General features: G+C 44.5%; 1 protein-coding gene across 1 annotated transcript; it reads left to right on the forward strand.

Moving 5' to 3' along the window:
* Positions 1 to 21,116: 21,116 nt before the first annotated feature.
* Positions 21,117 to 52,218, forward strand: TNFSF11 (TNF superfamily member 11). Its single transcript, XM_084767426.1, has 5 exons — positions 21,117 to 21,464; positions 29,756 to 29,923; positions 45,148 to 45,193; positions 45,273 to 45,374; positions 50,721 to 52,218. Exons 1-5 carry the CDS (start codon positions 21,243 to 21,245, stop codon positions 51,140 to 51,142), a joined length of 960 nt encoding a protein of 319 aa, XP_084623552.1. The 5' UTR covers positions 21,117 to 21,242; the 3' UTR covers positions 51,143 to 52,218.
* Positions 52,219 to 72,089: the final 19,871 nt, after the last annotated feature.

Below are 72,089 nucleotides of genomic sequence, written 5' to 3' on the forward strand. Positions count from 1 at the left end.
TGGTTGCAGGAATGGATTTTTATGGAGAAAAAGGGGGAAGTTTGTGCTAGGGTGAGCTAGCAAGTCCTGATTGGGCAAGCTAGCCAGTGTAGACAAATAATGGATTTTGATCGCTGGACCCTGGTGTTTTGATAGTTGGACCCTGGTGATCAGTCTCAGGATTGAGCCAGTGGCCAAATAAGGGAATGGACCTTGGGAGCTAGCTTTAGCAATGCAATGCAAGAGTTTAGCAAGGGAGAGGAAGTGGAGGTGGGCAAGACCTGCTGATGTCATGTTTGCCATGCTTGAGCTGTTAGGGAGCCCTTCAATACCATGTGGTTATTCTTGACTGTGATAAATTGACACCAGAGTAATTTCCTAACATGTAGTGTGTATAGGCCTAGGGTCCTCAACTATTTTCACCCATGGAAGAGAGATGAACAAAGTCATCCAATAAGCATCTACACGCAGTGAGATCATCACAACAGGTCATAAACAAGTCAACTCAGTTGCAGCCAGATCGGATCCGCTCTCCTAAATGGAAGAGCAAGGCAAGCCCTGGGTGGGTCTAGACAGGCTGACACCATGAAGCTGGGCAGTTTGGCTGTGGTGGAGCCATTAATTATAGTGTGTCCTGATCATGTTTATTTGTTTAAAGTCTTCTTGGTGTTACAAAAACACCCCGCTTGGAGATTCAACACCCAACTGTGAATGTTCTCGCAGCTATATTCATCTCACCATTGCTGTGGCTACAGGTCTATGGCGAGGACACTCAGCCAGATAAACAGGAAGATGGGGGAGACATGTATGTCTCATTGGGAAGGGACGCTGAAAGATGTGGGCTCAGCTAGGTCCCATGGGAGTGACCTTCCTGACATAGTTGTGGGGTAAGTCGAGTGAGCACCAGAACGAGCCAGCGTCTTTTGTAAGATCAAACATTTTACAGGCTAACCTGATGGACTGGAAGAGAAAGAGATGGATGCCGAAGAGGTAGATACATGTTCAGCTCATTCCTAAGTGTCTTCTGTCCCTGCCCCAGACTGTGGTACAGCAGGGAGCAGCATGTTTGTTTAACATGTTGACTAGCCTCTGAGCTCATGTGCTGAACTGGTTCACAAAGCTCTTGAACTCATATTATCCCAATATTTTTTTGCCCAGTGAAAATGAACTAAGAAGCAAACCAGATTGCTTCCTTTCAACTTTGTCAAGAATTCTACTCTCTCCTGTTTACCTCTACAGTCCTTGGGCCAAATGAACCTCTGTGCGTTTTAAGTACAATGTTTTACATGCTAAATGCTAGTGAACAGAAAAAAACCCTGAGATTTTTAAAGAATTATTTTTATTTAATAATTTGTGTGTATGTGTGCATCTGTGTGTGGGTATATGTGTGTGTGTGTGTGTGTGCGTGTGCTTGTGCGCGCACTTGTAGGTTCCAGAAGAGGGCGCCAGATCCCTTGGATCTGGAGTTAAAGTAGATTGTGAGCTGTTTGAGACAAGTGCTGGGTATGAAACTCAGGGCCTCAGCAAGCAAGCTGTAGAAATTCTTAATAGCTGAGCTATCTTTCCAGCCCCATAAATGAGAGATTTAGGAAAATTAATTTAGGACTTTGTGCTCAATGTTAGGCACAAGTTAAAGGCTAATGAGAGACTGAGGAAATTCAGTTTTTAAGTTTTAACAGGCAGGGCTCCAGTGGTCCTTAATTACAATGTTCTTAACCTGCTGTCACTAATGACTGTCATGTTGAATGGAGCAGATTCAAACATCTTGCCATTGTTGAATGTTCCATTGGAAATATAATGACCAAGAAAGGATATGTTTAGAACAGTTTCCACATTATGACATTTTGCAGGGGCTGAGGAGATGGAATACTTGATAAAGTGCTTGCTACGCAACACGAGGACCTGGGTCCAGGTCTCCAGAACTCAAAACCCTCCATGCAGTCAATGCATTTCTGTAACCGCAGTGCTAGAGGGTGGGGAAGGCAGGCAGATTTCTGGAACTCATTGGCCAATAAACCTATCTAAGTTGTTAAACTCCAGGTTCCATGAGAGACCTTCTCTCTCTCTCTCTCTCTCTCTCTCACACACACACAGTGGAGACCTATTGAGGAAGACAACAAACATTAGCCTTATGCTTCTACATGTATGTATACATGTGCATATGCACCTCTACCCACATGCACATGTATACACACCCATGTGAACACAAACATGCAATATACACACACACAGAGACACACACACATTCTCTCTCTCTCTCTCTCTCTCTCTCTCTCTCTCTCTCATTTTTTAATAGTCTGTGTCTAACACCTAAGTGTCATTAAAATTGCTAGGTTATATAGCAAGACTGGGTGCAACATCTTAGATGTCACAAGCTAACTACTCCTCTGAGGGTTAATGTCCTCTATGATGTGACCTCCCTAGCCTGTCTGTGGTGAGTTTCACAATTTTATGGTGGGTGCTTTATCAAGCAATTTCCTGTGGTCCAAAATGGCTGGAATAATTCAGCATGTGGATCTTAGAGATGCTAATTTTACTTTGCAAATATGAAAGAAATCTATATTCATAGAAATGGGCTTACAGATGAGTCACACATTTTCCATCAAAATGGTGACTGGAAAGAATAAATGCCAAATGCAAACTCAAATGTCAAAAGATGAGCCCCTCCACTCCCCCAGTCCCCCACCCCTCTTGCCTGCCCACAGTTTCCTTGTGTATGCTAATGCTAATGAAAATGTTTGGCTCTACTAATGCAGCCAAACAGAAGGCCTCTCACTAAGGACAGTCTTACAGATCTCTCCATGACTCCCCGCTCCCCCGTCTCAAAAATACTTTAAAATTGAAGGACCAACAAGACCCTTTCAAGGATAAGGGCATTTGCCACCAACCTGATGACCTGATTTGATCTCTGAAACTCACACAGTGGTAGAAGGAGAAAACCAAAACTCAGATTGTCGTCTGACCTTTTGACCTCACATTCATGCCATTGCATGTATGTTCCCATCTCTCCCCTACTTTCCTCCCTCCCCACCTCTCTTTCCCCTTCCTCCTGTCTGCCTTCTCTCTATGTGTGTCTCACTTATTCCCTCTCTCACACACATACAATGTCAATTCTTTTTAAGTTTTACGATTGGAAAACAAATGAATTTTCTACATAAACACTTAAGCCTGCCTTTTATAATTCCTGTAACTGGTGATAGCAATATTCCCACAGAATGTCTGCTTGAGTAAGGTCTGTCATTGACTGCCCCACCCGGGCCAGCCCCTCTCCTTTCTCACCATTGTTGGCAGGCCTCTGTCATTCTGCTAAGATCTGAAATACTGGGGGGGGGGGGGGGAAGCAAAGCACACTGACTTTCACTAGCAATTTAAACTTTTTTTTTGAAGAGGAGGGGTTCAAACTATGCAGACCAGGCTGGCCTGAAACTTTTGAACTTAGATTTTTCGTGCCTCAGCCTCCTCAGTGAAGGGTTTGCAGCTCCACTTTGACAGGCACATAGATTCCACGAGACTCTTCCCTGGTCTTCTTCCTCACTTCCGGTGCTGAGGGTAGTAGCAGAGATCTGTCTGAAGCTGCACATAAGGACCGGAAGCTGAGGCATGGGTACATATCCCTGTGAGTCCACCACGCAGGAGGCAGAGGCAAGATGAGCTCTTGAGCTCAAGAATTCCAGGACCAAGAAGCAGAAAGAGAGTCATTTCAAAAATAACATCTGATAGCTTGAATAATGGCAGCGTGAGTAGTCGTAGTAACATGAAGTAGCACACCTATGTTAAATACTGTTAACTGGGATTTCATATATGTTGACTCACATGGAACTCAAAACAACTCGTAAGCACTCAACTGGGATGTGCCACCACTGAGGTATGCTGGCAGCGTGGCCCTGCAGCCAACCTACAGTGGGTTTGTCCTTAGCGTCTCAGAGGATGAAACTCAGACCCAGAAATAGAGGTCACCTCCTCTGTAAGGGGCACAGCTTGGATTTAATCACAGGATGTGAGGCCCCAGAGTGTCCGTTTTCAGCTGCAGACTTCTAACACTTTCACTCTGTCACAGAGCATGAGTATTCATGGTTAAACCATTCACTCTACTCTGAGTTTTGTACGGGGACCTTTTCTGAAACCTATACCTCCTTTGATGATTGAGAGTTTAACCACAGAAAGAGCTGAAAGTCTACAGCCAGACAGCACCAATGAGACACTTGCTCAGACATTTGGTACGTTTTCTGTTGAGCAGAGTCCCACCTGAATAACTCCAGTCCCTGGCTTTCACAGGATGGGAGAGCCTTGTTGCTATGGAGTAGTGATGTAGGTTGCCAGGGTGATGAGTCTCCACACCTGTTACGTCTGAAACACGCCTGTGGAGAAACACTTCATTGCAAATGTTCCTATCTGTGTTGCTGCTTTGACGATTAAAACTCAGGAGGACTCACTCCTTCCAACAAATGTCAGTTGGCCATGTGCCTGAAATTTGGCGACTTGATGAGGGCGTAATACACATAATAAATGACACAGACTTGGTATCTTCAAGCTCCTGGCTACTTGGAAGGCTGCACACATGTGACTACAGTTAGTGCAGTGAAGAAATTGATGGAGGAAAATGGAGGGGGGAGGGGCAAAGTGAAAGGACTCTTTAGAACAGTCTAGGTGTGTAGGGAAAGCCAGGAGTTATGAGCTGGGTGGGGACCTGAAGGCTGAATAGGAGCCACCCCAGTAATGAATCAGGAAAAAAATCACAGTCTCCTCCGCCATGCAAGTGGGACCTGACCAGCCTGTGACTCCTCCAGGCTCTTGGTCTCAGTGAAGGCAGTGACCTGGGTGACATCATGTTTCTTTCGTCTTCCTCCTCTTTCTATAACCAGACCCAATGGATCCTTTGCCTAAATGACCCTGGGGATCCCCATACTCTTCCATCACTTGTGCCACCTACCTCTAGTCCTTGCCCGAATTTGGCAGTGGCCACACAACTGACTTCTGCCTCAGGTTTGCTGTGACCATCACCTGTGCTCTTTCTCCTCAAGCCTGCTCTTTACACCTGAATGCCTTCTGAACCACGTGACAAAACACGAACATTTTGATGACTCTCCACTGCCACAGAAGAAAATGCAGCTTCTTTTTCCTAAAGAGACAAACACTTATTTTTCCAGTATCCTACTCTTTCATTTCATCCTCACACTGTGACACAGTGACACTAAATTTTCAGTTCCTTGAATACATCCTGTTTTGTTTCTGGGCCCCTGTGTTTTCCCACTTTGGTAAAATAACTATTACTCATCCCACAAGTCTTGTTTAAATATGGCTTCCTCCAACAAGTCTTTTATGGCCAAGGTTAAAAACTTCTCTTATGTGCTCCCAAGGCATTTTACTAATTATACTATATGGTAAGTGGCTGTTTGCTTGTATGACGTATGCTAAAGTAGAAGAGAGAGAGAGAGAGAGAGAGAGAGAGAGAGAGAGAGAGAGAGAGAGAGAGAGACAGAGACAGAGACAGAGACAGAGACAGAGACAGAGACAGAGACAGAGAGACAGAGAAAACTCTATTAGCCAAAAAGGGCTCTAGGTAAGCAAAGCAAACCTGTCTTAATCAGGGAACCTGCTTGAGAAGTGTTTTCAGAGAAGCAGTCAAGGAGGGTGAGATTTGCTGAGGTAACAGAGAGACTGAAATTTCGTCCCTTTTCTAAGGAGTCTAAACGTTAGAAGCTGTGGCAGCGGCTGTCTGTCTAGCGGCAGCGCTGAGACAAAGTGGCACGCTGTGAAAACATAGTTTGTTTTCACTGACAACAGGACCAAGTGTGTCCCAGGGACAAGTTGTGGGTGACCGGAGAGGAGACAGTCTGAGGACAAACGTCAAAGGGACCTGGTCCAAGAAGGAGCCTCAGGGGCCAGGCTGGCCAGAAGGAAGAGAGTGGGACACAGCATGGGCTGCGGAGACCAAGGACGGGTGGGAAAAGCGCGCCAAGTGCTCAGCCAGGGAGAGGCATCATCTTTCCTCAGCAGTTTCTAGAGGGAAGACATCAAGGAGTCAGTAAAGTACCCCGAGAAATAATTAGCACTGAACACTTTTACCAAGCACAGACAGCATCCATACTCAGACGTTTACCTATAGCAGCAAAATAGGAACTGTTCCAAATTTTATTTTGAACTGTTTTTTTTTTAATCATCCCTTACTTAATTCCCTCTCTTGCTTCCTCTCATGGTTCTTCCTCACCACATACCATTTCTAAACTGATAGCAGTGGATAAGGAAGGAAGAATCTTTAACAAAAAAAACCCATTTAAATGAAGTCACTATTTTCATTTGTTTGTTTGTTTTTTAGGCAGGTGGCATACACTAGTAGTAGAGATTAGCTTTGAGCTCATGGCTTTACCTGGGCACCACCACGTATCAAGCTAATTATTATTAAAAATGTGATTTCTAGCAGGGCGTTGTGGCACACACCTTTAATCCCAGCACTCAGGAGGCAGAGCAAATTGTGAGTTGGAGGGCAGCCTGGTCTACAAAGTGAGTCTGGGACAGCCAAGATTATAAAGAGAAACCCTGTCTAGAAAAAAAAGTAATTTCTTCTTTTAGGTATTGAGCTGTATGTGTGTCCTCAGTAGTAAAGCCATCTTGTCACTTAAGCATAAGAAAAAAATAATTAGGAGAGAGACCAGCCTGACATTTATAGCAATGGAGAAAAGAAAAACCAGATAGTCACCTAGTGTTTTTTAAGATCTTTATTTTTGTATTTTGGCAAGTGTGTACAAGTGTGGAATCTTTGCTCACAACGTTCTAACTTTGAGTCTGAGTTGAAGTCTTTGATTGACTTGGCAATTTCTCGTGGTGGTTTCAGGCAATGCTGTGCAGCCTGCTTCCTTCGGGAGCTACAGTTATACACACATTAGGCCACTTGGTTGTGTCCCATTTGCTCCTCGTGTTCTCTTTTTGTTTTCTGTTTTGGTTCTGTTTTCAAATTACATCTCCTCCGTGTTCCTCACTTTGACGTTTTCCATTTAACCGGCTTTAAGTCGACAGGACCAGACTTGCAGTCGGCGCTCAGTAAACGCTTGGTGAATAGGCAAAGGTCAGAAGAACAAAAATGGAGAGCTTTGAAAAAATAAAAAAAGCACAGAGCATGAAGACATTATACATTGTTCTTTATGTTCCCCAACTAGAATTTTAAATGCAAGATGTACAGTGATGGAAGATGAGACGGAAGACACACATCTGATGATGAAGGACCAAAGAGCTCAGGTTTCAAATATCAGAGAAGTAACGCAGCCAGTTTGTTGCACATGATCAGCAGATGAACCTGGAAGATGGTTCCGTGGGGGAGAGCAGAGCAACAAGAACATTGTTTTCACACTACAGATATAGAAGGGTAAGAAGACTTAGAGGAAGAGGGAAGGAAACCAGGGATCTGGGAAAGCATCAGCACAAGCAATTTCTTTTAACATATTCTCACTTCTGTCTTAAATAACACAAAATATGTGGTGATGTGCCTCCCCGTTTCTGGTTCTCCCCATGGGGTACCCAGGCCACTTGCACAGCAGGCCGGACTGGAGGGAGTGGAGCTTGGCTGGGACAGGGGGTTGCAGACAGTGGCTCAGTGAGTGTGTGGGAAAGAACACATGTCAGGAACAGCTTTGGAGAACTGGTTTGTTTATTGGGGGAGAGAGGGTGTTTATGGCCTTGTTGAGGTGGCCAGGGTCTCTGGGGCAAGGCTTATGTGGCCATGTACAATTGGCTAGGACAGGGGTATTGGGAGATACCTCATCTGTATACTCAGGGGCTGGGGGGTGGATGGGCGGGGGCACCTTATAGGGTCTTATATGCCTGGCAAGGTAATAACTTCTTATTAGGGTGGATGATGGGGGGGAGGGCAGATGACTTTATGGCACCAGATTGGGAGTGGGGAGGGAGCCAACTCCTGCTGTCCTTTCCTTGACTTTCCCTCAAGAATCCTACACCACTATGGCCACACAGCTATGGGATGCTTACCTACAGCTTCCGTATCTCATAAGACGGCATCGAGACAGAAGAGCACAGACAAAACTGTTTGCAACCACGTGTGGTCCTGTGTATTAATAGACTATGCAGAACCAGGAAGATGCCTCAGCAGGTAACGGTTCTTTCCACCAAGCCTGACAACCCCCTTGGACGTCCAGAACTCATGTGGTGTAGATAGAGAATGGATTCCTGCAAGCTGTCCTCTGTGCAGCACACATGCTCTATGGTCTACGTGTGCTCCCCTCCACAGACAATATAAAGAATAGACTATATGAAGTCAGAAGAGGGAAGCAATTCCATACTTTACTGAGCCACATATATCTTGAGAGATGTGTGGAATCTACTGGCAGAACCTCATTGGCTTACCTTCAGTTATTCTCTTGTTGAGGGAAAACCTTCCATACCTTGTTCATAAGTGCCAAGATGCTTCCAGTGCACGATCAGGTGCAATCACACTAGCGAACGCGGGTGGAAAAAACAAAAGGGCAACTTCCCTTAGCTGCTTCCCAGCTGCCATGAGGTAAGCAGCCTCCTACAGCACATACTCCCTCCACACAGGCTTCTGAAAGCACGAGCCAACAGGACACAGTCCTTTTAAATTATTTTCCTCAGAGGGATAGCAGACTACCAAGAAGAGACTTGATACCCTAGGATCATATTCAGGGGGAGGAGGTCCCCCTCAGTCACAGCCATAGGGGAGGGGAATAGGGTGAAAGCGGGAGGGAGGGAGGAATGGATGGGATAACAATTGAGAAGTAATATGAATGAATTAATAAAAAAATTATAATGAAAAAAGTTATTTTCCTCAGAAACATGTCTCTGAGAAGCGTAGTCAGGGTTGCGACTAAACTGCATCCTGTAGTTCAGAACCAGTTTTTAAGAGTTTGGGATATCGTGGAGGAAATGGTCCGAGAAAGTTGAGAGTGCAGTTAGTGAAAGATAATGAGGAGTTATAGTAAGAATAGAAAATACTAGACTACTGGCAGGAATGTGGACAGCAGAGATTGTGGTCATGGGATTTCGGGAGGGAGTGAGGATGGCCATCGCTGAGTGGACTCGTGGAGATTCATGTTGTTCTGTGACAAAGACCTTGTCTCTGGTTGGTCGGTGCTCTGAGACTCTGTCGCAGACTAAGGTCCAAGGTCTCTGGGAGATAAACTTCCAAGGCAGCCTAAGGTGGAGCACTGGGTACTGCTGGTGTCATCTTTTAGACATCTTTACAGCGAAAACTGGGAACAAAAGCAGAGTACATCACACAACATCACACACAACATCACACGACACAAAAACTTTGTGCAGATTGGTAGGAAAGAAAATCATGTGAAAGTTGTGGACAAGGAGAGTGTAATTATAGAGGAGATAAACTCAAGTAAAAGGAAATGAAAACAATTCACTGGGGGCAGGGAGGAAGGACAGGAAAGGAACCTCAGGAATTACCAACACGTTACCCATCCAGAATGTACACATTTAAACTCATTCCAAAGTTTTCCCCACCTTGAGCAGAGAGCACTGTGTGGGAGTTGGGGTGGGGGCTGGGAGAGTCCTGCATTCTATAGGACCAACTAACAAGTTATTACCAGGGATTTGTTTCAGCTGGCTCAGCTACTACACATGTAGAACCAGGGGCCTTATGGTTACATCAGACATCAGCAGATCTTAGCATCAGCATCAGCAGCAGTATCAGCATCAGCACGGTGCTAGTTGAGCAGGTGTGTGGGATGTAAGAAGTTGTAGAGTCACAGAGATTTAAAGAACGTGAAGGAAAGTTTGGAGCGTTAGGCTATACGTAGCAGGGCCTAGTTCTTTGTAAGAAGACCAAGAGGTCAATGCGTGCAGCTAAGAGAATAAAGGCAAAGATGCAGTGTAGATGTGGAAGTCGGAGATGCTCGAAATGGAAAACGGGCCGAGTAAAGCCACAGGCAGTGAGCCCCCTAGGTCCTCAATCCCTTCTGGAATGGAAGTGTGTGCCAGGGCTCACTACTGTGTGCTAGGAGTATGTGTTTCTTTCTTTCTTTCTTTTTCTTTTTTCTTTCTTTCTTTCTTTTTTTTTTTTTTTGCTCCTATAGAGGCTCCTAGGCAGGAGCTTTCTGAGTCTCAGAGGGACTTGGACTTCGGATTTTGAAAAATGCTAGAACTAATGACGCTTTAGAGATTTGTAGATACATAGTAAATACATTCTGCACCACAGCATGAGCATGAGCCTAGAGAGATGTGTTGGGACTCTCTAGAGAAGCAGAATGACGGAATGACTATATATTAAGTGGAGGTATGTAAGGTTAGTACACGCTGCTGTTCGGGTGGTCCAACAATGTCTGTGTTTACGCTGGAGGAGCTAGGATTCCAGTCCCTGTTCAGTCCACATAGCTGGATGCCTCTGAGGTCCAACTGTAGCCTGAAGAAGGGTTGGAGGCTTCCTGGAGAGCCCCTGATCTTCATCTACTCAGAAGCCTGCAGAAGCTGGGCTCTGATACCAGTGAAGAAATCAAGCAGCATCACGGGAAATGGACCCACCAGTGCAATGTGAAGGCAATGAGGAAAAAAAATGATCCCCTCAGATCACCTGCATTCAGGATGGATTTTCCTACCTCAACTCACCTGACCACAAAAAAGCCCATAGAGGTGTGCCCAGCAGCCTGTTTCTCAGTTTCTTCTAGTCCAGTGAAGTTGACAGCTAAGATGCGTATCACAGGGATCATGGGAGGAATATATGATTGGAATCTAGCACATCTTCTCAAAGCTCCTACATAAAAGCCTTTGCTGCTGTTGGGGCTCTGGAGAGTCCATCGGACCAGGAAAGCTCTGATTTAATGCCTGTATCTGTCCACTCATGGGATTGTAACTCGCGAGCACTGTTGGGATGGTTGAGACTTAGGGGTTTCGGCCTCATAGGAGGAGGTGTGTCACTTGGGACGTGCTTTTGAAGCATGTATTCTGTCTCTGGACCCTTGTGTCTTTATTTGCTCCCTGGGTAACAGGAGGTGAGTAGCATCCTCCACCCTCCACCACGACGTGTTCTTGCCACCGTGTTGTTGAGTCTCCCTCAGTGTTGCAGTGAAGGGACTGTGGATTAGAGCTTCTGATACTATGATTCAGAGCAAAACTTCTTCATACAAAATGCCCACCGAAAGTATTAAGGGTCCCCTTTTCCTCCTACTGGGTTGCCTCCTCCAGCCTTGCTGTGATGATACATGCCTAGTCTTAATGTAGCTTTGTTATGCTATGTTTGGTTGCTGTCCCTGGGAGGTCTGCTATTTTCTGAGGGGAGGTGACTGGGGTACTACACTTGGGGAAGAGGGGAGATGGGGGGGGGAGGTTGGAGGGGAGAGGCTGGAGCAAGGGGAGTTTTTGGTCAGGAAGTAATATATGGGAGAAGAATTAAAAAAAAAAAGAATAGAAAAAATAGTATTAAAGGTCCCAAAGAAAAACCTAAGAAAACGGAGTGACATGTATAGGAGAGGAGAAATAGAAAATAATTAGCCAAATTCTTGAGCTACAGGAAAACATCACAAAAGACTGGTGTCTCCTAGCAGTGGCATTGGAGGGAATGAAAGAGGTGAAGTAAAGCTTAGGTCTGGATTTTCAGTCCAGCAGATGACTCGTGTAACAGAATAGAAACAGCTGAAGAATTACGCACAGATATACTACAGACGGTCAGACGAAGGACATATTCATGAACGTATGCGGGATGACTCGTTATAAAGGAAAGTTATAACAATAAGAACGGCAGAAGCTTCAGAGAACAGGACAGAAGATACATTAACAAGCCAGTTTTCATAGGCAAAACTGAACTGCTCATAGATTCAGAAATATAAATACAAATGAAATACTTTGATGGCATTTGATTATTTTCAGAAACAACAATAATCTTCCTTGTTTATTTCAGTATTTCTCAAAAGTTTGTTTCAAAGGCCCAATACTTCAGACAGTATTTTTCTTTCCACATAAAAGGAAATTGATAGTAATTTAAAAACTATTGTATAGGGTTGCTTGCTAGAGACCCAGCAGTGACATTACTATTGGGATCCTCTCTCTCTCTCTCTCTCTCTCTCTCTCTCTCTCTCTCTCTCTCTCTCTTTCTCTCTCTCTCTCTCTCTCCCTCTCTCTCTCTCTCTTCATTTGTAATTTTTTTCATTTTGTATTATAATGTATTCACATTACATACTGATTGTTATCAACTGGCTCTTATCTTCCCATTCCCACCCTCCCTCCCTCCCTCCCTCTTTCCCTCATTCCCCTCCCCTAGACCTCTGACAGGTGGAACCCTCCTCCTGCACACCAGACCTCAGCCTATCAGGTCTCATCAGGATAGTCTGCACTCCCCTCCCCCTTCCTCTGTGTGGCCCCTACCAAGGAGAAGTGATCAAATCGCAGGCGTCAAAATTGTGTCAGAGGCAGTCCGGGCTCTCCCCAACCCCTTCCCCACATGGAGAAGGAGCTGTCCTTTGGCTGTGTCTGAACTGGACGTCTAGATTTTCTGCTTGCAACGTCCTTGGTTGGTGCATCAGTTTATGCAGGTCCTGACTGAAGAGACACAGACCTACAGGCAGGACGGTTTCTTCTCACCAGGTTAGAGGTTAGAGCTGCCTCTTCTAGTTCCTCTTCCGTTTTCTCTGGCACTCTGATGATTAATTACAAAGCATCTACCTGGTGAAATTCAGAACCATCTAGAAGGCAAACCTCTGAGTGTGTCTGTGACGGCATTTCCAGAGAGGTCTGAGTGTGAGCGGCGTCATTCCACGGGCTCTGGTCCAAGACTGAACAAAAAGGAGAAAGTGCGCTAGACAGCAGTGTTCTTCTCTCTCTACTTCCGGGCTGAGGATGCAGTGTGGCCAATAACTTCCTGTTCCTGCTTCCACAGCTAAAATTGCTCCTGCCACTGCCACTCTCTGTCACGATGGACTGAACCCTCAACTCGTAAGCCAATAAGCTTTCTTAAGCTGTGCTTGTCAGGTGTTCTGTCACTGTGTGAAAAAGGTAACTAGTACATCTTGTGTCTGATAACTTGCTGTCCTTAATGGCGAACACAGTGCGCTTCCAGACCATCAACCTAAAATGTTATTTGACTTCCCATTGGCATACATCAGCACTAACCTGTCACATCTTATTCATTTATTTGTCAGTTGAAGAAAATGTGATAAGAACAGGTTGTTTGTAGAGAGCGGTGGGAATGTTGGATAGAGTATTTGGGAGGCTAGATATAAATGGGAGATTTCATGGGGGTCTTCAGTGAGCAGAACCAGCCTGGAACCTGAGAATGGAAGAGGCAGAAATGCTCAGAGAAGAAACAAAGTGGTCAAACTGTAAAGGGAAAAGTAAAGCACATTATCAACTTTGCTTAAGGTTAAGACATTTTTATATGCTTATTATTTATTATAGTATACATATTTTAAAATTATTGTTAGCATGTAAGGTATGTATAATGTATGTATGCATGCATGTATTGCAATATTCCAGCTCATAAATCAGATGTAATTTGTGTCCGATTTAGCCAGTACAGCCACTGCTCAGTATCTGGACATGCTGGAGACCCTTATGTAAGATGGTATAGTAGTTGACTACACTCTGGGTATATCTTCCTACAGTCCTTAAATCATCTCTAATTACATATGACACAATGGTCACAAAGCAATTACATACGGCTTCATCACTTCATTATTAAATTTGATGTGGTAAGTTGAAGTTTTTCTTTTTGGAACTTTTTAGAATTTTTTTTTTCTTGAACACTTCTACTCATGATTGGTTGAAGGGATGGCTGTGAAACTCATGAATACAGAATGCCAACTACACGTCACACTAAGTCTTGTCAAGAAAAGGGTGGTTACAGACAGGTGTGGTGGTATACGCCTTTAATCCTAGTACTAGGGAGGCAGAGGCAGGTGGATCTCTGAGTTCAAGGCCAGCCACGTCTACAGAGTGAGTCTAGGACAGCTAGGGCTGTTACACAGAGAAACCCTGTCTCGAAAAACCAAAAAAAGAAAAGAAAAAAGAAAAGAAAAAGAAAAAAGATGGTAAACCTGAGGGATATAACTGAAGAGACTAAAGAGCTGTGGTCACGGTTAAGCAGATTAATAATAAATAATGATGAACTCAGAAACAAGCAAAAATGGATCTTTCTTATACTGCAGGAGACAGATTAATGCTTTCTACAAAATGACCATACCCTACATGCTGGATTAACTAGCAAACTCTACTTTATAGAACAAAGGGGAACAATAAGTATATAGAACAAAGGGAAATATAAGTAATATCACCTATCTATCTATCTATCATCTATTTACCTATCTACATATCTATCTATCATCTATTGTATATCTACAATTTATCTTTATCATCTATCTATCCTACTATCATCTATCTTATCTATTTATATACAGTCTTTATCTCTCTACCACATCTATCTATCTATCTATCTATCTATCTATCTATCTATCTATCTATCTTAAAGCTAAGGGTCTTGAGATCAGAGAGTAAAGCCAGATTGTCTGTGTGTGTGCGGTGTAAGCAAAGGATTCTTTATAAGAGGAAGACTGGTCGGGTGGAAGTCAGAAAGAATATGTAAGGACAGAAACGTAGGCTGGAGTTGGGTTGACGAGCTTTGGAGATGAAGAAGGAGCCTGTGTGCTGAGGAATGTGGGTGGAGGCTAGAAGCTGAGAAAAGCAAGCAAAGCCCACAAAATCCCTGCAGAGCTATTTCAGACTTTTGATCCCCAGAGCTGCAGGATAATACATTTCTGCATTATTATTAACTTATTAAATCTGTTATATCTGCAATAAGAGATGAATACACACTCCTTGGCCTCCAGGGATGAAGAGAGACGAGGATGTTGCCAATGTCTGCAAAGAACCAGAGCTGTGCAGGAGGAAGGGCTGTGAGCTGTGACCACAGAGCGCATCCATCATGACTTGAATCTCAGTGAGCCAGGATGAGAGAGAACCAAGACCTTCTTTTTCTTCTTCCTATGCCTTCTGGACCATTGTGTGTCTCCCACTGGTGGGTGCCAGCCAGTCTTAATGCAGCAGTCTCATAACACAGGCAGTGGGGATCGGCCTCCTAGGCACAGAGAAGAGGAGAGGGGAACAGAGAGCACATCTGCTGAAGAGAGAAGAGCTGGGCAAACAAAGGATAAAGGAAAAAACAGTATTATTGAATTATTATAATTGTCCCCTTTTAGACACAATTTTATGCAGAAAAGTATTGTATTATAGTAAATCGTAATCCCTTTCCTAGATCTTAGGGAATCACCATTTTCCTTCGTTTTTCTTACTCAGTCAGAAATTACTATCGCATCATAAACAAACAAAGAGATAGATACATACACAGGCCATTATGGAGTAAGTTTCATAGTGTGACCTCATTATTTGTAAACAAACACCCATGTCATCTGGAGCCATCCAGCAGGATCTTAGTTGTCAAGAGAATTCTAAGTCCCATCCTTTCTAATACTGATGTCAGAAATCTAAACATTGGCTGCTCTGACTCTAATTTCTTATTGGTCTTGTAAACCATGAAGATGTAAGATCATCTTTGAAAGCATCTAACAAAAGCCTTCTCTAGAGAGATGTGCTTTACTGGGATGCTCAGCAGTAATGACTCTCATATTTAGAGTTGGGAAAAGGAGTTACGAGGATATTAGTATCGCAGTGAAGATCAGATGAATCATTCCACTTTCCCCACTATCAGTACTCAGGGGAAAATAAAGTCACCAGAAATAGAGGCAGTTTCTGGACTTTCTAGTCAAATGCAATTAGCAGGAAAACCCATGCAGTGTAGTCAAAGCACTTCACCTTTAAAGGAAAGAAAGCAATTGAGCCAATGGGTGTCTAGAAAGGGGGAAATCAGTGACCAAACCATTCAGGGATATTTTGTTTAAAATTGTTCAGTAGAAGAAGACTGAGGATGATAGTTTATTTCCATACCATCAACTTTAGACTATAAAGTAGACTTCCCAACAGATTGGTGGAAGCTGCTTAACTTTGTGCGTCATCAAGGCAGGACTTCAGGGTACTAGGCTACAGGCTGCACAGATCTGCGAAGCAGATGACCCTCCCCAGAGTGGGTGCAGATCATCCAATCCATTGGGAGCCTGAATAGACCCAAAAAAAATGTGGAGGAAAGGCCAGTTCACCTTGTTGGTCATATTTACTGGGATACCAGTTTTCTTCAGTCTTTAGAAACACTAGTTCTTAGAATTTAAGTTTGGAATCTGTAAGTCTCTCTGTCTCTTAGGCCTTAGAACTATACAGTTGCCTTTGCAGGCTGCGGTAGGACATAAATCAACGAAGGAAAATAGAAGAGTAGATTTCACCTCAAAATGGCAAAAGCAGGTTTTATTGGTCTGGGAGGCTGGCACCCCCAAACTCTGTGGCTCAGTATCCAAGGGTTCTGGAGAACCATGTCAGGCCTGAGAATCAGGGGTTTTTTTTGTTTTTTTTGTTTTTTTTTTTGTTTTTTTTTTTTTTTTTTCATGGAGTGTAAGGAAGGGAGAGGACCTGGCTTCATGAGGCCCAGAAAGCCATTTTCTTTCTTTCTTTTTTCCTTCCTCCCTCCCTCCTTCTCTCTCTCCCTCCCTCCTTCCCTCTCTCCCTCCTTCCCTCTTTCCTTCCCTCTCTCCCTTCCTTCCTTTCTTTTGGATAAACTGAAGAATGAGAGATGAGTCAATGTCCCTGCTTTGCATCTCCTGGCTCCAGGGTGTGTGGAGGGAGGTGCCTGCCTTCTAGAATCCCACTGACAGCAGGTTTCTTGAAGCCGTGGGTGGGTGTATTTTATGGCTCTGGTTTTGAAGTGGGGGATTTCCTTTATTCCTGACCTTTTCTGTGTAAATGACCGGGAGCATCATCATCTGTCTGGTACTCCTTGCTGTGAGAGCGGGTGTCCTTTGGAAGCTTCGAGGTCTGGGGTGACTCTGAGAGACTCACTGTTCCTGAAGGAGAGTGCAGATTTCTCTGTTGGCTGTCTGGAGGGCTTGGAGACTCCCTCCCAGCTTTCCATGATCTCCACACCCTCTCAAAACATTTATTATTTTTTTTTTACTGCAAAGTTAACATATACATACCAAATATAGCCAAACAGTGCAATGAAAAGTTAGACCAAACACTTATGAGTGTGAAGAAATCTATGAATGCTTCGGGTGGAAGATGGATAGGAACACATTTGAAATACTAAGTTAAGTGTGATCTTCCCATGGCTTTGTCCTCTATAACATCACTATAACATCACTAAGCCTTTCTGTCCTCTTTTCATGCGTCTATGGTCTCACCCAATCCCCAGTGCCAGAGACCTGCTAGCCTCTTACCCACTGCTGCTCTTGTGAACACATCGAATTATGGCCATCACCAGATAACAATAACCTGCACACCACAGACTGTCTAGATCAGTAAGTTGGGTCTTTCAGTAATTCTATGAAGCTGATAATCCCGACATCTGGTGTTTAGAAACCTTAAGTGAATCGCCCATGTTGGAAAGACAGGAAGAGTGGGGGGTGGCGAAGGCTACCTTTTGAAGCCGGACGGACAAGGTATATCCAGTCAGGCTATTTAACACAGCATTTGAATGCTTTTTCTTAGGTCACATGAACCTTGTCAGAGCTCTTTGCTCTCTGCTCTTCCCGTGATGGTGGGGGTCATATACTGTGGAAAACGGAGAAAGCCTGCTGAGTATCAGTTTTCAACTCTCTCACTGCACCTTGACTATGGATACAACACACCCAGATGCCTTACAGTCGGTCTACTAATGCCTTACTACTATGGTCCCCTGCCCTGGTGGACTGCATCCTCAATTCATGAGCTGTACCCTAGGTTCCTATGCATCCTTCTAGCATGTCTGTCCACCTGCAGTCTGTCATCTCTCAACCCAAGCCCAAGCAAGTCCCCGAGCCACATATTTAGACTCCTCATCCGATGTAGGAATTGAAAAGCCAGTGTTTTCTTCTTTTAAATCCATCCTCACCTTTGGTGTTGCTGAAAATAGTACACACATTTGAGTACTTACTGACCTTGGTCATGGCAACTTTGTTTCAGAGGAAAGCTGAGTAGAGAGTGCAGTCTATAAAAGATGAAACCTGGCGGTCTCAGACCATGGTAGGAATGTGAAAACCAGCCTTTATCCTTGTGGTGGTCTAATGGTTCAGGAAGAGGCCTTGGGGAACTCTGCTGCATAGACTTGAAAGCATTGTAGAAAATGTTTATGAAAGCAGAATCTCAATACCAGTTAACTAGGAGAAGCAATCGCCAGGCCTAAGGGGAACGACTGACAATCACAGTTCTAAAGACTATGGAGGTGGGCTGGAGAGCGCTTCCCAACAGTGGCCCACTGCTTCAGGTTTCTCAACGCTACCCTCCTCTCTTGCTCATGACTCACTCATTTCCTTTTCCTGGATGACAGGTCTTTTTCTCTCCCTTTATAATTTCCAAAGTTGGCTACCTTCAAAAACTTCTTTTGACTAAGTATTTACCATGCTTACCGAAACTAGTTTTACTGTGCATAGCTTTCCCAAAGGAAGTTTTCATCTAAGACGGCGGTTCTCAACCTTCCTAATACTGCGACCCTTTAATACAGCTCTTTGTGCTGTGGTGAGCCCAACCATCAAATTATTTTGTTGCTACCTCACCTCATTATTGTAATTTTGCTACTGTTATAAATCATAATGTAAATGTCTGATATACAGGATATCCGATATGTGACACCTCCCCAGGGGTCACGACCCACAGGCTGAGAACTGCTGGTGTAAGACAGCAATGCTTCTCTAAGGGTAGCCTTCACACCATGGCAGGACCACGCCTAGCTTTGTAGTATACTATAGCTATGTCCGTAGTCTTATTTGTTTCTACATTTGTTCAATTTTTACTAAGTAGACATCAACACGGACACACAAAATAACCCAGCCACATCACAAAGCTAGGAAAGCCAGCATGAACTGTGCAAAGAAAAAAAAATGGAAGCAATTTTTCACTTGAGGGTGTCCTTGACTGAGGCTTCTAGATAGCTCACTAGTTATGAACACCTGTTGCTCTTGTAGAGGACCTGGGTTCAGTTTCTAGGTCTCATATGGCTGTTCACCAGCATCTCTAACTCCATTTCAAGGGGATCTTGTGACCTAGAGGGTGCCAGGCATGCACGTGGTACACACATATACATGCAGGGGAAACCCCGTGCATGCAAAATAAAATAAATCTAAAAACAGAAGAATGGCTTCAATAGGCCAGTATAAATTGCTGTTGTTATAGCTTAATACTTGGGTACTGGAGTTTTAAAAACTGTATCCTGTGGGCAGAATGGGAAGAACGCATTCAAGCCTTTCCACTGCAGAGTGAGGTGGCTGTCCTGAAGACATGCTGATGCCTGGGTTTCAAGATGACCATAAGACAGGTGGGTGGGTACACCTGGCTAGTCTGGAAAGTGACAAGATACGCATGTTCATTTAAGGAGAGCAACTGGTGACATTTGTTGCTAATGATACAACTCAAGCTCTTGAGAGAGAGAAAAATAGAGCTTTAAGAAACTTCTGCTACAATGGTCTATTCTCCCAAACACTAAAGATTAAGTAAAAAGTGACATAAACGTTTAGACTTTTGCTACCGTGCCATGCAATGTGTCACCGCTGGATGCTCCCAGAGAATCAATACTTTCCAAATGCCTGATGCCTTGTATTCAAAACTGTCCCTGGGTAAGAGATTCCTTGAAATAATAAAAGGAGCAATGGCGTTATTGTGACAGAGTAGGATAAGATCACTAACTCAGAGACAGGTCACCAGCAAAATGCACAAGAAAAGTGCTACTTAGAAAGGTCAGCACCTCACTTTTGAACATGTATCATATACTTTGAACACATATCGGAAATTTTAAGACAGCTAATATTTCTCCCCCAAGGGGCATAATAAGGAATCAAGATATTTTAAAAACTTTTAAAAAGTTTTAAAACACATTTATTCTAGTTGTCCTGTGCATACCTTTAATCCCAGCACCAAGGAGATAGTGGCCCTGGTAGTGGCAGAGGAGGCAGAGGCAGAGGCAGAAGCAGAGGCAGAGGCAGAGGCAGAGGCAGAGGCAGAGGCAGAGGCAGAGGCAGAGGCAGAGGCAGAGGCAGAGGCAAGTGGATCCATATGAGTTTGAGGTCAGTCTGGACCATATAGCAAGCTCCAGGCCAGCCAAGTTTACAAAGAAATAACTTGTCTCAAGCAAATAAACAAAAACAAAATCCAAAACAACAACAACAAAAAATATTTGTGTGTTTCTCTCTCTGTGTGTCTCTGTTTTTGTGTTTCCGCGTCTCTCTCTGTCTCTGTCTCTGTGTCTCTTTCTAGGTCAGAGGACATCGTTCAGAAGTAGGTTCTCCCCTTCCACAGTGAGGATTCTATGGGTCAAATTCAGTTCATCAAGATTTGCTGCAAGCGCCTTCACCGAGCTGTTTCATTGGTCCTCAACATACAGATTTCTTAAGCAGTGAAGCTTAACTCTGCCCTTAGCGCTGTTAACAGTTCTTTCCTGACTGTTGGGCCAACTCGGCCTGGGAAGGCTGCTTGCAACTTTGCAGTGCTTGACCCTTCCCTTTTGGCCTATTTTTTCCCTGCTCCCCTCTCCATGATTTCCCTCCCTTTCCTCTAAGAGTCTGTAGGCTCATTGCAGCATCATTCAAAATCTGCCTCGTTAGTTAAAAGTCTCTTTTAAGATGAAGAGGAAGGACTTGAGGGGAGTTCTAGAATTTCCCAGACCTTTCCAACACCCAGAGAGTCTATATTTGGAGGCATAACCGAGGCCAAACCTCAGGATCCTTAAAGATGGTCTCATCTACAACTTTGAGGGTGGTGTACAGGAAGGGGCACAGGAGTTCACTGAAGCTAGCCTTTTAAACCTTACAGAAGAACCTGAGGCCCAGAGATGCAAACTGAGGATGGACAAGCTGAGGGAGCCAGGAACCACTGAACCTACTCACAGCTTCCATCTCAGAGGGCCCTGATGGGGAGGGAGGAGGCCAGTTGGTGAGAAAAATAAGGAGGAGGGGTAGGGCGAAGGAAAGGAAGGAGGGTTGAAATGGGAGTGGAAGAGGCAGCCTACCCGGGGCTGATTGGCTCCCGAGGCCAGCCCTCTCCACGAGGTTTATAAGCGTTAGGGCTGCCCGGGGTACCCTGCCCTCTCGCGCGCGCCCCGGGGAGCTACTGCCAGGATCTCAGGGAATCGGTTGGGGGCACGCCTGGCCTGGAGCCTGCTTGGTGGCGGGAGGCTGAGGACGGGAGAGAGCGATCGCGGAGCTGGGCGCCCGAAGTTCGGGCGCCGCGCCATGCGCCGGGCCAGCAGAGACTACGGCAAGTACCTGCGCGGCTCGGAGGAGATGGGCAGTGGCCCCGGAGCCCCGCACGAGGGCCCGCTGCACCCCATGCCTTCTACACCGGCCCCTCCGCCGCCCCCGGCTGCCTCCCGCACCATGTTCCTGGCCCTCCTGGGGCTGGGGTTGGGCCAGGTGGTCTGCAGCATCGCTCTGTTCCTGTACTTTCGAGCGCAGGTGAGTGGCTGCTTTTCTCTCCCGGTCCTTTGCTGGGGAAACTGAGTCTGGCCCTCAGGCTGGGCCTCCCGGATCTTGCCTATTATGGAAAGGAAAGCGACCCTTCAAGGAAAGGAACTTGGGGGCCTCAAGCCACACTCACCCTCACCTTCTCCCCGCAGCACGCAGAAGCTGAGCGCCACACCACTGGTTCTAGCAGAGAAGGAGTTTGAATTTCCCCCCAGAAGTAGCATTGGCGGATCCCCCCTCATGTGCCAATGATCGCACGCTTTCTCCCCACCTTGCATTTCTCACTGAAGTTAAGAACCAGCTTTAACCCCTTTAGGGAAACTGAACGCTTTTACTTGGGTATCTACACTTTCCAACGCCGCTAACTAATGCTAACTAACCCGTGGCTGCATGGCTTTTCTGGCAGGCTGGGACCACAGTGAGAGGGTGCCAGTCGTTGTTACAACACTGCTGCTTGTCTGGAGTTCAGGTTCTGAGGGGTGAAGGGACAGCCCCACTGTGCCTGCCTTTGAAGTGGGCGGAGGAAGGAAGGTGTCTCTGTGTGTGTGTGTGTCTGTCTGTGTGTGTGTGTGTGTGTGTGTGTGTGTGTGTGTGTGTGTGTGTGTGTGTTAGTACAGCCTGACTACATTCTAGCCAGTAACCAACTTTTGAAAAGAGAAGGAAGCTCCACAAAAGGATTCAGAACCGCGGCGGCGTGGAGACTGTAGAGAGAAGGAAGGGGTAAATTTGTAATATTATGCTTTCTGGTGGTTTGCGCTCTTGTGTTTTCTTGGAAATTGCAGTGCAGTTGGGTGGATTCATTCAAATACTCTTGTCTGGTGCTATGAACTCTTTCTCAGAGGAAGTGGGGGGCTGACTGTGCATATTTTTATGGGAAAAGAAAGTTGGGTTTGGCCCTCGTTTGTTTCCAGAATCAAAGGTGATTACCAAACCAAACTGGATGCATTCAAATGTGTCATTGCTTGGACTGCAAGGGTTTTTGACATATGCCAAAGTTTTGAACTGTACTTTGGATTACAGGCTTTGTTAAGGATTCAGATCTACTAGTTTGTACTTTATACCACTACTGTGGTTACCCACTAATGCAAAAATAGAAAGACCATAAACCAGCATTTCTGAAAACCCGTCTCAGGGTTAATAATCACACTTTCACACTTGTTACCTGTCGAGATTTTCTTCCTCAGGCAAGGTTTGGGTGGTTTGCTTTTGATATTAATCACAAACTCGTATGAAAATGAGAACCAAACCAAACCAAACATTTTCCCCTTCATTGGGGTACATCGATCGGGGTACATCGGGGTGCAGAGGAATCAATGAATGACTTCTCGGTTGGTTTTTGCCATCGTTTTTTTTTTTTAAATGCATGTGTATGGAGAGCCTGCAGAGTGTGCACCAATGTTAAACGCTATGGGATTGACTTTTAAAAAAATCACTGTATTTGTCAGTCCCCATATCTTTCTGTGTGTGGTGCCAAGGGGTAGAGTACACTTCCTATAAAAGGCTCTTATAATCTTTGCAAAGAGATTTTAGGCCTGAAGATACAGTAGTTTCTGGCATCTTTTTTTTTTTTTTTAACTTGTTAGGGCCCTAACATCTTCTCCGAGCAATAATTGTGATGTGCACATTGAGCTTGGAAGGAAGTGTGAAGAATATGTTCTAGGGACTCTTAGCTTGCTAGGAACCTTGGCATGGCTGTGGAGGAAGGCGTCATCAGCTGGGCTCTTGTTCAGCTTTCCTGAAGGAACTCTATGGTGGTGAGGTGGCCTGAGATGTCTGTCACCCTAATGGCATGGTCACCTTCCATCACACAATAGCACAAGACTTATAATGAAACAACTTGTTCCACAGGAGATAGCAAGCTAAGCCAGATAATTTTCCTATGGGGAATTTAATGCCATCAGATTTCGTACTCCTTTTTTTTTCCCTCCTTTTGTCCCCTCCTTCCCCCCTTCCTCTGTCCCCCCTTCTTCCCCCCTTCCTCTGTCTTACCGTCCCTCCCTCTCTTCCTCCCTCTCCCCCCTCCTTCCCAGCTAGGGTCTCACTGTAGTCTAGGCTGACCTCAAACTTGTCATGTAGCCAAGGCTATTACACCTCCAGGAGCTAGGGTTGCAGACATGCACCACTGTGCATGGTCTGTGTGGTGTGGCTGGAGGGATTGAAGCCACAGGGCTTTGTGTGTGTTGGGCAAACACTCTACCAAGTGCACCATACCTTTAGTCCCTAGTCGCTAGGGACTTCCCAAGACTTACTTAAAATAATTTCAGCCATTGTTCTGAACCGGGATCTGTAACTACATTTTTGAACGGTTGTGTGCAGGTCCAGGGAGGTCATAGCTTATAGATGCGGCACAGTTTCTAGGTACTAGTGAGTAATGGTTGAAGGTGGGTTTTGGGGTCACAAAGGCTCAAATAAATACATTTTTCCTAACACTACAATTCTTTTCACTTTTAAAAAAATTTCAAAAACCTTCTTTTTTGTACTTTTAGATATTGGTGTCAAATAATGAATAGGGTTTTTAAAGTTGCATTAATTTTAAAAGTCCTGGATGAACTACTTGGGATTTCTGAATGCATTTGAATGAGAATGAAACTGCCTACTATCAGCGAACAAGTTTTTTAAGACAAAACAAGCCAGGCTGATTATAGTTTAAAGAGAGTGAACAGAGATAATATGAATTCTCTGAAGTGGGAGGATTGAGAGTTCAAGGCCAGCCTAGATCAAAACAAACAAAATCAAATTTAAAAGCAAAACCAAATCATCCTCGTGTTTGCATAATGAGCAATGACAGGCATCCTGGGTGTCTGAGATGATGCCTGTGCTCACACTTTAAGAAGAACTGCATTCAGTGTGGATTGCCTTCCTCCTACCAGGCCTGCCAAGGGCTTGGCATGTGGCTTGTGCTATGTATTTACTACACTGTATTCATGCTTTGGTTTGCAAAGGAAAAAAAAAAGCTTTTCTACAATGTTACTTGTAAAGTTTGTGGTGGTGGTGGTGGTGTGTGTGTGTGTGTGTGTGCCTATGCGGTGTGTAGTGTGTGTGTGGTGTATGTGTGTGTGCGGTGTATGTGTGTATATGTGGTATGTGTGTTTGGTGTGTGTGTATTGGGCTGTGTATGGTATATGTATAGTGTGTGTGAGAGAGAGAGGGGGAAGGAGGAAGAGAGAGAGGAAGGAAAAGGGGAAGAGAGGGAGAGACACATACCGAGAGACAGAGAGACAGAAAGATAAAGAGACAGAGACACAGAGACACAGAGAGAAAGATAGACAGAAAGAGAGAGAGAGAGAGAGAGAGAGAGAGAGAGAGAGAGAGAGACAGAGAGAGACAGAGAGAGACAGAGACAGAGATAGAGAGACAGAGAGAGACAGAGAGACAGAGACAGAGACAGACAGAGACAGAGACAGAGATAGAGAGACAGAGAGAGACAGAGAGAGACAGAGAGACAGAGACAGAGACAGACAGAGACAGAGACAGAGAGAGACAGAGAGACAGAGACAGACAGAGACAGAGACAGAGACAGAGAGAGACAGAGAGACAGAGACAGAGAGAGACAGAGACAGAGACAGAGACAGAGACAGAGACAGAGACAGAGAGAATGCCATCAAATTTAAACTTCCTTCTCACTCTCCCTGTGTGCACAGGGCAGCCTCTCTGGCTGTTTTTATCCAGGACAAGTAGCTACTGCAGATCTGAGGTTGAGGTAGGCAGGCAGCTTATTTGAAAAACCGATAAGGAAGCAGCCCAAATGTCAAGCATCCTGCCTCATTTAACCCTATGAATGATGGGTTTCAAGGAAGTTCACACACACACACACACACACACACACACACACACACACACACGACTTTGAAAATGCCCCTATCAGATGATCAGATGATGCTCTAGTTATGAAATGAACGTGCGCGCACGTGTTATTGGGGATGGAACTCAGGGCCTCCAGTATGTCAGACAAATACTTTCCTGGCTCTAACCATCAATTTAAAACTAGGTAACTCAAGATTTCACGTGTGCAGGTACACATGTACATGTGACTCACTGTAACTCAGTTTGCTGTGCTCTTTTGTGGAGGAATGTCAGTTGATATGCCTTCTGTGAAGACATGAAGTCAGGGACAGCTTGTCTGTTCAGTGTCAGCCCGTGTGTGTCACCCCTGGGGCCCCACCTCCCCCCTGCAATCTACCACCTGACATACTTAATAGACTGAAAGGGACTTTCAAATGATTTGCCTCCCTACACATCTTTCCTTTTCTAATTTACTGTTATGCAAAATAATTATCTACAGCTAAAATGGCACAGATTTTCAACCATGAAAATCCTCTCTCAGGACTGCTGTGTACCACAAAATATGCTGTTGAGTGGGAGCTACACACACTAGGTCTCTCTGAGCACTCCAAAAGCTTCACTCCCCCGCCCCCACCCCATGCCCCCTTCCTTCCTGACCTTCTTTCCTTCCACAGACTGCCCTCACCTGCCTCTCACGCCTCTTCTCTTCCTTTTACATGGGCACCAAAAGGAGAAGCCACATCTGGCTGGAGATACAAAGTGGATTCTAATAGGTCTTAAGTAAGGAAACAAATAGGTGGGCAATTCAAAGTTAATTTTGCTGTGTGATCGTGGTTTCTTTTGCCACAGGAAATGATGAGGTTTAAACGTGAAGTATTCGAAGAAAGAGTCAACAACTGAATCTAACTTAGGCGTGTCATAAAAGTGCCTGAGGGATCCAAGTGAGATCTGGTCACTGGCATTTGTTTTGTTTTGTTTTGTTTTGTTTTGTTTTAAGAGAAAAAGGACAAGGTTTTTGCATTGGACTTTTTTTATTTGTACCAAGCCATTAATTGTTATTAAGTGATGCGATATTGTGATAATTAGTGACTCTTGGGGGAGGGGTAGATTCATTTTAGTAACAGAATAGCTATATGTATTTGTATATTTGCGACTTTAGAGCATTGCTTCTCAGGGTTTAATACAGACAAGGCGACCGTGGATCTAGTTAGATGCAGCTCCCCATGATGAGTCCATGCTGGTGACTGCTGTGCTGGGACCCGCTGTTTCTGGTAGATGGCCTTAGTTTGTCTGTAGGATCCAAGTTTAATGAACTTTGTTTAGGGTCTTCAGGCATTTCCTAAGGCCCCATGGTCTCTCCAGCTCAGCTCTTGCCCGAAGCCATTGCAGAATTCTGCTTTCCTGAGGTCTAAACCCCGTGGTCCTTTGCATCAAGCGCCTAGTCATGACATGTCTAGTTTTGTAGGATGCTTTTGACTTAAAAGAGCCTTTTTAAAAAAAGGTCTGATTGAGCTAAGTACAGTGGTATATGCCCTCAATCTCAAGACAAGGGAGGCAGAGGCAGGGGGGTCTCTATGAGTTCCAGGCCAGTCTGGTTGGCATTGGGAGTTCTAGGCCTGTTAGGGCTGGTTACAGTGAGGCTTGTCTTAACAAAACAAAACAAACAACAAAGGAAGACTGACAACTTCCCTTCGGTGAAAACTCACACTCTGATTTGTACTAAGTATTCCAAAGAAAATACATGAAATAAATACGCACTGCAAGTAATTTTGTAAACATGGTAGGACATCACCCATATTTACAGATTACTCTTATATATTTTAATGCTTTAATATTTAATATATGTGCCATGTGCATGTATGTGTGTGTGTGTGTGTGTGTGCGTGTGAACATGCTGCGTGTGTGCAGGCACATTTGGAGACCAAACTAGTGGGTTGGATCACTTGGAGCTGGAGGTATAGACAGCGCTAAGTTGCCTGATTTTGGTGCTAGGAACCAAACTCTGGCCCTCTGGAAGAGCAACAAGTACGTGTGTGTGTGTGTGTGTGTGTGTGTGTGTGTGTGTGTGTGTGTGTGTAAATATAAAAAAATAAAATAAATAAATTTATTTATTTTTATTTTATTGCACTTGGTGTTTTGCCTGCATGTATGTCTATATGAGAGTGTCAGATTCCCTGGAACTGGGCTTATGGACTGCTATGTGGGTGCTGGGAATTGAACCCCGGTTCTCTAGGAAAGCAGCCAGGACTCTTAACTGCTGAGCCATCTCTCCAGCCCCAGATCATCCTTATATTTGCATGACAAGAATACTAAAGCAAGTATCTGTGTGTGCATGTTTGGTAAAAGGCTGTTTTTAAGAGTTTCCAGCCAGGAGACGGTACTTTTTTGTTTGTTCCCAAGGACTGGTGAGGAGAGAGAGAGAGAGAAAGAGAGAGAGAGAGAGAGAGAGAGAGAGAGAGAGAGAGAGAGAGAGAGAGAGAGAGTTCTAACTGAGCTTTTGCTATTTTAAAGTTTGCATTTGGTCTAGTTTTCATCTATAGATAAATAGATGCTCACAAAGTACTTTGACTTTTGGAAGAAGGAGGAAAAGTTAAGCTGTTAAAAAAAATCAGCAAGGTGTGGTAGCGCACACTTTTAGTCCCAGCACTCAGGAGGCAGAGGCAGGCAGATCGCTGTGAGTCTGAAGCCAATCTAATCTATAAAAGTGAGTCCAGGACAACCAGGACTACACAGACAAACCCTGCCTCAAAAAAACTTTTAAAAAAAGGTCAAACTCAGCTAGGTGGTAGTGCTTGGTGGCGGTGCATACCTTTAATCCCAGCACTTGGGAGGCAGAAGCAGGTGGATATTTGAGTCCAAGGCCAGCCTGGTCTACAGAGCCAGTTACAGGACAGCCAGGGCTATGCAGAGAAACCATGTCTTGAAAAATCAAACAAAAAGACAATCAAACTCCCTTTTTTATGGTGGTTGAAGTCACTGCAAAGCCTCGCGGGAACTTGGGAAGTAGACGGTAGAGAGAAAGGCTTGGCTGGTCACCCTTCTTAAACCTGGTGTTCAGCTAGCACCTCCATGGGGATGTTTTGGGTGAGACAATGCTTGTATTTTAGCATTTTCTAGCCCTCGCTCATATGGCCTGCACAAGTACCCTCTCCACAGTAGTGTGGCCACAGTCGCCACGCCGACGTATTTGTAGGATCCAGGTGAGGCGTATTGGCTAAATAAATATTCCTCTGAAAGAGGAGTTGCATGCCTGGCTTCTGGTTTTGTCTGGGCTGCAGGTAGGTTTCTCACTCCCATGTTTCTCTCATCAAAATACTCATCTAGTCAATGAAGTGAAAGGCCAGGTGGAAACAGTAGCTCAAGATTATGATAATTTTTCTGACTTACTCAGGCCTCACGGTTTGCATCTTCAAGGGGGCTTCATCTCTTCAGTTTCATCTAGCATGTGTCTTATTCATCTTGTTTAAGAGACAGGGCCTCACGCTGTAGCCCAAGCTGGCCTGGAAATTACACTCCAGTCCAGGCTGTCCTCAGATGTACTCTATTTTTAAAAATATATATTTTATTAATTTATTCATATTACATCTCAATTGTTATCCCATCCCTTGTATCCTTCCATTCCTCCCTCCCTACAGTTTTCCCCTTACCCCCCCCCCCCCCCGCCCTATGACTGTGACTGAGGGGGACCTCTTCGCCCTGTATATGCTCATAGGGTATCAAGTCTCTTCTTGGTAACCTGCTATCCTTCCTTTGAGTGCCACCAGGTCTCCCCAGAGGACATGGTCAAATATGGGGCACCAGAGTTTGTGTGAAAGCCTCAGACGTACTCTTACCCTTTGTTTTAGCTTCTCGAGGGCTTATATTATAACCATGAACCGCCAGCCTAGCTTGACGAGCCTTTCTTTACCTGCTTGAATCACATGCCATATCCTTGCTATCTCTTCTGTCCATGAAGAAGTTCACTCCCCATGAATTGCACACATGCATTCCTCTTAAGAACCTATGACATCGTGTGTTGTGGACGATTGTCAGCAACCCATCAAAATGAGTTTAGAATGAGTTGTGTTGGGGCAAAGGGAGATGGATCAGTTGACAAAGTATTTGCTACTCACATCCTGGCCCTACAAATTCCAGCGATGAATGGGGAAACAGAGACGGGAAGGTCTCTGAGGTCATGCTGGCCAGCCAGTTTAGCCAATGGCTGAGCTCCAGGTTCAGTGAAAGACTCCATCTCAAAAATTAAAGTGCAGGGTGGTAGAGGAAGACATCCGACATCAACCCCCACTTCCGGCCTCCACATGCGCATGTACAGGTGCTCATACACACACACACATACACACACACACACACACACACACGTTTTCACTGACTAGATGGGTAATTTTTATTAATTACATAATTATCCACCCCTGGGGTGTATAGAACTCCAAGCATGACCCTTTTATTACCAGTCACATTTCATTAACTATGACCACTTTAATATCCCTTTCCTCTCTTAGATGGATCCTAACAGGATATCAGAAGACAGCACTCACTGCATTTATAGAATTCTGAGACTCCGTGAAAACACAGGTTTACAGGACACGGCGACGGAGAGTGAAGACACGGAGGCCCTCCCGGACTCCTGCAGGAGGATGAAACAGGCCTTTCAAGGGGCCGTGCAAAAGGTAAGTCTGCACAGACGTTGCTAAGTCAAGGGTTCTTCCTGACTCTACAGTAACTGAATAGTACTAAGACTTGCAAAGTGCTGGTGGCTCTGCTCTTCTGTTTTTACCAAATTGCAAAAGAGCCGATGAGGCTGTTTTCAGAATTCTCTTGGAGTTGGTGGTGGGTTTCTTTCCCTTCTTTTTAAGAGGAGGGATTTGAAAGGCTAGCTGGCAAGAGGGCCAGAGACTACAGTTAGGGTGTGATCACTTTGTCAGTGTGAATCCTTGCTCTGAAAACAGGACTTTCTGGTGGCCCTTTCCCCATTTGCTTCTGTTGGAGTCCCAGTTGCACCCCTGTGGCCTGGCCTCCCCGCAGGCAGCATTGTAATTGGCCCTGTGCTGTCAGGTGTGGTGACAGCGAGGCATCCAGAGCAGGAGACTCCGTGCTGGGTGAGATGGAAGTCGTGTGTCTCTTTCTCATTTTCTGGGAGAGCTGGTCAATAAAGAGAGCTGAGAATGGAAAGACTGGTGACTCCTGTGTCAACAGCTGGAGCTGAGGAACATGTCTGTCTGTCAGGTTTTCCTGAGCCACCTGGGAGTTCTACTGCCTCAGAACTAATGCCCTTACTGACTTCACCAAAAAACTGAGCAGGAGTCTAGCGCTACGTGCTGCCTGTGTGCTCATGGCCGCCATCCATTGGCCTCCCAGCTTCCGGATGCTACTTCTTGGGTTACCTTAACAGCTCAGAGTAAACCCTGGCATTCTCAAAGCTGTTGGGCCTTGGATTTGTTAAGATTTCCTAATGAACTAGAGCAATCCATCCCGCCCTACCTTAGTTCTCCAGAGGGATAGCATAGCTTTAAAAGTGTGTCAGCTAAAAGTACAGGTAGAAAGACTAAGCTGTAACACCTTTAAAGTAAATGTAACATTTTAAAGGTGAGGCTTGGGGTGTTTTATTAAATTTAAAATACCATGGTTTTTTTTTAAAAGCTTACTTCATTGTTTCACATTACCAAGCCAATATATGGACTGAAAAAATTAAACATGACCATCACAGATTCTGCAGAGTATCACAGAATTGGTAAAATAGATGCTACTGAAGCAAGTATGAGAAGGCATGTTGCTTACAGCAGCTATTATCTGTCTGCGGGAATATATGGATATATATAGTTTAATATAGTAACAAATTACTTTAAAGAAGTGAACACAGTTTGGACTAGGGAAAAGAAAAATTTGAACAGTTTTCAAAGCTAAGACGTTTCTTGGTTTGGGGAAGGGCCATAGTAGTGGAGTTCGTGCTCAGTGTGGGTGAGGCTCTGGTTTCACTCAGAACCTGGCGAACTAGTGCCAAGAGCAGACGAGAAGAACCAGCTGTTTGTATCACAGGCACATGGTTACCAGGTGTTGCTCATGTCTGCGACCCGACGGTTATGAGTCTGAAGTTAACACAGGCTACGTAGTGAGCCGCTGTCTCCGAGAGGAAGAGAGGAAGGGATGGAGGGAGCACACAGTATTTTATATCAGCAGATAATTATGGGTTTCCAGAGGAATGGGACTTTATTTCTTTAATTTTGTACTTGTTTTTGCTATGCTGTAGGAATTTACATTAAAAAACATGGGCAATGTATAAAATCCTTTTAAAAGCTCAATGAACTATTACAATAAGCCAGTGTGCAGTGGTATAGTACACACACTGTTACACAGCCAGTGTGTAGTGGGATAATATACACACTATTATAACACGCCAGTGCGTGCTAGAGGTGGAAGGTCCCAGCTTTTCCTAGGCCTGAGCTTTAGGAAGGAGACAAATGTTACCCAAGGCTTTATTATTACAGTCAACCAACATCCATATGGTACAACTGTGGACCTAGGCACTTTGCCATACCTTTTTCTGATACCCAAGAATTTACTCTTTTATCCTAGTCAAAGAAATGGCTTACCAAATGCATTCTCCCTTGATGAAAAACCATTGGTTAATGTGATGTCCTTGTAATTTGCCACAGTAATCAGATTTCCAATTTGTCTTGGCAATGCTAAAAATAGGATGGGCGTGGTGGGCATTCTGAAAGTAAGTTTGCATCTTAACTTTAGTCCTAACAGATACTGAGTGAACCCAAAGAACAATTCATGTGTAGCTGTAATCAGTATTGAGAGCTTAGCCCATGCAGTTGTAATGCATACCAGACATGAGTGTAGTATCATATTAGAGGCGTGCAGAAAGCAGTGTTTAGCCAGCTCATTGTGGTCAGACGAGTAATCTTGTTTTTTCCCTCCTTTTTTGTTTGTGGCTAGGTTTTCTTTGCTTTTTTTTTTCTTTTTCCTCTTTTGCACAGAGCTCTGAAAGCCTCCTACTGGTCCAGCTCTACCGACCGCAATTTATAAAGTTTATCATAACAGTCTGTGACAATAAAAGAAAAACACTAGTACAGTGTGGTGTCTGATTTGTGAAGCGATGCCTGTTTTCAATTTTGGCAGCCTTCCTGGGCTCTGCCCAGCCTGCCTGGCTTGGGCTGAGTGGTGAGTTCAGACCTTAACCCAGACTGCCCTGCGTGGCAGGGAGGGCACTCACCCTAGACCTTCCGTTTGGACTCAGTGGAGACACATCCGTTTATGCGCCAAGTAAAGATTCTGAGCCCTCGGGATGTGACTCCACCTGCCTTCAAGGTGCCTGGCAGTCGAGTTCACGCTGGGACCTTTTGGTAGAAAAACTGTATGAAATTTGCCTGTAAAAATGTTTAGATGAAGGACATCGAAGGAAAAAATTGATAGGCGTAACCTTGCCATCTGCAAGGAGGTAGCCTGTGCCTTGAAGCGGGTAGGGAGAAGCAGGACGGCTTGTCGCTGCTTCTTTGTTTGTTAAATCTATATGGGTGTTTTGGCTTCACGTATGCCTGTGTGCTTGGTGCTCTCAGGGGCTAGAGGAAGCAGCCAGTTCCCTGGAACTGGAGTTATGTGCAGCCACGTGGCTGCTGGGAATTGAACTCTGGTCCTCTGGAAGAGTGGTCAGTGTTCTTAACTGCTGAGCCACTTCTCTAGCCCCTGTATTTGTTTTTTTATTTTATTTTATTTTATTTTTAGCTTTTAAAAGCTAGACTTTAGATTGAGAAGTGTGTGTGTGTGTGTGTGTGTGTGTGTGTGTGTGTGTGTGTGTAAGTGTGCTCACTCTTGCCTATGTGTGCAGAGACTCAAAGTAGACACCGTGTATCTTCCTCTATTGAGCGCCAGCTTGCTTTGTGAGACAGCGTTTCTCATAGAATGTGGAGCTTGTTTGTTTGGTTAGACTGGCTGGTGAGTGAGCCCCCAGGATCTGTCTGACTACTAAGCACTGGGGTTATCGATGAGCATGGCCATGCTTGACTTTTATGTGGGTCCTAGGAGTACTCACTCAGACCTTCATGCTTGGTCAGCAGTTTTCCCACTGAACCGTCCTCTCTACAGACCTGAATTATAAATATTTTAGTGTAATACTATAGAAGAGTGTTTTTATTTAGTAATTGTGTATGCAGATGTTGTATTTAAGAACTTTAAATGTTTTTCCTGATAGAGCTGGAAAGATGGCTGTGATGATAAGGGGCTTAGAAGACCAGAGTTCTGTTTCTAGAACACACATTTGAAAAGGCCGGGAGGGGCTGGAGAGACGGCTTAGAGCTGAAGAACACTTGCTGCACTTCCAGAGGACCCGGGTTCAGTTCCCAGCCATCTGTAAACCCAGTTCCAGGAGATCTGCTGTCTTCTGGCCTCCCTGGCCACCAGGCACGCTCATGGTACACACACACACACACACACACACACACACACACACACACACACACACGCACATGCATACGCACACGCACGCATGCACACACACACACACACACACACACACTCATGCACACACACACAGGCAAAAACACTTATAAAATAAAATAAAAATCCAGTAATAAGTTCTTATAATTCCTACACTGGGAAAGAAGAGATAGGCAGATCCCTGGAACTCAGTGGAGGGTCAGCCTTTGCTATGTGACAAATACCAGGCTAGTGACTTGCCTTTTTAAAAAAAGTAGAATGACACCCCAAAATTCTCTCTCCCCCTCTATGTCTCTCTGTCTCTCACTCTCTCTGTTCCTTATTCTCTCTGTCTCTGTCTGTCTGTCTGTCTCTCTCTTTCTTAAACACACACACACACACACACACACACACACACACACACACACACAGAGAGTTAATTTCCCTGATATCATCTGGGGCTGAAGTAGCTCAGCATCTCAGTGTCCTCTAGCATTGGACCTCCTGCTTAGGAGGCTCAACTTGCTTCCTGTTGAGCTGCCATTTGCCTATAAAGCCTGAGGGAGGGGCTGCCTAGAACCAACAAGGAAAAAGAGAAAATGTGAGGGTACCATGGAACAAAGCTGTAAGTTTCTCCAGGCCAAGGAATTTAGTCAGCTCACACACATTTGAATGTATCATACCTACCTGACTAATTTTTAGGACTGTCTAGGAGAAGAAAAGGAGGGAAAAAAGAAGAAGAAGAACCAATGTTATCTGTAAACTAAGATACTTGAATGCAATTGGGCATCAACCAATTCCTAAAGCCACTCAGGAACGTTATGAGGATGGTTCGTTCTCACCTTGCGTGTCATACATATGCTTGGTGGTTGTGAATGGCAGTCATGGACAATATTGCCGCAGAGCCATCACGATTCGGTACGTTTTGTGAGGTGATGTCTCTCGCTCGACTTCTTGCTTCAGTCCTGTGGGTCTCTTTGCCTTTGACGCTGGCTTCTCATAAAAGTATGAAACTCTCTAATTCCATTCCCAAATATGAAAAAGCCAATGATGGGAACCGGAGAGATGGCTCAGTGGTTAAGAGCACTTGCTGATCTTGCAGAGGACCTGGGTTCAGTTCCCAGAGCTCATATTATTGTTTCCAAATATCTGTAACACCTGATGCCCTCTTCTGGCACCTATGGGTACTGCGCATGTGTGGTGCACATAACATTCATAGAGGCAACACTCACACACAGAAAATAAATAAATTCAAAAGCAAAAGACAAATGCCAACCAGCCCAATGATGATAATGACAATCAGTAAGCTATTTTATTAACAGACCTCTGTTCCCCTGAAGCCTTCCTGGAGAAGTGAAGTAAGACAGAGTTATCATTACTGGAGCAATACCCATTCTTATCTCGAGACAGTCAGTATACGTGTAATTTATAATGGACATGCACACTGCACCCTGACAGTAAGACAGTGAATCTAACATTTCTGATGCTTTGATCGGCAATGAAATTATGAAATAGTCACTGTTGCTTGACATCATCTCAGTTGGAAGAATCTTATCAAGGGACATGACTCTGCATGCATGTGTGGGTGTGTGGGTGCGTGTGTGCATGCATGCATACGTGAGTGAGTGCATGTGTACGTAAGTGTGTGCGTGCATGTATGTGTGCTTGTGTGTGTGTGCCTATGTGTCTGTGTGTGTGTGCTTGTGTGTATGTGTGTCTGTGTCTGTGTGTGTATGTGTGTATGTCTGTGTATGTGTGTCTGTATGTGTGTATGTGTGTCTGTGTCTGTGTATATGTGTGTATGTCTGTGTATGTGTGTTTGTGTGTGTGTATGTGTGTCTGTGTCTGTGTGTGTATGTGTGTATGTCTGTGTATGTGTGTCTGTATGTGTATGTGTGTGTGCATGCGTGTATGTGTGTGTGTCTGTGTATGCGTGCATGTGTATGTGTGTATGTGTGTGTGTGTGTGTGTATGTGTATGTGTGTGTTCCCTCAAGGTCTGAATTCTCCTTCTTTAGCAGGTCCTGTCCACTCTGTGTCCAGAGTGGCCTCTTGTGCTGTCATGCCTGCATAGGGAAAGGGTAACAGAAAAAGGATGGCATTATCTGGGGAGATTCCGCTGGCTGGCAGGACTTGGAAGACCATGCCTTGCTGCAAGGGAGGCATGACATCTAGCTTCCAGCTGAGCTGCCACTTGCCTGTGATGCTTGAGGAGGAGACAGTGTAGAACCAGCAAGAAAGGAGAGAGGCACCATCAGCGGTCTCTGATACACACTACAGCTGGATAAGTAGGAAAACGGACTCACTATACACACAGCACCCATGTGTACCCGTGTAGACATATACATATATAGAGCAAGAGTTAACACGAGCCTGAGAAGGCTGGGTGGTCAGCATTTTACTTTCTAAAGTTTATATTTAGGTAACTAGAGAGAGCACGGGAAAGAGATTGAAACACAGATTTAACTGTTTAAAGAAGTGTCACCAATGTTGGTTGCAGCTTGCAGTTTTCGACTAGATTTTAAAGTTTCCAAAGCATTTACTCAAAGCCAGAATATTCAATCATTTTGAGATTGTTTTCTTTTGGAGTCGCCTTGTGAATATTATTTCTCTTAGTTTTCTTAGTTACAAAAGAAAGGTCAAGTTGGAGTTTAAATCCTCTTTACTGCCCCTTTGCCTTTGTGTTCAAGAATTTGTATCCTCGGAGAGTTTCTCATAAACCCAGGAGGAAACTTGAGTTTGGGTCACTGGTGTTCTCAACTCGAGGTGTTAGTCATGTAGTGGTTTTCCATGAGGAGTCCATCTCTCTTTGCCATAATAGTTTTGGGAATTGCAATCAACCTCAATCATATTTAGTGTGCATAAAAGCTATTTTTTTAAAAAAATGGGAAATCTGAAGTAAGATCCACAGAGACCTCCTGCAGAGCCAAGGCTGTCTTGTATTAGTTACGTCTGTCGCTGTGATAGAACACCACAAGCAAGGCAGCTTCCAGAAGGAAAGGCTTATTTGGGCTTATGGTTCCTGAGGGCTAAGGATCCTTATGGCAGGGAAGCGCAGCAGCGTGCAGCAGGCGTGGTAACTGGAACCGGATGCTGGGAGCTCTCTCATTGTGAGTCATAAGTAACACATACACACACACACACACATACAGAGAGAGAGAGAGAGAGAGAGACAGAGACAGAGACAGAGACAGAGACAGAGACAGAGACAGAGAGACAGAGAGAGAGAAAGAAGTGGCAGGGGGCTTTGACCCCTCAAAGTCCAACCCCAGTGAAGAACTTCCTATAGCAAGACTGTACCTTCTAGACCTCCATAGAGAGTGCCACCAGGTGTTTTAAATCCACGGGACTGTGGGGGACATTCTTATTTAAACCACGACACTGTTCCTACCATTTGCTCAACAAAAGGCTCACGGCAGTGTACTCATTCTGGGGTGGGTGGGTAGAGGGTCGGCAAAGAAGGCAGAGCCAGGAGGATTGCAAGGTACAACTGCCAAACCAGTGATGGCAGAGGGCCAGAGGTGAGCTTTTTCCTGTGCTATGAACACTCTGGGGTGGGAGAGAAGATTATGAGTGGGGACTCTTGAAAGACACAGAGTTAGAAGGGTCTACCTGAGAGATTCACGATGGGCTGGCCGCAGGCATGTAATGGAGCCTGTGTTGCTAAAGGGGGGGGGTTGACTTGTTCATAAGGCCCGTTTTGTCCAGTTGTTTTTCTAATTGCCTCCCTAAATACAGTGCAAGCATTATCCTAAAGAGGCTCCCACACCCACTTGTCCACCTGCCTGTGGAATTAGAAGCTCTCCTGGGTACACATAGAGTGTATTATCTGCACACAAGCTACACATGCACAGGCTGAGCCAGAGCAAATTTTTTCTGTGGATAATCCGTACCCATCCTGCATATGTGTCATGTGTGGTGTCTTAGTTTCTTAGTTAGGCTTACCATCACTTTGATGAAGGACCATGGCCAAAAGCAAGTTGGGGAGGAAAGGGTTTAATTGGCTTACAGATCAGTGTTTATCACTGAAGAAAATCAGGACAGGAACTCAAATGGCAGGATCTTGGAGGCAGGAGCTGATGCAGAGGCCACAGAGGGGTGCTGCTTATCGACTTGCTCCTCAAGCCTTGCTCAGCCTGTTTACATAGAGAACACAGAACCGCCAGCCCAGGAATGGCACATCCCACACTGAACTAGACCCTCTCCCATTGATTACTAATTAAGAAAATGCCCCGCAGGCTTGCCTACAGCACCATCTTATGGAGTCATTTTTCTCGTTTGAGGATCTTGTCTCTCAAATGACGCTAGCCTGTGTCAAGTTTACGTAAGACGAGTGACTGCACGTGGCTAGTCACTCTTGTCAGGAGCAAGCCATAGTGTAAACTCACAAGATTTGTCAGGGCTGCCGGGCTCAAGTGTGGTCTGCTTCCAGATCAGCTCTCTTTCTCTGGGTTGAGCCTGCTAGGGGCCTTCCTCTGGTGGCCTGAATCCTTCCCTCGTCACGGTCAAGGTCACGGTCTACACCAGCTGGCCTGCCACCTTGGCTGCCCTTTGGCTATTATTCCTAGGGCAGCAGGAACAGGAGACTGCAAAAGCCATCTTTTTCTGCGGAGTCACGGCTTAGTGATGCAGAGAGCTCTCTGCCAGTGTAAGGCTGGCATGCTTGCTGCAGCGGGCAGAAGAAAGCAGAGACAGACCGCACTCCTCCGCTGAGCCCCTGCAAACACTTTTTTCTTTAAATGGGTAGTAGAGTAGGAGACACTTTAACATTGGTCTTTTATGAAGACTAATACTGCTTGGTTATAAGGCTGTTTTTTTTTTTTAAAATCAAAGCCCAAGGGGACCTTTAACCATAGCAGAAGCCTCCTCACTTAAAGCATGAAGGTTAAACAATAAAAACTAATTTTCTATTCCCAGAATACTCATTGCCCTTCCAGGAAAAGCATCACTCTGTTTCATGAAAACAAGGACACTAGTAGCTCCTCAGCCCCTTGGTGTGAAAAGTACATTAACAGTTGTAGGCGAGTGTCCCTCCTACTCTCTCCTGGAAGAAATGGCACCTCTGTGGCTGCCCTGGCCAAGTTCTTCACCCTGAGCTTTCAGAGACTTGCATGACAGTTGCTCAGGGAGCAGGTAGAGGTCTGATCCTTGGGGACAGTGGGGTGAGCCACCCCTTATTAGGCCTTTGCCCTCTCCTCTTCCTGCTGGGCTGCTGGGCCCCTTTTGTGCTTGCATCCTTCATGGTTGACTCCATTCTGAGCGCTGTCCCAGGGTTGGGGGCTCTGCCTAAGGAAGCTGGGGGTGAGGGGTGTCTCCTGTTGTGGACCTGCTCAGGTAGAAGACTGCTGTAAGGATGTGTTCAAGCTGTTATCACTCTCTTCTCCTAAGGATTTGGACCATTGTCAGTGCATTCAAATCTCTCTCTCTCTCTCTCTCTCTCTCTCTCTCTCTCTCTCTCTCTGAACAGCACAGCGGTAGTTGTGTAGACTACTACCTGGAAGTAAAGGCCTCGTGGCTGAAGACAATCCACTACAGAAACAGTAGGGCATTCTAGCTAAGTGTGATACCAAAGCAGGAATGATATACATGGCAGGTTAAGGGTTCTGTTTGCAGTTAAGACAGTTAAGAATAAGTTCCTGCTTCTCCTGTGTTAAGTCCTTGCAAGCTAAGGTTTCTATTTGTAATTAAGAGTAAGCTCCTGTTTCTTAGATCTGATGTAAGCTGCGTGCCACCCCGTTCACACGATATGTACATCCTTACTCTTGTTCCTTCCCTTTCACTGTATCTCTCTCACAATGTTTAACAGCCAACTCAGTTGTCCAGTGAACATCTTATCTCTTCTGTAAAAGGGACTTCAAGAAGCCAGCAGGGGATGCTCTCTCAAATCTCTACTCAGGGTGAGACAGATGCCTGATCAGTTCCAGGTGCACCCCAAAATACAGCTTGCTTTTAACTGGACAATTGTGGATTCGGCCTTTTCTCCTCAAGATTCTTGGGCTTAACATAAAAAAGCAGCAGGTGTCAAAGGTATTCCACAACTGTAAGTCAGGTAGGTTCTGGCATCTAGCACCATCTGAAGACCCTCCACATGCCCTAACCCCCAGCATTGCTAGCATCCTTGAAGGAGGAAGCACACAGAGGAAAAAGAGTTATGAAGGCAGGCAGGCAGCTCAGCGATACACAGTTACTGTTTTCTTGCACCTGCAAGACTCCAGATTTTCCCCTCATCCTAAGCAGTTTCTGAGTCTTTAGATGTGGAAGGACAACTGGATGCCTTACAACACTCCAATCTCCTAATCATGTACTTGGTTGCTCTGGCAACCAGCTCCCATCCCCCTGAGCTATCTCATTGGCATAAATAGGCCTGGTTGAGAAAGGTTTATGAAGAACAGAAGATGCTTCTGTCACTTTTGTCATTAAGGAAATGCCAGGGATTTTAGGAGCGGGTGTGCCAGGAACTGTGGATACAGACCTATGTATATATTTCTTTAAATCTCGTGCTAAGGGACCCAGTCATGGAGGGTCTCATTTGTACTTGTTCCTGAGGCTGCCAGGCGTTTTCAGCAAGAGGAGGGGCACGCTCCCTTTGGACTTAAGATGCTTATTCCAGCAGCCACAGGAGCATCAGTTTCTGACGCAAAGATGGGGAGAGAGGAGGTAGAGAGCAATTGTTGTCTTCCCAAGGAGGAGTGATGAGAGCTCAAAGGCTGTGTGGTACTGGGCCTGGGAGGAGGAAATGGGATTTCTGAGGTATTTACCAAGCAGAAGTCCAGCAGGACAGGAGTGGGAAATGGGCTATTCATTTTCAGAAACACCCAGAGTGTGGCACTCACGGGCTAACTGGCTGATGAATGCACTATTCTTGTAACTAGGTTGGAGAAGAATTGCATGAAGGGTATCATTAAGATGTTAAAACGAATGCATTACATATGTTAACAAGTGTATGAACCCTGTATTATATCTGGCAAGCGGGGTGTTAAATCCTTGTTCAACCAGCCAGATGTCCCTGCAGCTGCTGTGGCATTGCCGAGGGAGGCAGCCACCTGAGACCCTTGCTGCTGACTGGCACCAACAGTGTCTGGAGCATCTGGCTGTACAAATTGCTTCTTCCGGGGATTTGATTGACAGGTACCCCCATGGATCACATGACTCATATCGTGGCACAGGTGGGATTTCAGATGGATACACCCAGACTCCAGCAACCTGACCTTTTCATGCAGCTGAGATATATTTTTATTGTTTGGAAGGATGAAATCAAAATTGCAGTCAAACAAACATAAGACCAGTTGAATCACATATATACTCAGTGTTTTGTCCTTGTAGTTATTTAGCACCGTTTGTAAAGGCAGGCTTAGAAGTTGCCTGGGTTTGGCAAAAATTCCTAAATCATTTAAAAAGCTCGCAGGGGTCTGAAGGGAGCTGGATCCTAGCAGACTGGATGCTTTCCTTATCATACCCCTGGGAACTGCACTTCTTGGATGTGCCGGTTAAGAGAAGTTGACTAGAGGCCATAGTGGAGACCACAGTTACACAATCAATTGATCTTTTGTAGACTTTGTTCCCTGGAGGGGGCAGATTGTGAAATCCCAAAATTTTTTCCTATGAGTTAAACTACACTTGAAATTAAGAGGGAAAAAAAATCAAATCAGTTGTTTTCTTGTCTCTGCAGATGTACTCTGACAGTAAAGATGAAAAATTAGTACAATATTATTCAAAAGATAGCACTCAGGCCGGGTGTGGTGGCCCATGCCTTTAATCCCAGCACTGGGGAGGCAGAGGCAGGTGGATCGCTGTGAGTTCGAGGCCAGCCTGGTCTACAAAGCGAGTCCAGGACAGCCAAGGCTAACACAGAGAGACCCTGTCACGAAAAACCAAGCAAGCAAGCAAGCAAGCAAGCAAGCAAGCAACCAACCAACCCAAAAGATAGCACTCAATATTGAAACTTCCTCATTTCCTTTTGAAATCCTGAATCCCTGTCTTTTGGTGTTCAGGAGACGTCAATTTGGGGCAATGTCCACTAGGTGGCACTGTGTCAGAAGGTTTCTTTTATCCTTGGCTGCAATTTCTTTGGCTGCCTACTTGATTCAGTTTCCTTTTCCTTCTGTTTTGTTCCCTTTTCTTGTTCTGTTAAAGCATAGTTTAAGCCTAAATTATGCTTACCTAAAAATGAATACTTTTAAAAAGAGACTTCTTGTTACAGTTTGACCATAAATAACTTCATTCGTTCATGAAGGTTCTTATTAAGTCTCATAGGTAGTTTATAGGAACCAGGATGTGTGTGTGTGTGTGTGTGTGTGTGTGTGTGTGTGTGTGTGTGTGTGTGTGTGTGTCGCAGGTTTAAGTGTAAGGAGGTATTTATGTTTAAATATGAGGGATTAGAGGTGTGGCTGTGAGATTTCACCTTGGAGTGAATGTGGGTGCTAACAAACAACGACTCATGGGAACACCCCCTTAGCAGCCCTGTTTCTCAATGCCTACTGGATATTAGAATCCACCTTGCATCGTCTTTTGAAACATATCAAGATGGTATGAGACCAGTGCCTGTGAACAGGACCAGGGCAACCCCAAAGCTAACTCCAAATTAAAGCTGTGTCCACTGTTTGGATGCATCGAATTCTACCTACAAGAAATTTGTGTGTGCACGCACGCACACAAGTGCATGTGCAAAGGTGGGCGTGTTCATGTGTGTGGAAGCCAGAGGTCATCTGGGGGTATCCTTGCGAAGTCACCCACTTTGGTTTATTAGGACAGGGTCTCTCATTGGCCCAGAGGATGATGATCAGGCTGGGCAGGCTGTCCAGAGAGCTCCAAAGACCAGCTTGTGAGTGCCCAGGTTGAAAGGGTGCACTGATGCCTAGCATTTCTGGTTTTTTTTTTAAACAAACGAACAAACAAACAAACAAGCCACTGGGTCTGGGGATTAACTCAGAAGTTCTTGGTTACACTATGCCAATTAAGCTAGTCTTAAGTTTGTTTGTTTGTTTGTTTTTTAACAGTCTCAAAGCCCATAGACTTAGTTGAATGGTATGTTTATAATTACCCATTAATAGCAATTTCTTTGGGATTCAAAAGACTAGAGTGGAGACATATATGTTACAGTATTCTGTGTGTGTGACCTGAGGTCACAGAGTCATCGTAAGATCCCTTTTTGGTATTGAAACTTCCTTCCTGGATTTCTGAGAGGAATTGCCATCCTCCAACACTCTAGAGAAATAACACAAAAGCATTACCTCCCGGGTCTCTAACGAGAGCTCTAATTCATCCTGGGACATGAACCCTTTTTTCCCCTGACAGCAGGCATTGAAAGTGCTTCTGAGAGGTGCTATTTATTGAATTTTCTTGTAACTAAATGGGTCTGTGGCAGCTCTGACCTAGAAGCCACTGATTAAATGGGCGAGGAAAGTGCATTCCCAGCGGAGAGGGAAGAAAAAAATGTCCCTGCCCATTTAATCAGGGGCTTCAGTCTGCTGCTTTGGTCTGGGTCTCAAGCCTTAAGATAATTTGCTCATTTGCCCATGTAGAAATCCCTGCAAAGGGGATTTGTCAATCTCAGCTGAGGCAGCTGCAGCTCCTTGTCTGTTAGAAATTCAAATGAGAGCCTCCAGCACAGGCCTCTTGGACCTCAGACTGTGTGAGCTTGCAGTCCTCCCAGAGGTCGGACACACCACCTTCAGTTTTGAGAGTCACTGCATTGGCCACAGCGACATTTTTCTGTATGGTGAGGCTGAGTGTGTAGACATTTATTTAGGGAACAGGTTTGTAGGAGGAATGTGCCACGCTTCTCTCCTGACAGCAGAGCAGGTCAGAGCTAGTGGGAAAATGAGAAAATAGCTTTAAGCCTCTGAATAACTCTGTCTCCAAGATGCCTATTCTAGTCAGGTAAAGATATATATGTGATGTCTATATGTAGATATGCACAATGGATATAGAGAAAATGTATATATAAATGTATAAAGTTATGCACAATGTATAGTGATGCACTCTGTATATACAAATGCATAGGAATATATGCAGTTATAAAAATTCTTTCTCTGTCTGTCTCTGTCTCTCTCTGTGTGTATGCACGCGCGCGCGCACTTATGTGTGCATGAAGCAAGCCAAACCAGGAAATTCCAGAAATTGGGACACTATTGTGAATCCTGAGAAGAGACCTGTGAGGCCAGAAGTCAGCAGGAGTAGGGAGGGAAAAGAGCAAACTGAGAGCCATCGCATTGTTCAATGCCAGGGGCCACCATCTACTTAAAATCTCCCTACAGTGGGTCCCAGGTGTAGGCCAAGGCAGAGGCTGACCTTTCTGACCTCTGTGGATTTATGGTAAACAGAATAGACTCTTATCTCCTTTGGGGGTACCGAAGGCAGAGAGAATAGTCAAGAAGAAAAACCTTTCTCTCCAGATCGCTTCTCACCGACAACAACTGAACTTGTGTTATTCCATCTTACCCGTTTGTTGGTCCGACTGTGTCGCTGAAAGCCTTTTTTTCTGGATAGGGAGAACTCTCTTTCCATGGTCTGTTCTGCAGACATCTTGGAATGGTGATAGCCAGCCGGATGTTCATCACAGTAAGAGGGAAATGGGACACTGTCCCGTGCGGACAGCATCCAGGTATCTGATTTTTACTGGGCGCTCAGCTGGTTCCCCACCAACGTTGTCTCATCTAATCTTCCTAGCTGGGCTCCTCTTTAAGCCGAGATTTGAACCAAGGCAAAAGCTAGAGCTTTGACCCGCTCTACCTTATGGGGCATTTCATGTTAGCCAATGTCTGAACTGGGTGAGCACATGGTCACGTGGTAGAGACTTTTACACCTGGGAGCTCAGGTGAACGTGCAATCACCTACACCTGTCTACGTATATTCTGTCTTTTCCTGGAGGATGCATCAAGACTTATTTGCAGCAGTATTTTAAGTTAATTACCAGCATTCTAAAAGCTCTTAGACCTTTATATAGTACTTTAAACACACGGGCTTAAGAAAAAACTTAACCAGTAGGAGGCAAGTAGCATTCTCTTTCTTGTGGGCCGAGCCTCTGATAGGAATTCTCTCTGAGTTCCATAAAAAGAGGCCGATTGAAGACTGAAGAGAGCGAACTTATCACTTTCTGGCTCTCTTTATTTCTATTTGTGTACCTGTTATAGATTTTTAATTATGCTCAATTATTTTGTTTCATAATTTAATTTTTTTTTGCTCTCTTTTATTGCCCCAAAGGTTTTGTTTGGTGATGGTGGTGGTGATAGTGGTGGGGTGTGAGTGTGTGTGTGTGTTTGTGTACACATGTGTGCGTGCATGAGCGCACTGGACTTTCTAGCATTTTAAGGGTTCAGAGTCTAGGAATATGAGATCCAGGGATTTTGTAGCCTCTGAATTTCTGGCCACATTTTAAAGAATCCTAGCTGATTTTACATCCTGTAGTCCTGCTTTTTTTTTTTTTAACTGCTTTACAAAAAGAATGACTTTATGGATAAGTCTCTCTTTTATTTCAGGAATTACAACATATTGTTGGGCCACAACGCTTCGCAGGAGTCCCAGGTAACTATGAGCTCGTATGAGTGTTTGAAGTCCTGTATAGCCTGTAATCTTTAGGCTCACCTGGTTCTGTCATCCCCAGCTACGATGGAGGGTTCATGGTCTGAGCTGACCCAGAGGGGCAAGTCGGAGACTCATCAGCCTTTTGCTCATCTCACTATTAACGCCGCCAACATCCCGTCGGGTAAGTTATTATTCACACCCAGCCTGAAAACATTTCAACTCTCCGTTCATCAGCACATGGTCATGCTCACACCCATGCTTAGCCTGCTACTGAACCTTCTGGGTCTTGACCTCTAAACCCAAGGAAGGAGGCAAAGCCTTCCATTGAGCCCTGCCTTGTCAATCATGTCACATTCCACACCATGCCCGTATTCATTTTCAGGTCATGGAAGTGGGTTCTTATTTTAAGTACCTGCCAGTTGGGAACACACAGCATTGCCCACAACACCCATCTGTTTTCACTCAGGAAGTAGATTAGTTTGGTATCGAACGCGTCCCCGTTGTCGACATCCTTGGTGGATGACTTCATTCAGGGAGCCTGAGATTTTTTTTTCCATCAAGGAAGGCTATACAGGGGTCTTGCAGATGACAGCGGTCCTCCGGAAGCTGAGGTGTTCTGTCCCTCCGTCCCATACTTAGCCTCCCACTCCCTGGTAAATATTTAGTTTAGTGGACCAGAGACCTGATTACTTTTGAAGTAGCCCGTAGCTACTTCACTGCGCTAGGTAGTCAGCATAGCCGCACTGGCTCCTCACCATGAGCCAGGCAAAGATGAAGGGTCACAGTGAACACTGGGGCAGAGTGGTGAGTGAGTGTCACCGCTAGCACCAGTACTATTGTGTCCTACGAACCAAACGCCTCCTATGGCTGAAGTCTTTTGCTCCCTGTTCTTTCTCTCTCATCCTCACGACAACGTAGCAATTATCACTCAGATAGTTCAGACAGGGAGACTGTGCTTCGTACAGTTTATCCTTTGCTTAAGGTCCCTGTGGTAACAGGATTGGAAGTTGACTTTCCCCTCTCCAAACTTGCGAGCTTGGTGCTGCACATTTTCCTAGAAGCAGGCTCACAAGGTGCTTGTGTTGGCTGGCTTTGTCAGGAGGGGGTAACCCAAGGGTCGTATGTATTGTTGCAAGAAGTAGATTATAATTTGATATCCAATGACAAGGGCTCTAATGACTGCTTGGGCCTGTGACCTTGGGCGAAGTACCAGAGTCTGTACCTCAGCTGTAAAAACCCACCTGTGAGACAGCTATAGATACTACATTTTGGGCTGGAAGGGGGGCATATTACACTCAGTAGATGCAATTTACAATTATTGTGTGAACTCAATTAAGCCATTATGTAAATTCCACTTTGTTCTACAAACGGCTTAAGGCAGGACTTTTTTTTTTTTCTGTGGTATGAGTTTAAACTTTTTGAGTCTTTTAAATAATAAAAGTCCATTTTCCAATAAATAATTTTGAGCCGTTATCACCGCATAGGCCTCAGAGATATTTTTTTTTTCCGATTGAAGATATAAAAAGTAAGAAACCGATTCTCTAGGCTGCCTGTTGTGATCCTGTGCATAGTTGCCTCCACAGACAGCTTCCCTGTCTGTGTGCGCCTGGTGGTGGAGCTATACTAATTTTCTCTGAGTGGGAACACTAGTTTGCATGCTCACAAAGGCAATCAAATTAATACCCGTGTGCCAGCTGCGTGTGCTGTGAATGTACCCTGCATTTATCTGTTCAGTTCACTTTAAATGGCACAGGATAAATATTGCCGTGAGAGCGGGTGCCAAAGTCGGCTTGGCAACGGCAAGCATGTTTTAGTTATAAAGCTCCCTCTGCAGGCACCTAGAATCCAATCCGTGCCAAAAAAAAAAAAAAAAAAAAAAAAAAAAAAAAAAAAAAAAAAAATCCAGGCAAAACTCCTGGTTACAGCTCTTGGGTTTAGGGCACAGGGAAATGAGCCACTCTAAGCTTCTGTTTAAGAAAATAGAGTTAGTTGCTGTGGTTGGGCCCACCGCCCCTTTAACCCATTGCTCTCCCAATGCTGGCCAGTACCGAATGATCCAGAGGAAGTTGGCTTGCATTTGCTATTTTTATTTTAGAGAGCTGTTACATATTTATTTATGCACAAGGAGACAGAATCTGTCATGTGCGGACTGTTACCTTCTGCACTTTCAGAGTTTCCTGAGTAAAATGCGGCAGGAAGTACTTGGGGACCGACTCAGACTATGCGATTTTCCTTAGGAAGCTGTGCAGGCTAAATGTTTGCTGAGGTCCCTTTCCAACACCTAGCAGCTGGGAGCCCAGCAGAGAGCTGAAGAGGTCAGCCAGGCTGGGCTAAGAGGTCCTCAGCATGCCTCATTAGCAATAGAAATACTGGCTGACCGGCAGGCCTTCTTCACCTTGCTATTTTCTCATCTGTTCTCCACACTGTTGTCTTTTGGCTTGTCACTGTCTAACTTTCTAGCTTTTCTCCTGTGGGTTTTATGAACACCCCACTGTGCTTCAGTACTGGCTTTTTTTTTCTCACCAACAGTAGCTTCTCTTTCTTCGACCCATTTTTTGATCCAAATCTTCCTAGTTTTCTGGCTCTTCTGTCTCGCCATCTAGCTCAGCTTTGCTGAGCATCACGAGCCTCCGCAGCTTCTGTGGGGCAGTTCCTTGTCACCGATGTCCACCCTGTTCTTTGCAGCGTGCAGCAATGGAAAAGTCATGTTCTATATGCTTACTTCTTTCCCCACCATCAGTGGTAAGCGTCCTGAGCGTCTACTAATTGGCAAAAGTCTTCATTATGGACAGAGTGAGAGTCCACAGAAAACAGCACATTAAGGTGTCCTTCTGTCAGATTATCAGGAGGAATCAAGTCTTGAGAACAGGGATGGAGAAAATCAGAGAGGCACATCATAGCATAGACGACGCGTCTTCCACTTGACTCACTGAACTATGGGAGTGGTACTCGATCAGGGTTCCTGTCTTTTCTCACCACTATTTTGTATTACTTTCTTCCCTTCCTTAGCCATATCTCACTCAGACATGAGTTGGCCCATCCCATAGAAAGAAGGAACTTCACTTCAGTAATTTATCTCGTCTATGTCAAGAGACACATACATGATAGTTGAATGGAATGTAGTACAAGAATTGGCTGAGAAGCTGGGAAATGTGGAGTAACTTGAGATGGGAGTATCTTGAGCCTTGCTCATGGATTAGATGACTACCTACCAGGTTGGAGGAGCTGTCATGTCACTGTTGTTGTTGTTGATGATGATGATGATGATGACGACGATGACGACGATGTAGTGAGTAGGCTCAGGCTTGAGCAGGCCTTGATATTTGCACTTGGCACCCCTGACTTCGGGCAGAGCTTGGGTAAGACCTCAAATGGGAAAGGAGGACAAATGCTGTCCAGTGCCTGGAGGCTGGCAACTGTAGCAGCCCTGCTGTGTGTGAAGTTTGAGAACCCTCTTGTCCTCTTTGGAACCATGGTTCTCAACTGGAACCATTGTTTCCTTGGTCATTTAATGATGGGATGTTCCACTGTAGATTGACCACTGCCTCATCTCCCCTGTCCCGCTTTTCCCGTCACCTGTGCAGTTTCTGCTGTAGCATGATTTAGAGGTCCTCAGAACACATCCAAGAGACTATAGACCATTGTCTGGTTCATCCTTTGATGCCCTAGGGAAAGGTACAAGTGTTCAAGGTTTCCCAGGACAGGCCACCTCTGGAAAGTAGACCGTGTAGGTGGTATTATTGTAGTTATTATTATTATGTATGAAAGGATTTCCTTGGATCCACCAAATGAGAGAGTTGTCAACTTTCATGACTTGGAATCTAGTTCATGGGGTGGTGTCTTCAACATCTGTGCCTGAACTTATTTCTTTTACTCTTATACAATCATTTATGTATACTGTTGCATAAAGCAGTAGGTTTCCTAATGTCATTTTTTTTTTTGTTCAAGTGTGGCATGTATTTTGACCTTATTCATTTTCCATCAGTAACCCTTCTGTTTGCTTGGTTGAGGTGTGTGTGCATGTCTTCTAGTTCTATACATGAGCAAGAACTTGTAATATTTGTCTTCTCTGGGTCTCCGTGAATGATTTCTGTCAAGACTATCTAGTTACTATACTAACTACCATCTCCAGACTAACAAGTTGCAGGCAGTATGACACCCAACAATATTTTTTTATGCTGCAGAAACAAATTATCCCTTGCTCCCCTAGTCTGAGAGTTGCCGTGTTTTGTCTTGCTCACTCCAGAGAGATGGATGTTACTTTGGTATAACTTTTCATAAAATCCTTGAAGAAAAGATGTGGCTTGGACCTTTCCATGGTTCTGTAAACTTTCACCTGATCAGTTATCACTCTTTTTCCCAGTAGAATAACATAAATTTCCACATAAGTACACATATTGAATAATTCAATTTATAATAGAGGTACTCCCAATTTATTATTTTTTTTCCTAACTCAGGGTTTCTCTGTGCAGCCTTGGCTGTCCAGGACTCTCTTTGTCGACCAGGCTGGCCTTGAACTTGAAGCGATCCACCTACCTCCACCTCCCAGAGTGCTGGGATTACAGGCGTGCACCACCACACCCAGCTGATATTCCTGACTTTTAAAGACCCAAACATATGCATCCAAGACCTGGGCTATGAAAGACATTCACACACAGCTGACTTAGAATGTTCTGTAGAACTTGGACTTCTCCGGAAATAATAGCACAGTGGTCCCTCATCATGTCCTGTCATGGACCAGCAGGGATTGTAGAAGAATTGAAACTTGGGGGTGATTTCAAGATATTTTGATGTGAGTGATCGCATGAAGTCAGTTGTTGGGATATCTTGTCTTAGAGCCTCTGTGGGGTTGGCTACTCAGTTATGTGCGACTCTGACTGAGGTGGGAGTAATAGATGGTGACACAGGTGGAATTTAGCCTCCCCAAAGCTTCTGTGATGCTGATTCTCACATTCCTGTACACATCCCTGTCCATGAACTAAATGAAGGCTAAGCTATACAAGGATGGAAGTTCCCTTCCTGTACAAATTGGCTTCTTTCTGCTCTGAATTGACGCTGGCTAATCCCCCTCTTCAACTCAGAATGGACTACTTCCGTCCAGGGGTCTCAACCGTCTCCTTTTTCTGTTCCCGGGCTTGGTAGCCCCTCCATGGAGTCAGTTTTGATCCCTCTCTGTGGGAATAACTTGTTCTCTACCTCTGTAAATCTCACAGAAGTCTGATGCACTTCTTTCATGCTTTGCTCCTTTTCTGGACCATGTTGCATTATCACTTGTGTTCTATAGCTTGTTTGAGGGCAGGAATAGAGGATTTTTGCTTTGGTGCCCCCAGAGTGCCTTACAGAATGCACTAAGTACATCTGAATGCACCTAGTCCCATATAGGAAATGAGTATCAAGGTAAATTACTGTGTTGGAATAGGGGCTGTTATGTTAGCATATAACACCACCTTGCAGGCCTACATGATAAATAAGGAAGTTTTCTTATCCAAGTAATGGACTCTAAACCCTGTGTCTCTGTTTTCTGTAGGTTCCCATAAAGTCAGTTTGTCCTCTTGGTACCACGATCGGGGCTGGGCCAAGATCTCTAACATGACTTTAAGCAATGGAAAACTGAGGGTTAACCAAGATGGCTTCTATTACTTGTATGCCAACGTTTGCTTTCGGCACCATGAAACATCGGGAGACCTAGCTACGGAGTATCTTCAGCTGATGGTATATGTTGTTAAAACCAGCATCAAAATCCCAAGTTCTCATAACCTGATGAAAGGAGGAAGCACCAAATACTGGTCAGGAAGTTCCGAATTCCACTTCTATTCCATAAATGTTGGAGGGTTTTTCAAGCTACGAGCTGGCGAAGAAATCAGCGTCCAGGTGTCCAACCCTTCCCTGCTAGACCCGGATCAAGATGCAACATACTTTGGGGCTTTCAAAGTTCAAGACATAGACTGAAACTTGTTTTGTGGTGCATTAGCATGTATATCCGAGATGTCTGGAAGCTTTCTAAAAAAAAAAAAAAAAAAGGAGGATGTATATAGGTGTGTAAGACTACTAAGAGGCATAGCGCACATTGTACAGAACTCCTGGGCCTTTCTCTTGGCCCCATACAGGGCATGCATATGTAAAGTCAATAGAGGGTGTTAGACTCGCGATGGGTACACAATGGTTTTACAATTTTGTAATGAATTCTTAGAATTAAAGCAGATTGGAAGAAGTACAGTGATGCTTATGAAAAAATTGCATGCGAGCTATCAAAGGAGTCATAGTCTGTGGGGGTATCCTGGCCATGTGCCACTGAGAACCTCAAATTTAAAGAGGGTGCCGTTTCATTGCAGACAAGTCATAGTTTGGAGGGTTACATTCTTTTGAATTGTTACATCATGCTGGAACCTGCAAGTAAGTACTTTTTTTTCCTAGTGAGGAGAGAAAAATATATGTATTTTTATATAATATCTAAAGTTATATTTCAGATGTAATGTTTTCTGTGCAAAGTATTGTAAATTATATTTGTGCCATAGTATTTGATTCAGAATATTTAAAAATGTCTCACTGTTGACATATTTAATGTTTTAAATGTACAGATGTATTTAACTGGTGCACTTTGTAATCCCCCTGAGGGGGCTTGTAGCTAAGGGGGAAGAGTATTGTTTCTGGCGACCACGTGCAGTTTATTTCTTCATTCTTTTTAACTTAATAGAGTTTTCAGACTTGCCGAGCCTATGCAAACAAAAAAAAATTTAAAATGAATACCTTGAATAATAAGCAGGATGTTGGTTACCAGGCTCCTTTCAAATTCAGAAGCTAATTGACTTTAGGAGCTGACGTAGCCAAGAAGAATTCATAGCAGGCTACTGAAATCTGTCAGGCGTGTTTATGTAATTATTGAACAGGTGTCTTTTTCTACAAGAGCCACAAATTGTAAATTTTTGTTTCCTTTTTTAAAAAATACTGTGGTTCATCATCAAAAAATACAATCTACTTTTTAAATTTAGGGAAAGTTATTTTATTATACTGTACAATAAAAAGCATTGTCTCTGAATGTTAATTTTTTTTTTTGGTACAAAAATAAATTTGTATGAAACCTGCCTAATGGTTTTTGTTCTTGTTCGCTTTCATGTGCGCCTTGCTCTGCGATCCTGTTCTTTCCAGTATGATAATACAGCTTCTATCTTTCTCCAAAGGTTACTGGGAGAAGTGCAGATTTAATTAAAAACTAGGAACAGATTCAATTAAATTAATGAACCTTGGAATTTGAAAAATAATTTGCAAGGGATTTGTATGCAAGGGTGTAGCGCGAGAGAAAACGGGATCCTCGCTCAGAAAAGAAAAGTTTGCTCTGCTTGTGGCGTGACAAAAATATGGACTTTTGACTTCGGAGACATAATATGTTCCCCCTTACTGCAGTAAAGAGGGGCTCCCTTTGGCCTGGACCCAGTTCCTCATGGGAATCTATGGATGAGCTGTCTAAACCACACTGGTTACTACTCATGAAAGGCAGAGAGACAAGCAAACAGCCAGCTTAGGGAGGCACAGGAAGCCATTATTTGAGGTACTTGTCATTTGCAGGTAAATGTGTCTTTTGATGATGGTGACAGCGTAGAAAGGGGGTGGGGGCGGGGAGGAATAGCGGTGCTACAGAGGAGAAATCATAAATTTTAAACAGCAGAGCTACCATGGTGTTGGCCAAAATGAACCTACTACTTTCTGTCAGTAAGTCTGAGTTCGAACAGTGCAAGGCATGACTTGGGTGTTGTGTGTCTGGATGGCGGCTGCCTGTGTTAAGGAGCGATTTCGGCCAGCAGGGAAGTTTCTGTAGCTTCTACAGACAGAGGATCTTGTCACGGCCTCATTTACCACCCACATTACAACCTGCTCCTGCAGTTTCCGCATGCTCGGTTCATATTAACTTGTTGAGCATCAGTGATGTGCTAAGCACAGGACCAAGTACCATGGTTACTATGGCAGTTCTCCCAGCCCTGGGCTTACAGTCAAGTGGGGTGTCAGGTTATGCCAGATAAGGTAAGAAGCATGTCCTGCTTGATCCAAATCTTGGGAGTCACAGAGTCTAAAATGAAATATGGGAACAAAAGCCTATAGTGTGGATACAGAATATCAATTATTAAGTTTTACTAGAGGGGCGGGAGCAGCATGTTCTCAGACTGAGTGACAAACACCTGAGGAGATCACCTTAGGGGTAGAAAAGTTTATTTAGGGGCAAGATTTTATTGGTTTGACTCCATCATGTTGCGGAGAAGGTGGAGGAGCAGGACAGGAAGGAAGCAGAGAGCGTGCCTACAGGGTGGCTCCTTCCTGGGTCCTCTCAGGAGACAGGTGTGCCGACACACCCACAAGTGTGCCTTCCTGATTAGGTCCTTTCCAGTCCAGCCTAGGGGACATTCAAAATCAGCCATCAAGTGTAACCAACTGGCAGCCTCTCAGAGATGCAGGAAGATAGAGCGAGGATCCCCTGAGGTGATTCCTGGGGACCCTTGGAACTCTGAAAGCAACGCGGTAGGTTTCCTGTGATGCCAAGGAGAGCCTCCGTGGGAGACCTGGGGAATTCAGGCACAGTGTATTGCGTGTATGTGGGGGCGGGGCTTTATGAATACTACCTGCAGGTCCAGGGGCTTTTCTGGGACAACAATGACATGGTGATGTGTTTAGAAATCAGTGTTTTCAAGAAAACAATAGAGACTGGCCATAGTAAGAGCTATGAAGAAGACGCCTCTCTTCCTGTCACGCCTCACAGTTTGCCAGGCTCTGAGCAGCGGGGTCTACAATGCAGGCAGGAGAACACACAGATCCGTCCTCCTACTTTGCTTTCTCATCCATCTCTTTCTCATTTCTACTCTCTGGGCTTTAATCCTCCCCCCCTCCCCCCCACCTCCCACCCAACAGACTTCTAAGCCTCTCCCTGCCCTGGTTTGTTCTCTGTTGTTGTGATAAACTCCATGACAAAAGCAACTGGGGAGAAAAAGGGTTATTTGCCTTCCATGCCCCAATTACAGTCCATGCCAGAGTGGGAAGTCAAGGCAGGAGCAGGGGCAGGAATCTGAAGGCGGAGACGGAAGCAGAGACCATGGGAGAATGCTGCTTACTGGCTTGCTCTGCATGGCTTGCTTAGCCTGCTTTCTTGTAGCACCCAGGACCTCCATCTCAGGGGTGGCACCACCCACAGTGACCTGGGCCTTCTCACATCAATCCTTAATCAGGAAAACAAACCAACGACTTACTCCCCGAGGACAGTCTGATGGAGGGTATCCCTCAGTTGAGGTTTTCTCTTCCCAGATACAGCTCAGTTTGTGTCAAGCTGACAAAAAGTAACCAGCCCGCTCATGGTCCTTAGGGAGCAAGGAGGCTGCGGTGTGTCTCGTTGAGATGATGTCCCTACCCTACCCGGCTGCAACTGAGTAAATGTATGACAAAACAAGGTCAGGAAACCTGTGTGTGTCCAAGGTAGTGGATCTGAGCTGCTGGCTCACTGTACCTGCTGCATTCCAGCCCTCTTAACCTGCCAAGTGTGGGGAAGGAAAGCTTGCCAACTCTCAAGTTATCTGTCTTCCTGAATCAATTTTTACAACCACACCAGGCCTGTGCATCCGAGCCGCTTTCTAAAAGTCAACATGAAGCCATTCTTAGTGGGCTTGCTTTCCCTGTGTTCTCTCTCTCTCTCTCTCTCTCTCTCTCATCTCATTCACTGACAATTAAAAAAAGTATCTGGTGGGCATGGGTGTTTTGTCTGCATCATGTATGTGCCTGGTGCCTTTAGAGGCCAGAAGAAATTATCAGACACCCTGGAATTGGAGTCACAGACTGTTGTGAGCCACCATGAGGGTGGCGAGAAACGAACTTGGGTCTTAACTGTGGAGCCACGCCATCTCTCTCTATTAGGCCACCTTGAAAACTTCCCTGAGCGAGGTAACCTAGTCCCTTGTTGACTTTGGTGGGAAGCCAAGCATTCCAGACCCGTCCTTTCTGCTTGTGTGTTCTTATTGGGTTGGTTTGATCTAGCAACACCACTCTACTCACGGCTTTGGAGGCACAGAACTTGGACTCACTTTGCAAACTTACCTTTGGCCTCTAGGGTCACAATGGGCACACCATGTGTGTATTTCCTTCACTTTGTCTTTGTTAATTGATTTTTCAGCTTCTTTGCTATGAAATTGAAGCGTGTGCTCAGTAACTGCAGTTATAAATGCTAATTAGCTATTGACTCACATTATTATGACTCAGTTTCATGCCACTTCTTATAATAAAAATGTGCACATGTGTTATATTTCATCTGTAATCCCTTTGATTAATAACAAGCTTATGGCAATTCTCTTTTTTAACTTTAAAGATTGTGTGTGTGTGTATATATGTGTGTGTGTGCGTGTGTGTGTGTGGGGGGGGCACATTTGTTCAGGGGCCAAAGGTGGCCTTTGGACCCCCTGGAGCTAGATTTATAGGACATTGTGAGCAGCTTGGTATGGGTGCTGGGAACCAAACCCAGATCCTCTGCTAGACCAGCATGCGCTCTTAGCTGCTATTCCACCTCTTTAGCCCCCTTTTTATTTTGGTAACTTGAAATTCTATATTTACCTTAGCCATTGCGCCTTGTTTTTGTTGGCAAATTTACTATAGGAGCTCGGTACTTTGGCATCTTAACCAGCAATTCCAGCTGCTCTGTTTTAATCAGACATGGACCAAACCAGGAGGACTGGCATCTGAGGACAGAAGATGGATGCCCCAGATCAAGCAAAGAGCACAAATGGCTCCTCCGCATCCTCTTGCCTTGCTCAGACATTCAGCACTTCAGATGCTGCCCACTCACCCTCAGGAACACAATGGTGAGTCAGCTAATCCGGAAGGTCCCTCACAGACACACCCTAAAATAGTGTTTTACTATCTGTCAGTCTGGGCATTCTATAGTAGTCCTGTGGATTTGTCTCATAAACTTAACCATCATGCTGCACTGAGAATGCCCAGTCACCTGTAACATAGCTTAGAAGGTGGGCATGGGGCTGGGGAGGGGGGAGGTGGAGAGCTCCTTTGAGAAGCCCAGATGCACTTGGATATTGACAATAGCGCTTCTCAACTTGATGGGATCGCCATGGAAGCAGATCGCTGATCACGCCCACAAGAGAGTATCTAGATTCAGTTAGTTGAAGTAAAAATGTGAGCAGTGCCATTCCCTGGGCCCCCAACTGAATAAAAACTGAGAAAGTGGGCTGAGCGCAAACGCTCATCCTCTTTGCTTCCTGACTGGGCACCATGGCCAGATGCTTCCTGCGTCTTTCACTCCCACTTGCCTGCCCTGGTGGCGTGGCTATACTACTGACACTGCGAGCCAAAAGAAATCTTTCTTTTCTTCAGTTGCTCTGGTCAAGCTGCAACAGGGAAGAAAGTAACTGCCACAGCATATACCATCTCTTCTGTAAGTTTTTCTATCTTTCTTCCGTAATCCCTGTGCTTAGACTTCTATTAAAACTGTTTCTTAATATACTTCAGTATTGTGCATAAGAAAGTGAATTTGGGATAATACTACCCTAATCCAAATAGGTGAAAAGAGAAAAGTTCCCAGACAACACTAGAGGAAATGCAAATAATCATCTGACTGAGGAAGCCTAAATGAGGAATTCAGTCCTGAAACAGAATAGGAATCTTGTTGAGTTTATCTAAACTGCCAAAGTTCAAAGGGACTTTCTGTATAAGAGCAGGGTAAGAGAGAGCCCCATCCTCAGCACGGACACGTACCAGAGCCAGCCTAGGGCCACCATCCTCCCTCTATTTCACTAATAAACACACTGACCTGACTGCTACAGCATTGTTAGCACACGCATCTGTTTAGCGCAGAGTCATGCAGCTCAGGAGGAAGACTGGTGGGACCACCAGGAATCATCCTGATGCTGAGTGGCTTCCCAGACACCAGGGGGCGCCATGTGGAAAGAAAGTTACCTGTGACTCCTGGGCAGATAGACAACAATACTCCTTTGTGGGGTGGATTCTCAAAGCTTCCATGAAATCCTGTCCTGGAAACTATGACAAGCTTTTGAAGGAGAGAAACCTGTTCTTTAGGATCCCAAGTGTGGGATAGAACGGTCTAGTAAGAGAACAGGTGGTGTTAATTCACTAGAAGAGCAACCTCCTCGTGCAGGAGCTTAATTGCTACCAGATGAAAAGGATCCTGTGAACAGACTCTGGGAGGAGATATAGAAATGAGCCCAGAACTGGCAGCGGGGTGGATAGGAGACTTGGGAGAGATTTGGTTGTTCATCGCTGCCCTTCAAGACGCTTCTAGAGAAATCCGCTTGAGGGAAAGCTTCAGAGCTCCAGCTCCTGCTGAGGCTCTGGGGTCTTATTACCCCCTGTTCCAGTGGAAGAAATCCTTTGGCTCCCGGTCGGAGAATCGTTCCTAGGGACTGATATCCTTAAGGTTTTGTTTTGTGTCAATTAATCTTCATTTCATACTGTTTTGGTTAATCGGGTTATAATTGACGTAGGCTCGGTCAATCAGTTGTTAATAAAGTATTTTGGTTAAGAAAATTGAGTCTACAAGCTTTTGACCTCCGAATTAGCTTGATATGGCCGCCATGACAAATTATCACAAACATGGTGGCTTAGAACCTCAGAAATACATTCTCTTTACTTCTGGAGTAGGAGGCTGAAACAAAGCCCCTGGCAGGGCTACGGCCTGCTTGGAGACTCTGAGGGCAAATCCTTTGCCTCTTCTGGTTTCCAGGGGTTCAAGGAGTTCCTAGAATCTTCCTTGGTCCAAGTTCTTCTTTTTCTTCTTCTTCTTCTTCTTCTTCTTCTTCTTCTTCTTCTTCTTCTTCTTCTTCTTCTTCTTTTTGAAATATCTAGAATTTTCTTTTTTTAAATTTTATTTTATTAATTTATTCTTGTTACATCTCAATGGTTATCCCATCCCTTGTATCCTCCCATTCTTCCCTCCCTCCCATTTTCCCCTTACTTCCCTCCCCTATGACTGTGACTGAGGGGGACCTCCTCCCCCTGTATATGCTCATAGGGTATCAAGTCTCTTCTTGGTAGCTGCTATCCTTCCTCTGAGTGCCACCAGGTCTCCCCCTCCAGGGGACATGGTCAAATATGAGGCACCAGAGCCAAATTCCGCTTCCAACCTCTCTTCACTCTTCCCAGTACCTTTACTTCCTTAGTTTCTCATCCTCCATCTGCGCTCTTTATTTCATTTCATGTGTGTGTGCACCAGCATGTGGCAGCTGGAGTATGGAGGGCAGAGGGCAGCATCGTCAGGGAGTTGTTTTTTCTCCTCGGTCCTCAGTCTTCACAGCCCAGTGCATCTGCATGCTTACCAGCCCCATCTTTTCTTTCTTATAAAGGCAGAGGGCATTAGATTTAGGGTTCACCCTGATCCCTCTGGAAGACCTCATGTTCACATACTGCATTACAACTCATGGCTGTTTGACTAAGGAAGGCCATATTCACTAACTCCAGGGCTTATAGGACATAAATATGTCTTTGGGGGGGGGTGTCACCACCCCAACTACTAGGCTCTTCAAGTATCATGTCTACAATCCTGTATGTTCATCTGACTCACCTCATTTGGGGGGGGGGGCCTTGGCTGGAGGGAGGGGCAGGGCATGAAGAACCGCAATTATGAATAAGACGAGCAAACTACAGACTGACGCACATTCCTAGATTACTACATTTCTAAAACTGTGGAGGCCAATCCCAGGGGACCTACATAATCACCAGCATGTTACTGGGTTGGGTGGGGTTATGGATGTTTTCTTTCTTTCTTTTTTTTCCTACTGATGTTACTCTGTTATTGACGTCAATAGTGAAGAACACTGAAACATATTTTCCGAAGAGGAAAGAGATTGTAGCTTTCGGAACAATGTAGGTTCCGAGCTGTGGGCCCATGCGCTTTTCAAATGGAAGACCGCAGGGCCTTGGACAGAGCACTGGAGAGCAGGAGTATGAAGGAGGCAGCTTTTAGCAAGGGAATAAGTGACTTCCCCCAGCTACAAACAATCTGACACCATTTACAGCCTTTGGCTTGGGTTACACTCAGGATTAAGGGCTAAAACTTCTTGTTGGAGTCAGGCTTAGTCTCCAATATGGACCGTATCACTCCCTCCTAAAACTTGTCTTCCTTCAAACCCCTACCCAGACCTAGCCAAAGGACAGGACATTCTCCATAATTGAGTGGAGAGTGGGACTGACTTTCACACAAACTCTGGTGCCCCATATTTGACCATGTCCCCTGGATGGGGAGAACTGGTGGCACTCAGAGGAAGGATAGCAGGCTACCAAGAAGAGACTTGATACCCTATGTGCATATACAGGGGAAGGAAGTCCCCCTCAGTCACAGTCATAGGGGAGGGGAGTAAGGGGAAAATGGGAGGGAGGGAGGAATGGGAGGATACAAGGGATGGGATAACGATTGAGATGTAATATGAATAAATTAATAAAATATATTTTTAAAAACTTGTCTTCCCTCCAGCTCCCCCAATCCAATGCTGAGGCCAGGGATCAGGATGCTGCCAAAGAAGGCACAAGCACGGTCCTGGATGCCTCAAGTCTCTGTTTAAGGAGCTCAGAGCTATGATGCTGCCCAAGAAGGCGAGCATGATCCTGGATGCCTCAAGTGTCTGTTTAAGGGGCTCAGAGCTAATTTTTCACAGATTGCTTGACAACTTGTTTCCTGTCATCAACGAGGGAGTAAGCAAGACAGAGATGGAGATAAATTAATTGAAATGTTTCCTTAGCATGTAAGCGCTCAAATAGAGATGGTGTCCCCATGGCACAGCTATTTAATCAGGTGTGCCTCTTTGTGATGGACTCTTACAAGAAGCTCTAAGTTGCATGGTATTTATTTTGGATGGTGTAATAGAGCTTATGGAAAAAGGGTTCCTTTTTATAATAAAATTGTTTCTCATACCCAAGTTCCTATATATGCCCAGGAGATAACGATCATGAGAAGTCTAACCTGGAAGACTACACTGTCTGCAGACTACCTTCTGCAGGATAGAGTTGGGATAGAGTTAAGCTTATGGTCCATCAGCACCGAAAGAATTCAGATGTTCCATCAGTAAAATCTGATGAGAGGAAGTGAACTTGTCAGAGCCTTCTAAAGAAGCAGGAAAAGACACACTGATCACAGTAGACAGGTGTATGCGGGGATTACTTAAGGGGATTGTCTTCTGTCAGTATGGAACGTTTAGGAATTCCATATCAGCGTTTTAAAGGTGGGGATCGTGGGATGCTGATAGAGCCATTCAGTCCAACTCCTGAGGCCCCAGGATTGGGGGGCGGGCACCGTAGATGGAAGTCCTACACTCCTAAGACTAGGAAGTCTGAAGTTCTGAGTCAGAGGGCAGGGGAGGAGAATGTACCCCAGCTGCAAGACAGAGTGACCAATCCCCCTTTCCTCTGTGTTTGCTCTTTCCAGTCCACAGCTGGTTGGATGGCCTCACCCCCACCATACTGAGAGTGGACCCTCCTTCAGTCATCTGGAAAACACCCTCTCAGATACACTCCAAAACAATTCTTTGTCAGTTGTCCAGCTGTGTACCCCACTGTAATTGACAGCTAAAAAGTGAACCACCACAGGGATGGAAGCAAGGCATCATGTTTAGAAATCTTTTTTATTGGGATTTGTAATGAAAGTCTAGGGGTTCGTTGTGATTGTTAATGTTTATAATTCTTGTTATTGTTATTATTATTATTATTATTATTATTTTAGACAAGGTCTCACTATGTAGCTCTGTCTAGTCTAGAACTCTCTATGTAGACCAAGCTGGTCTCAAACTTCTAGAAACCCACCTACTTCTGCCTCCTGAGTCCTGGGATTAAAGGCACACACATGTCATTACATTCAGCCTATTCATATTTTATAGGTTATTAAAATGTGCTCTCTTATGACATATCTTGTTTTCATAGGGGACTTGGAGAGAATTTTGTGGTCTGAGTCCCTAGAAGATTGACTCACTCAGAATACAACATTGATGGAAGAGTATAGAAAGCAGGCAAGAGGAGCAAGTTAGGCATTTATTGGCAGTGTAATAATGATGCTGGATGACAATAAAGTGTGTTCTGTGAAAATACGAAGATGTTATGTGTTCTCACTATGAAAGAAGAACTATGCAAAATAACACACGTACAGCTTAGCTAGAGTTAACAGTATGTGTATTGCAAAGCCTCATGGTGTATAGGAAAAATGCGTGTAATTTTCTTTTTCAATTTTAAAACTATGAAATAAAAATAATTCTGTTTACATTTGGCATTTCAAATAGTTTTCTCTTGTTAATCTCTGGTTCCGCCTTCCTGGGGATGAGTTTATTTCTTTAAAACTTTCCCTTTCTAAAGCAGAAGAGAAGAAGTAGGGCGGAGGGAAGTTCCCTCAAATCTTAGTTGCACTTATTCCCTCCGACAATGAAATCCACAGTGTCCTCTAAGCAGCCATGAATCAGAACCTCGGGGTCAAGTCCATCATTTCCCTCTCTCTGCATAGTTTCCACCTGAGGGAGCTGATCTAAGCCTCATGAAGGTCCTCATGGTGAAAATAAGGGAGTCCAAAGATAATAGCCTAATTAATTATTCCTCATTAAAACAGATAATTATTTAAGGAACACCCATGTCTGTTGATCTTCCTAGCCTATAACATTGCAACCCCAAGTGCCTAGACATGAGTAAAGATCGAATAAATAACTGAATAAAATCTAAGTAACTTTCCCTTCCCCTTCTCCATCTCCTCCTCCTCTTCCTCGTCTTCTCCTTTTTGTTTCTCCTTCTCCTGAGATGCATGCATTGTGACAGAAAGAAAAATCTCCAGTGAAAGGAGTGATGTGTTTCAAATTGGAAGGGCTGGTCAGAGAAGGTAGATTTGGGACATTTGTCTGTGTGTATTGAGGTGACACAAATTAGGGTGGCTTTATCTATAAATTACAGTTATCCCTAAGTCAAGGTGGCTTCAATAATGAGAAAATTGGGAAATTTGTTTTCCAACAGGTTAAAAAACCCAGAAGTAGTAGGTCAGGCTACTGGTATTCCATGCTCAGACCCCACATTTATGTTTTCTCCCCTGTGTTGTATTCTGTTTCTTGTGTCACTTTAACCCTCAAGATGGCAGCAAATTGATCATAGTAGGTCCAGTCTCGAGCCCAGATAGAATGCTGTTTATAAGGAGAAAGAAGAATCACTATTTTATATTGTTTAATAAGGTGCAGGGGAAACCTCCCTCAGCATCCAAGTGCTGTCTTCTAGGGATTTCTCAAGAGTTCATAGTTCATTTCTAAAAGCTGAGTAGTGACAGCTATCAGAGTTCAGATGTTGTTCAGTTGCAGGACAAAGTGCCCCACCCAAAATTCTTCCTCCTCCTCTTCCCCTTCCTCCTCTTCTTCTTCCTCCCCTTCACCCTGCCCCTCCTCCTCCTCTTCTTCTTCTACTTCTCATCCATCACCTTCTTCTTCTTCTTCTTCTTCTTCTTCTTCTTCTTCTTCTTCTTCTTCTTCTTCTTCTTCTTCTTCTTCTTCTTTTGGTCTGAACGATTGGCCCAGGACCTGGCGCACGCTGTACTAATGCTCTATCTCTGAGCCGAGGTGTATCTTCAGTATCCCCCATTTTATGTTGAGACAGTGTCTTACAGACTTGCCAAAGCACACCTTAACTTTATGATCTTCCTACATAGCTTGGATTACAGGCGTGTTCTACCAGTCTGAGCTTACATTCCTTATTCTTATCAAATAATTCCAAAACAGTAGCATCTACCTTTGAACATCCTTCAACTCTATCACCAAGTCATTTGGAAGATGAGAGCTTTGAGTGAGGACTGACCTTTACGTGTTCCTCAGTTAATTTTGACTACCTGTCCATCACCAGTGGGTGGTATGCCTTAGATATGAAAGATCATAAGTTGAAGGCATCAGTGTTCAGGTATGTGAATTTCAGGAAGTATCAGACTATGAGAACTCCCTTCATCCACATGTGATGTCATTCTTAGCAAATGGGACCTAAGCAGAAAAAGTCACTAGGGGAGTAATCTGAACAGATAAGTTTAACCCCGACCCTTCCCCAACCTCTATATCTCAGTTTCCTGACTGCCGGGAGATAAGCAGTGTAGCTTACTCTCCTCCCACGTTCTTCTTGAGCCAGTGGGTCATGACTGAAACACAAAACTGGGAGCCAAAATGCGTTCTTCTTTTAAATAGTTTCCCTTTGGAATTTGCCACAGTGATCAATAGTCCAACAAGCTATTTCTGGGGTTGTTGTTAGAGAGAGGTGTGCATGTGGTTAATCAAAGATAGTCTGTCTGGAAGGACTCATTTCCTGAACCCTCCCCTTTGGGCTGATTAATTAATCATATTAGATAGCAAAGTCAATCTCTTGTTAATGAAATGAGACAAAGTCGTGACCTATGTCAAGTGACAGATAGGAGCCATGTTGACCCTGATGTGCTTGCTACTGCAGTAGTTGGATTCTGGTACATCCATGCCCCCTAATTTTACCCAAAAGAACTGTCTTGCAAGCTACTTTCATTTTATTTGTTTGTTCCTTTCTGAGACCTTAAGGTTATTCTTTTTTTCCCCCAGCACTAGCACTAATTTCTGTACTAGAGACTGTATTTCCTAACACCCATGTCATGGGGACATGTGACAACTTCTCACCAGTACAATGTGAGTAGAAATGAAATGTCACCTACAAAAAAAGAAAAAGATGTCACATACAGGCTCTAAGGGGGTGAAGAAGTGGTCTTTCTTTCCTTTTTTCTATGTTGGGTTGAAGCAGAAAACTCTGATGTCTGAGAAACCCAGACTAACAGGCTGCAAGAAGTCAGGACTCCTAACCCTTCTCATGGAGGAAAGCCACACCCACACCTCCAGTAACACCTGCTATGTAAACGAGATATGGACTTTTGTCATGTTAGAAAAAATAGGTAATTTGAGATTGATTTGTTATTGAAGCTAGTATTAAGGTTATTGTGTAGTTTAAATTCTGATTTCCTGTCTCAATGTTGTGTAACCTCTGCTCCTCATTTGTCCCCCTGATACATCAATAAAGTATCTTACAGCCAATCAATGAGCAGGGGAAAGAATAGGGCTGGACTTCCTTCCAGCCAGGGGAGAAGGAGTTAGAAGAGGAAGTAGGGGGTTGAGTGGGGCAGGGGTAGGGGGATTCAGACACAGGTAGAGGTCCAAGAAAGATAAGGAGGAAAGAACTGGAGGGGAGGAAAACTACAAAGTGCAAGTATTGCTGGGGTGTTTGTTGGGAGTAAGACAAAATAGCATGGAGAGTTAAGAACAGACTTAAACTGCTCAAGATTGTGTTGTGAAGCCTTGTATTATATAAGAGTCTCAATCATTTGTGTGATAGTTGGGTTAAGAAATAAGCTAAGAGAAACAAACACTTTAATAAAAATAACTTCAACATAGTATTGCTCTGCTAATATGCGATCTCTCAAAATTGAGCTATTAAGCCTGTCCTATCATGAAGACCATAAACTCCTGGTGTTACTTCCTTGTCCTTCTGCATGTCTCAGCATGAGGGTTCCTAATTCCAGTCTTCTTCATGTATGAAACACTTACCTCTCAGAACACTGCAGCCTCTTACTGTAGCATCGTGCTCTCCTCTGTTCTGACTGATATTGCTTTCGGTCTTCCAACAAGAGCTGTTTGCCTCAAACTGGGATAGATCAACTCCTCTGTTATCTGTCACTTTCCTCACACTGCTTCTGTGACCCCCACAGTAGTTGAAGATCCCTCTTGACAGTGGTCCAGGCAAACCCAGGCTCCCCTTTACTTCTTGTCTTCTGTCCTCTATTATGGCTGGTACTAGAACAAGAGGATGGTTGGAATAATAAATGTGGAAAGCACTTAGAAACCCTCCAACTCCCATGAAGGAAACTGTCTTGAGTTCAAGAGGAAAACATCAGGAAGGGTCTCTGCAGGACATCGGGCACCATCCAGGGTCAAGAGACTTGGTGGCAATTTAGTACTCCATTTACTGAGGGTCTAGCAGTGCCAGATAAATAGCAAGAATGAGGGAAGAATGATAGAGTTCCCAACGTCTATGACAGTGTGAAGGGGACTATAGATGTCCATATAAGGGGAGAAATGTTGCACAGAAATATAGTTCAAGGTTTTGGGAACACTGAGGAGAGGCACAGCGTCCCAGCCAGGAATCCAGAGAGAGCTTCCAGAAGACAATGGCTGAGACAGGCTCAGAATGCAGGGAGCAAGTAAGTAGGTAAAGGATTGGGAAGGGAAGGTTGTTGAGTTGATTTTAAACTTAAAGAAGAAAATTGGCAGATTACAAAACCATGAGCAGCTGAAGAGAGGAAAGAGGTGCCAAAAGAGGTGGGGCCTAGAAAGAGGGGTACATTGTGACAGCCCACAGTAGACCTACACCACCAAGGACCACTTCTCCATCCTACTCAACAGTCAAAAGTGAAGTCCACAGGAATACTCCCAAAGAAAAGCTTTCTTAGTGCAACTCATCTACTTGGTGATGGTGGGCACCATGGGGTCTAGGGAGGCCAGGTCACTAAGTGGACTTGCCACACTATAGGTCTTTGGAACCAGCTCCTCCTGACCTGTTTCCCCCCAAGACATAGTGAGATGTTTCAGAGGTTCAATATAGCAGATGTTTGCATCTGCTTTAATAGTTTTGGTATGAGCTGTCAAGTTTCATGTAGGTTTATTTATTTTTTTCCTTCTTTCCCATAGTGGGAAGAGCAGACAGCTCCACTGTCTTCTAATTGGATGCTCTTATGTGGTGATATGTGGCCAGGGGAACTGAACTCGTAGTTCAGGAGCCTTTAGTGGTCTCTTCCCTTTGTTGGCCCTATCAGTAGCTTCCAATAGCTTGGGAAGCAGGAGTAAGTAGGACCAGGGAAGCTTGAACAACCCTCTTGTTTATCTTGTTGTTACTTTTTATCATGAGTGCTGAGAGCCGTGCCACTTGGCAGTATCCTCCTGTTAGCTTTGCTATCTGTAACACTTCTGACGTGTGGTAACCATGGTGACAGCTGTTAAGTAGTGCTTTAGGAGCTTGGAGGCTGCTGCAGCCTATCTCAAACTGGTTCAGACCACTGGCCTTCCAGTTAGACGTGCACAGATGTCTGCCTTCAGTTCTACACACTGTCACTGAATAGCTTCAGTTTTGAGCGGGTGTCCCATGCAGAAGCCTGGCTTGTTTACGCATGCGTGGAGCACTGGTAACCTACCTTTTCTCACGCCCCAGACCATTCTGCTTTCAATTGTCCAAAACTGCTCTAAACTGTATCCTTAGGAAGGTTTGAGGGACCCACCCCCATCCCCATATTAGGCTGACTCATAAGTAAAACTCTCCACTACCAAACTGGTCACCCCAGGGACTGAGGTGTAGTAGGTAAAATGAGAGTGGTTTGCCCGGCTCCGTATCATGGTGTAATATGAGGCGAAGACTCCAGCTGGTGTCTGATAGACAGGTAGGGTAAGCAGGAATACACTGCATTTGAATTTGGATGGCCACTTGTGTTACAAAACACACACACACACACACACACACACACACACACACACGCACACGCACACGCACACGCACACACACACCTACTCACTCCAGATAAGGAACCCTCAGCATGGCAAAGTATGGACTATGACCAAAGTCCAGTTTAGTGAACCAATGAGTTTTACTGGAGTTACTTACAGGATTATGGGTAAGGAGTTACTTACAGAGACAGCTGTGTTACCAAAGCCCCCTCCCCCAAGCATGGGTGTCAACTCACAAAGCTTGGAAGCTGGAGCATATTGCACAGCCCCCAGGCAGCTCAACAGGTTGAAGAGTGTCCTTTCCAGATGTCCAAGTTTTTCCAAACCTCTTGCAGGCAGCTCAGTTAGTTACTGCTCCTCCCAGGCAGCTAGCTGCTTTGGTCTCAGGGTCTAGGAAACACAGCTTCCTTCTGTTTGAATGGGCCTCTCAGCTTTTACTGCTTGCTCTGGCAGGGAGGGTGCTAGTGAGCCTGGTCAGTTTCAGGAACTTCCTGACCCTGTTTTAAGTTGCTTACCTTTCTGCTTAAGGAATGCCACTGGAGGATAGCAAGTTTCTTGAGGATGGAGGAAACTGCTAAGCCACACTACAGCAGTGTACCTGAGTCCATGCAGAGAGCGACTTTTTGGGAAGGGCTGCTTCTCTCCAGAACGAGGAAAGTTGCTGGCCAAAATGATTGTTTGGTGCCAAGAAGTCCAAGTGGACCCAGCTCTGCCTGTGCCCTGGAGATACCTCCTGAAGTAAAAGGTGAGCTCCAGTTCCTACAAACACCCTCTGGCTGGAAGTCAGAGCAAAGGAGGCTACATTCCAGTATACAGAGCCCCACGTTGATGAGAGCTTTTACGGCACTTTTGCCTATAGAACACAGATGGGAAGGTTTCCTCACAGGAGTGACCCCTGAGTACTCGAAGCTATGTGACCTTCGCCTGAACCCTCTCTCCTGCCACCTGCCTCCATCTGCAATACGTTGGGGCTTAATTTCTAGCGCATAACCATCTTTCTAAATTCAAGAATTCTCTTTAAATTTTCTGCTCTAGTTAGCACACTGAGGACCTGGGTAGAAACCTTTCCTTTCTTTTAGGCATTCTTGTGTTTGATTGAGCCTATTCAAGGCTTGTTTTTCCCAAACTCGTTTCACTGCTCGCAATGAGATCAATAATCATTTCAGGTGCCTTGATGACTTAACAACTGCTCTGGGCCAACTGTACAACCAGTTCAAATGACTGTAGAGATTGACCATTAAGATGAGGGAGAAACATATTTCCACAACAATAGTCAATTTCATGTCAGCAAGGTGCTATGGTCAAGCCCCAGCCACTTTTCCTACCCAGTTCCACTCCTTCTACTCCTGAGAGGCTCTCAGTCACTGTGTGCTCAGCGAGACAATTTTCTAAAACAGGGTTGTGGTCCTGTCACTCAGTTTCCAGGAGGCTTCATATCATTTCCAGATGCTGACAGATTACGTGCAAGGCATCTACTAGTGTCAGCCTCTCTCTTCAAGTTTTCATCCTCAAGTCTCTGGTCCCTGGCAAAGCTCTATTTCATGAGGCCTGCTCACGTATAGAATGCCTGGCTGCCTCCAGGAGTATGCGCGCACACACACACACACACACACACACACACACACACACACACACACACTGCAAGTACGGGCCCCAGCAGCAGTCTTTCTCTTTCTCCACCTTATGACTTGAGATGCATCACCTAATACTGCCCTTTCTTTACTCCATCCACCAGGCCATTCCAGCTATGCGCTCAAGCAGCAGTTTGGTTTATCTTCACGGGTTACATGACAATTATTTATTCACTTATCTGTTTGTTCCCTGCCTACTGTTGGGACTGTGTGTCATTAAGAGTGGTCTGAGGAATGTGTACAGGAGGAGGAAAGGGGGACAAGAAAAGGAAAGGGAAAGGGAAAGTAGGAAGTGAAGGATGGGAGAGAGTGCAGGAGGGAATGAGAGAACAAACAAAGGACAGGGAGGAGAGTATGTTTCTTCATACGTATGAAAGCTTCTCTTTCACTGGATCACACAGAGGCAGCTTAATTAGCCTCACTTAGAAGCTTGCTTGTTTTCAGTCCACAGCTGCATGAATCCAAGAATGTGGAACCTAGGGAAGGAGACAGAGTTAACTGTAAGCGAAGGGAGTCTAGCCAGCCAGGCATGGCTAACATGGCTCTGGCAAGCCTTGCCCTTCTCCCATTGGCTTACATTCCTAAAGTTAGCCACCAAGGTCTATTCCCTTGTCTGGCCGCTTCCTGCTCCTGAGGTCAACTACTAAGGTCCAGCTATCAAAATATTGAAGTCCAGCAATCAAAAGCCCCCTTTTGCTCACCTAATTAACATGCCCAATTAAAACATCTCCCACCAGCAATGGAGGAGGGTTCCCCTTGCTCCACATCCTCGCCATCACGAGCCGTTGCTTAAGTTCTTGACCTTAGCCATTCTGAAGGGTGTAAGATAGAATCTCAGAGTCGTTTTGATTTGCATTTCCCTGATGGCTAAGGATGTTGACCATTTCTTTAAGTGTTTCTCAGCTGTTCAAGATTCCTCCGTTGAGAATTCTCTGTTTAGCTCTGTACCCAAATTTTTAATTGGATTTGTTTCGTTTGTTGCTGTCTAATTTCTTGAATTCTTTATACATATTGGATATCAGCCCTCTGTCTGATGTACAGTTGGCGAAAATCTTTTCCCATTCTGTAGGCTGCTGTTATGCCCTTTTGATGGTGTCTTTTGCCTTACAGAAGCTTTTCAGTTTCATCAGGTCCCATTTATTAATTGTTAATCTTAGAGCATGAGCTGTTGACATTCTTTCAGGAAGTAGTCTGCTGTGCCAATGTGTTTAAGACTGCTCCTCATTTTCTCTTCTATCAGATTTAGAGTATCCAGTTTTATGTTGACATCTTTGATCCACTTGTATTTGAGTTTTGTGCAGGGTGATGGATATGGATTCTTCCACATGGTGACATCCAGTTAGACCAGCACCATTTGCTGAGGATGCCTTCTTTGTTCCATTGTATAGTTTTGGCTTCTTTGTCAAAAATCAAGTGTCTATAGGTGTGTGTGTGTGTGTGTGTGTGTGTGTGTGTGTGTGTGTGTATGTGTGTATTTACTTCTGGGTCTTTGATTTGATTCCATTGATCAACCTGTCTGTTTTTATGCCAATACTATGCATTTTTATTACTATTAATTTGTAGTACAGCTTGAAATCAGGGATGGAGGTGCCTCCAGAAGTTCTTTTATTCTACAGGATTGTTTTAGCTATCCTAGGTTTTTGTTTTTTCCATATGAAGTTGAGAATTTCTCTTTCAATGTCTGTAAAAATTTGTATTTGATTTTTGATGGGAATTGCATTGAATCTATAAATTGTTTTCAGTAAGATAGCCATTTTCACTATGTTAATTCTACAGATCCATGAGCATAGGAAATCTTTCCATTTTCTGATATCTTCTTTAATTTCTTCTTTAAAGACTTGAACTTCTTGTCATACAGGTCTTTAACTTGCTTGGTTAGAGTTACACCAAGATATTTTATATTATTTGTGACTATTGTAATGGGTGTTGTTTCCATAATTTCTTCTTCAGACTGTTTATAATTTGTATAAAGAGGGTTATTGATTTTTTTGAGTTAATTTTGTATACAGACACTTTGCTGAAGGTTTTTATCAGCTGTTGCATCCTCTGGTAGAATTTTTGGGGCCACTTTTGTATACTATCATATCATCTGCTAATATGATACTTTGACTTCTTTCTTTCCAACTTATATCCCTTTGATCTCCTTCAGTTGTCTTATTGCTCTAGCTAAAACTCAAGTACTATATGGAAGAGATAGAGAGAGAGAGAGTAGACAGCCTTGTCTTGTCCTTGATTTTAATGAAATTGCTTTAAATTTCTCTCCACTTAATTTGATGGTGGCTATGGTTTGCTGTATATTGCCTTTATTGTATTTAGGTATTGGCCTTGTATCCCTAATCTCTTCAAGACTTTTATCATGAAGGAGTGTTGGATTTTGTCAAAGGCTTTTTTAAAGCATCTAATGAGATGAAATTTCAGTTTCTTTATATGGTGGATTATACTGATGGATGTTGATCCACCCCTGCATCCCTAGGATAAATCCTACTTGATCATAGTGGATGATGTTTTTGATGTGTTCTTGGATTAGGTTTGTGAGTATTTTATTGAAAAAAATTCGCATCAATACTTATAATGGAAATTAGTGTGAAATTCTCTTTCTTTGTTGGGTCTTTGTGTGGTTTAGGTATCAGGGTGACTGTGGCCTCACAGAATGAGGTCTGCAATGATCCTTCTGTCTCTATTTTGTGGAATAGTTTGAGGAGTATTGGTATTAGTTTTTGTTTTTGTTTTTGGTTGGAAGACTTTTTATGACTACTTATATTCCTTTACAGTTTATAGCCCACACCTAACACTGTTAGTAATATTCTACTATGCTTGTAGACAGGAGGCTAGCATAACTGTTATCTGAGTGGCTTCACTTAGCAGCTCATGAAAACAGATACAGAGACCCACAATCAAACATTATGTGGAGCTAGAGGAATCATCTGGAAAAGGGAGAGAAAGGATTGAAAGAGCCAGAGAGGTCAAGACACCACAAGAAAACCTACTAAATCAACTAACCTGGGCCCATAGTGGCTCCCAATGACTGAACCATTAACCAGAGAGCATTCACGAGACGGGCCTAGGGCCCCTACACAGATGTACAGCTTGTTACTCATGTGTGACCTCTAACAGCAGGAGTAGGGGCTGTCTCTGACTCTGTTGCCTGCCTTTGGATCCCTTTCCCCTAACTGGATGGCTTGTTAATAGAAAAAAAAATGTACTCAGTCCTACTACAATTTGATATGCTAATGTGGATTGATGTCCATGAGAGGTCTCCCCTTCTCTGAGGAGAAAAGGAATGAGGCATAGGGGGAGGTGAGCTGATAAGGAGGGACTGGAAGGGAAGAAGGGAGAGGAAGTTTTGATCTGGATGTAAAGCAAACAAACAAACAAACGAGCAAATCAGTCAATCAATCAATTAATATATATATTTTAAAAATTTAAACACCTTATCCTAACACAGGGTTTCCCCTCTTTACCTTTATAAACTGCATTTCCCATAGGCATCCCTTTGTCCTTCTGTACCCTCCCTTTCTGGAAAATATTCCTTCTTCCTCTAGATAGAGAGGAGACCTACCTGGTGCATGGCCCCAGGCAAATTGGTTTTCTCATCTAATATGTGAACTGGCAATTATTAAATAAAAATTACTCTGAAACCCAGTGGTTTAAAACACTAGCCATTAATGGCCATATCTGACAGGTGTGCAGATTGGCTGTGGGTTGGGTAGCTTTATTTCTTTCTGCAGAGATGCTGGGTGTGTGCAGGAGTGACCCTGCTCCACATGGAGTGCA

Source organism: Acomys minous, assembly GCF_964271855.1.
Source record: "Acomys minous genome assembly, chromosome: 18".
NCBI lineage: Eukaryota > Metazoa > Chordata > Mammalia > Rodentia > Muridae > Acomys > Acomys minous.

Coding starts and splice junctions, on each gene's coding strand:
- TNFSF11 (XM_084767426.1), top strand. CDS start 21,243: ATGCGCCGGGCCAGCAGAGACTACGGCAAGTACCTGCGCGGCTCGGAG. Junction 21,465..29,755: donor TCCTGTACTTTCGAGCGCAG/GTGAGTGGCTGC, acceptor TTCCTCTCTTAG/ATGGATCCTAACAGGATATC. Junction 45,194..45,272: donor ACGCTTCGCAGGAGTCCCAG/GTAACTATGAGC, acceptor TGTCATCCCCAG/CTACGATGGAGGGTTCATGG.